Source organism: Capra hircus, chromosome 2 (assembly GCF_001704415.2).
Source record: "Capra hircus breed San Clemente chromosome 2, ASM170441v1, whole genome shotgun sequence".
Classification (NCBI taxonomy): Eukaryota; Metazoa; Chordata; class Mammalia; order Artiodactyla; family Bovidae; genus Capra; species Capra hircus.
Window position 1 is genome coordinate 107,027,855 of NC_030809.1, and position 72,089 is coordinate 107,099,943.

General features: G+C 37.6%; 1 pseudogene; it reads right to left on the reverse strand.

Moving 5' to 3' along the window:
• LOC106502691 lies at positions 32,590-38,216 on the reverse strand (annotated as a pseudogene).

Consider the following 72,089-nt stretch of genomic DNA (forward strand, 5'->3'; position numbering starts at 1 on the left):
CATATGATAGTTCTATTTTTAGTTTTTGAGGAACCCTCATATGATTATACATAGTAGTTGTACCATTTACATTCCCACCAACAGTATAGGAGGGTTCCCTTTCTCCATGCCCTCTTCAGTATCTATTGTTTCTAGACTTTTTGATTATGGCCAGTCTTACTGGTATAAGGTGATATTTCACTGTAGCTTTGACTTGGATTTCTCTAATAATAAGTGATGTTGAGCATCTTTTCATGTGCTTTTTTGGCATCTGTATGTCTTCTTTGGAGATGTATCTATTAAAATCTTCTGCCCGTTTTTTGATTGGGTTGTTTGGTTTTTGTATTGATGTAGAGATGCATGAACTGTTCGCATATTTTAGAGTTTAACCTTTGTCAGTTGCATCATTTGCAAGTATTTTCTTCTATTCTGTGGGTTGTCTTTTTGTTTTGTTTATGATTTGCTTTGATGTATGGAAGTCTTTAAGTTTAATTAGCTCCCATTTGTTTTGTTTTGTTTTCATAACTCTAGAGGGCAAATCAAAAAAGATATTCCTCCAGTTTATTCAAAGCACTTTGCCTTTGTTTTCTTCTAAATCAGTTTACCTTTAGATATTCTAATAGTATCAACAGTATCAATAGTATCTAATAGTATTAAAACTCAACATTCAAAAAACTAAGATCATGGCATCCTGTCCCATCACTTCATGGCAAATAGATATGGAAATAGTGACAGACTTTATTTTCTTGGGCTCCAAAATCACTGCAGATGGTGACTAAAGCCATTAAATTAAAAGACACTTGCTCCTTGGAAGAAAAGCTATGGATTGGGTGGTCCTAGGATGGCAGAGGACTAGGATGGGGAGACCACTTTCTCCTTCACAAATTCATCAAAAGAACATTTCAACGCTCAGTAAATTCCACAGAACAACTTCTGAATGCTGGCAGAGGACATCAGGCACCCAGAAAAGCTGATCATTATCTTCAAAAACAGGTAGGAAAAAATATAAATGACAAAAAAGGAGACAAAGGAGGTAGGGAGGGAGCTCTGTCCCAGGAAGGAAGTCCCATCCCAGGAAGGGAATCTAAAGAAGAGAGGTTTCCAAACACCAGGAAACACTCTCGCTGCTGAGTCTGTGGTGAGCCTTGGAAGCACAGAGGGCAACATAACAGGAAGGAAAAATAAATAATTAAAAACAACAGATTACGAACCCAACAGTAACTCCCCTAGCGGAGAAGCAGTGCAGACCGCTGCATCTGCCACTAGCAAGTGGGGGCTGGGCAGGGAGGCCTGGGAGGCGCGGGCTGCAGTGCTTTTAAGAATCAGGCAGGAACGCCCTGCGTGTAACCAGAGCAAACTAACTTGGGCTAGCAAACCAGACTGAGGGATAGCTACCAAGCGAAAAGCTTGAACATAAGACACCACCAGGACCGCGCACAGAACAAAGGACGGAACAGAACTAGCCGGCTTCAGACCATCCCCCACCGGTGACAGGCAGCCAGAGCCGTAAGGGCTGGAAGGGGGCAATCGCAGCCCAAGAGAGACATTACCTACCAATATGCAAGCAGGCTTCTTTGCTAACTAAGACTTCTGGGGATTCTGGACAGCCATCAGCCGCCAGAGAAGGGACACCAGTGGTACACCCAGAAAACTGAGCAGCAGAGATGGGAAAGGCGATAAGTTGCAGTGACTGCACTCGCCAAACACCTGAACTGCTCGGACCTGGGAGGCCCAACCGAATCTGTGCCTCTGAGGGCTACCTGAGTGCCCAGCCTGAGCGGCCTAGACTGCGAGGTGCATGCATCCTAGGGCCGGCCTCAGACGGTTCCCGGTGGAGCAATGTAGAGCCTGAGCGGTGTGCGCCACGAGCAGGGGCAGGCCCAGCGGGGCTGAGACACTGCAAGCACATGCCAGTGTTATTTGTTTGCAGCATCCCTCCCTCCCCACAGAGCGACTGAACAAGTGAGCCTAAAAAAGAAAAAAAAAAAGTGTCCAACACCGCCCCCCTGTGTCAGGGCGGAAATCAGACACTGAAGAGACCAGCAAACAGAAGAAGTTAAACAGAGGGAACTGCCTTGGAAGTGACCCTACACTGCCCACAACACCAGAGAAAGGGCCAGATATATCTTTACTATTTTTACAATCATTCCTTTTGTTGTTGTTGTTGATGATGTTGTTGTGTGATTGTTTTTTTTTTCTTTTCTTCTTCTTTTTTTTAAACTTTTTAAAATTTTTAAATCCTCTATTTCTGCTTTAATTTTAATTTTTATTTTTATAACCTACTATTACTTTTCAAAAAAAAAGACCCTATTTTTAAAGCAAACACTGTATATAGTCTTTTTGTGGTTGTTGTTGTTTTTTAATAATTCTTATGGCTTTGGTTTTTTTTCTTCTTCTTCTTTTCTTTAATATTGTATTTTTGAAAATCCAACCTCTACTCTAGATTTTTAATCTTTGCTTTTTGGTATTTGTTGTCAATTTTGTACATTTAAAAACCCAAACTTCACTACGCAAGATTACCTGAGAGTGAGATTACTGGCTTGACCCCTCTCTCCTCCTTTGGACTCTCCTTTTTCTCCACCAGGTGGCCTCTGTCTCTTCCCTCCCCCTTCTCTTCTCTACCCAACTCTATGAATCTCTGTGTGTTCCAGACGGTGGAGAACACTTAGGGAACTGGTTACTGGCTGGATCTGTCTCTCTCCTTTTCATTTCCCTCTTTTATCCTCCTGGCCACCTCTGTCTACTTCCTCCCTCTCCTCTTCCCTATATAACTCCGTGAACACCTCTGAGCGGTCCAGACTGTGGAGCGCACATAAGGACGTAATTACTGGTTAGCTTGCTCTCTCTTCTTTGGATCCCACCTCATCTCATTCCAGTCACCTCTAACTACCCCCTCCCTCTTCTCTTCTCCATGTAACTCAGTGAACCTCTCTGGGTGTCCCTCAGTGTGGAGAAACTTTTCATCTTTAACCTAGATATTTTATCATTGGTGCTGTATAGAAGGAGAAGTCTTCTGTAAAAATAAAACTGAAAACCAGAAGCAGGAGGCTTAAGTCCGAATCCTGAGAACATCAGAGAACTCCTGAATCCAGGGAACATTAATCAATAGGAGCTCATCAAATGCCTCCATACCTACACTGAAACCAAGCACCACCCAAGGGCCAACAAGTTCCAGAGCAAGACATACCATGCAAATTCTCCAGCAACACAGGAACACACCCCTGAGCTTCAATATACAGGCAGCTCAAAGTTATTCCAAAACCACTGACGTCTCATAACCCATTACTGGTCACTTCATTGCACTCCAGAGAGAAATCCAGCTCTACCCATCAGAACTCCAACACAAGCCTCCCTAAACAAGAAACCTTGACAAGCCATTGATACAACCCCACCCACAGTGAGGAAACTCCATAATAAAGAGAACTTCACAAATTCCCAGTATATAGAAAGGCCACCCCAAATGCAGCAATATAACCAAGATGAAGAGACAGAGGAATACTCAGCAGGTAAAGGAACAGGAGAGTTGCCCACCAAACCAAACAAAAGAGGAAGAGATAGGGAATCTACCTGAGAAAGAATTCTGAATATTGATAGTGAAAATGATCCAAAATCTTGAAATCAAAATGGAATCATAGATAAATAGCCTGGAGACAAGGATTGAAAAGATGCAAGAAAGGTTTAACAAGGACCTAGAAGAAATAAAAAAGAGTCAATATATAATTAATAATGCAATAAATGAGATCAGAAACACTCTGGAGGCAACAAATGGTAGAATAATGGAGGCAGAAGATAGGATTAGTGAAGTAGAAGATAGAATGGTAGAAATTAATGAATCAGAGAGGAAAAAAGAAAAACAAATTAAAAGAAATGAGGACAATCTCAGAGACCTCCAGGACAATATGAAACACTCCAACATTTGAATTATAGGAGTCCCAGAAGAAGAAGACAAAAAGAAGACCATGAGAAAATACTTGAGGAGATAATAGTTGAAAACTTCCCTAAAATGGGGAAGGAAATAATCACCCAAGTCCAAGAAACCCAGAGAGTTCCAAACAGGATAAACCCAAAGTGAAACACCCCAAGACACATATTAATCAAATTAACAAAGATCAAACACAAAGAACAAATATTAAAAGCAGCAAGGGAAAAACAACAAATAACACACAAGGGGATTCCCATAAGGATAACTGCAGATCTTTCAACAGAAACGCTTCAGGCCAGGAGGGAATGGCAACACATACTTAAAGTGATGAAAGAAAATAACCTACAGCCCAGATTACTGTACCCAGCAAGGATCTCATTCAAATATGAAGGAGAAATAAAAGGCTTTACAGACAAGCAAAAGCTGGGAGAATTCAGCACCACCAAACCAGCTCTCCAACAAATGCTAAAGGATATTCTCTAGACAGGAAACACAAAAATGGCATATAAACCCAAACCCAAAACAATAAAGCAAATGGCAACAGGATCATACTTATCAATAATTACCTTAAACGTAAATGGGTTGAATGCCCCAACCAAAAGGCAAAGACTGGCTGAATGGATACAAAAACAAGATCCCTATATATGCTGCCTACAAGAGACCCACCTCAAAACAAGGGACACATACAAACTGAAAGTGAAGGCCTGGAAAAAGATATTCCATGCAAATAGAGACCAAAAGAAAGCAGCAGTAGCAATACTCATATCCGATAAAATAGACTTTAAAACAAAGGCTGTGAAAAGAGACAAGGAAGGCCACTACATAATGATCAAAGGATCAATCCAAGAAGAAGATATAACAATTATAAACATATGTATGCACTCAACATAGGAGCACTGCAATATGTAAGACAAATGCTAACAAGTATGAAAGGGGAAATTAACAAAAGCACAATGATGGTGGGAGACTTCAATACCCCACTCACACCTATGGACAGATCAACTAAACTGAAAATTAACAGAGAAACACAAACTTTAAATGATACAATAGACCAGTTAGACCTAATTGATATCTATAGGACATTTCACCCCAAAACAATGAATTTCACCTTTTTCTCAAGTGCTCACGGAACCTTCTCCAGGATAGATCACATCCTGGGCCATAAATCTAACCTTGATAAATTCAAAAAAATCAAAATCATTCCAAGCATCTTTTCTGACCATAATGCATTAAGATTAGATCTCAATTACAGGAGAAAAACTATTAAAAATTCCAACATATGGAGGCTGAACAACACGCTTCTGAATAACCAACAAATCACAGAAGAAATCAAAAAAGAAATCAAATTATGCATAGAAACAAATGAAAATGAAAATACAACAACCCAAAACCTGTGGGACACTGTAAAAGCAGTGCTAAGGGGAAAGTTCATAGCAATACAGGCATACCTCAAGAAACAAGAAGAAAGTCAAATAAATAACCTAACTCTACACCTAAAACAACTAGAAAAGGAAGAAATGGAGAACCCCAGAGTTAGCTGAAGGAAAGAAATCTTAAAAGTTAGGGCAGAAATAAATGCAAAAGAAACAAAAGAAACCATAGCAAAAATCAACAAAGCCAAAGCTGGTTCTTTGAAAGGATAAATAAAATTGACAAGCCATTAGCCAGACTTATCAAGAAATAAAGGGAGAAAAATCAAATCAATAAAATTAGAAATGAAAATGGAGAGATCACAACAGACAACACAGAAATACAAAGGATCACAAGAGACTACTATCAGCAATTATATGCCAATAAAATGGACAACGTGGAAGAAATGGACAAATTCTTAGAAAAGTACAACTTTCCAAAACTGAACCAGGAAGAAATAGAAAATCTTAACAGACCCATCACAAGCACAGAAATTGAAACTGTAACCAGAAATCTTCCAGCAAACAAAAGCCCAGGTCCAGATGGCTTCACAGCTGAATTCTACCAAAAATTTCGAGAAGAGCTAACACCTATCCTACTCAAACTCTTCCAGAAAATTGCAGAGGAAGGTAAACTTCCAAACTCATTCTATGAAGCCACCATCACCCTAATACCAAAACCTGACAAAGATGCCACAAAAAAGAAAACTACAGGCCAATATCACTGATGAACATAGATGCAAAAATCCTCAACAAAATTCTAGCAATCAGAATCCAACAACACATTAAAAAGATCATACACCATGACCAAGTGGGCTTTATCCCAGGGATGCAAGGATTCTTCAATATCTGCAAATCAATCAATGTAATTCACCACATTAACAAATTGAAAAATAAAAGCCATATGTTTATCTCAATAGATGCAGAGAAGGCCTTTGACAAAATTCAACATCCGTTTATGATAAAAACTCTCCAGAAAGCAGGAATAGAAGGAACATACCTCAACATAATAAAAACTATATGTGACAAACCGACAGCAAACATTATCCTCAATGGTGAAAAATTGAAAGCATTTCCCCTAAAGTCAGGAACAAGACAAGGTTGCCCACTTTCACTGCTACTATTCAACATAGTTCTGGAAGTTTTGGCCGCAGCAATCAGAGCAGAAAAAGAAATAAAAGGAATCCAAATGGAAAAGAAGAAGTAAAACTCTCACTGTTTGCAGATGACATGATCCTCTACATAGAAAATCCTAAAGACTCCACCAGAAAACTACTAGAGCTAATCAATGAATACAGTAAAGTTGAAGGATATAAAATCAACACACAGAAATCCCTTGCATTCCTATACACTAAAAATGAGAAAGTAGAAAAAGAAATTAAGGAAACAATTCCATTCACCATAGCAACGAAAAGAATATAATAGTTGGGAATATATCTACCTAAAAAAGTAAAGACCTATATATAGAAAAGTATAACACACTGGTGAAAGAAATCAGAGAGGACACTAATGGATGGAGAAATATACCATGTTCATGGATCAGAAGAATCAATATAGTGAAAATGAGTATACTACCCAAAGCAACCTATAGATTCAATGCAATCCCTATCAAGCTACCAGCGGTATTTTTCATAGACCTAGAACAAATAATTTCATAATTTGTATGGAAATACAAAAAACCTCGAATAGCCAAAGCAATCTTGAGAAAGAAGAATGGAACTGGAGGAATCAACCTGCCTGACTTCAGGCTCCACTACAAAGCCACAGTCATCAAGACAGTATGGTACTGGCACAAAGACAGAAATATAGATCAATGGAACAAAATAGAAAGCCCAGAGATAAATCCACACACCTATAGACACCTTATCTTTGACAAAGGAGGCAAGAATATACAATGGAGTAAAGACAATCTCTTTAACCAGTGGTGCTGGGAACACTGGTCAACCACTTGTTAAAGAATGAAACTAGATCACTTTCTAACACCGCACACAAAAATAAACTCAAAATGGATTAAAGATCTAAATGTAAGACCAAAAACTATAAAACTCCTAGAGGAGAACATAGGCAAAACACTCTCTGACATAAATCACAGCAGGATCCTCTATGATCCACCTCCCAGAATTCTGGAAATAAAAGCAAAAATAAACAAATGGGATCTAATTAAAATTAAAAGCTTCTGCACAACAAAGGAAAATATAAGCAAGGTGAAAAGACAGCCTTCAGAATGGGAGAAAATAATAGCAAATGAAGCAACTGACAAACAACTAATCTCAAAAATATACAAGCAACTTATACAGCTCAATTCCAGAAAAATAAATGACCCAATCAAAAGATGAGCCAAAGAACTAAATAGACATTTCTCCAAAGAACATATACAGATGGCTAACAAACACATGAAAAGATGCTCAACATCACTCATTATCAGAGAAATGCAAATCAAGACCACAATGAGGTACCATTTCACACCAGTCAGAATGACTGCGATCCAAAAGTTTGCAAGCAATAAATGCTGGAGAGGGTGTGGAGAAAGGGGAACCCTCTTACACTGTTGGTGGGAATGCAAACTAGTACAGCCACTATGGAGAACAGTGTGGAGATTCCTTAAAAAACTGGAAATAGAACTGCCTTATGACCCAGCAATTCCACTGCTGGGCATACACACCGAGGAAACCAGAATTGAAAGAGACACATGTACCCCAATGTTCACTGCAGCACTGTTTATAATAGCCAGGACATGGAAACAACCTAGATGTCCATCAGCAGATGAATGGATAAGAAAGCTGTGGTACATAGACACAATGGAGTATTACTCAGCCATTAAAATCAGTTCTAATGAGATGGACGAAACTGAGGCGATTATACAGAGGGAAGCAAGCCAGAAAGTAAAACACCAATACAGTATACTAACACATATATATGGAATTTAGAAAGATGGTAATGATAACCCTGTATGCGAGACAGCAAAAGAGACACAGATGTATAGAATGGACTTTTGGACCCTGAGGGAGAGGGTGGGATAATGTGGGAGAATGGCATTGAAACATGTATACTATCATGTAAGAAACAAATCGCCAGTCTATGTTCGATACAGGATACAGGATGCTTGGGGGTGGTGCACGGGGATGATCCAGAGAGATGATATGGGGTGGGAGGTGGGAGAGGGGTTCAGGGTTGCGAACTCATGTACCCCCATGGTGATTCATGTCAATGTATGGCAAAACCAATACAGTATTATAAAGTAAAATAAAGTTAAAAAATAAAATAAAAATTAAAAAAAGAGAAGCTATGGCCAACCAACACAGCATATTAAAAAGTAGAGACATTACCTTGCTGACAAAGGTCCATATAGTCAAAGCTATGGTTTTCCCAGTAGTCATGTATGGATGTGAGAGTTGGACTATGAAGAAGGCTGAGTGCTAAAAAATTGATGGTTTTGAACTGTGGTGTTGGAGAAAATGCTTGAGAGTATCTTCAACTGCAGGAGATCAAACCAGTCAATCCTCAAAGAAATCAGTCCTGAATATTCATTGGAAGGACTAGTGCTGAAACTGAAACTCCAATACTTTTGCACCTGATGCGAAGAACTGACTCATTGGAGAAGTCCCAGATTCTGGAAAAGATTGAAGGCAGGAGGAGAAGGGGACGACAAGGATGAGATGGTTGGATGTCATCACTGACTCGATGGACATGAGTTTGAGCAAGCCCCAGGAGTTGGTGATGGACAAGGAGGCCTCGTGTGCTGCAGTCCATGAGATCACAAAGAGTTGGACATGTCTGTGTGACTGAAATGACTGAAAATATCAATGTCATAAAGTGATCTAATTTCCTAGATGGTTAAAAGTCTTGAGCATTTTTTCATGTGCTTATTTGCCCTCTATATTTCATCTTTGGTAAAATGTTTGGTCAAGTCATTTGCCCATATTTAAATTGAGTTGGTTGATTTCTTATTGAATTTTGAGAGATTTTTGTATATTCTGGATACACATCTATTTCAGACAAGTAACTGGCAAATATTTTCCTCAGTCTGTGACTTGCTGTTTTGGTCCTTTAATTGTGTCTTTTGAAAAGCAAATGTTTTTAATTTTGATTAAGCCCATTTTTTCCCCTCTACCTTGGTTTCAGTTCAGTTCAGTCACCCAGTCATGTCTGACTCTTTGCGACCCCATGGACTACAGCACACCAGGCTTCTCTGTCCATTACCAACTCCCGGAGCTTGCTCAAACTCATGTCCAAGTCGGTGATGCCATCCAACCATCTCATTCTGTGTCATCCCCTTTTCTTCCCACCTTCAATCTTTCCCAGCATCAGGGTCTTTTCCAATGAATTAGTTCTTTGCATCAAGTGGCCAAAGTATTGGAGTTTCAGTTTCAGCACCAGTGTTTCCAATGAATATTCAGGACTAATTTCCTTGGTAATTGACTGGTTATATCTCCTTGCAGTCCAAGGGACTCTCAAGAGTCTTCTTCAACATCATGGTTCAAAAGTATCAATTCTTCGCCACTCAGATTTCCTTATAGTCCAACTCTCACATCAATGTATGACTACTGGAAAAACCATAACTTTGACTAGACAGACTTTTTTTCAGCAAAGTAATGTCTCTGCTTTTTAATATACTGTCTAGGTGGATCATAGTTTTTTTTCCAAGGAACAAGTGTCTTTTAATTTCATGACTGCAGTCACCATATGCAGTGATTTTGAAGCCCAAGAAAATAAAGTCTCTCACTGTTTCCACTGTTTCTCCATCTATTTTCCATGAAGTGATGGCGCTGGATTGCATGATCTTGGTTTTTTGAATGTTGGGTTTTAATCCAGCTTTTTCACTCTCTTCTTTCACTTTCATCAGGAAGCTCTTTAGTTCTTCTTTGCTTTCTGCCATAAGGGTGGTGTCATCTATATCTGAGGTTATTGATATTTGTCCCAACAGTCTTGATTCCAGCTTGTGCTTCATCCATCCTGGCATTTCACATGATCTACTCTGCATGTAAATAAGCAAGGTTACAATATACAGCCTTGACGTACTGCTTTCCCAATTTAGAACCAGTTTGTTGTTCCCAATTTGGAACGAGTCTTTTGTTCCATGTCCACTTCTAACTGTTGCTTCCTCAGCTGCATACCTTGGTTTAGGTAAAATGAAAATCAAACAACAAACACAAATACAAAAAGGCTTGCATAAGGAGTGTTAAAAGGACTTCCCAGGTAGCTCAGTGGTAAAGAATACACCTGCCAATGCAGGAGACTGAGATGTGGGTTTGATCCCTGGTGGAGGAAATGGCAACTCACTCCAGTATTCTTGCCTGGAAGAAACCATGGACAGAGAAGCCTGGCGGGCTATAGTTCATGGGGTCGCAAAGAATCGGACATGACTGAACAACTGAACACACACAGGCACTCACAGAAAGAATATAAGAAAGACTTCTGAAAATTGAATGAAAAGCAACAATTAAAATGTGATAAAAGATTTGAAAACATATTTACAAAAGAAGTTATATTAATGACCAAAAAGTAGATGAAAATATGTTCAACATTATTTATCAGAGAAGTTCATATCCAAATCTTGAGATGCCAAAATACTGAAACACAATTATATACTTTCTAGAATATCTAAAATTAATATGACTTATAATAGTAAATGTTAGTGGATATGTATAGCAACTTAGTCAGTTACATATACAAAGTTAATACATGTATAGCCTATCAGTCAGTAATTCTACTCCTAGGTATTTATCCGAGATAAAAGATGGTATATAACCACAAAGATATTCATGGAAATTTTATTCAAAATGTGAATAATGCAAATACTCTCAAAATTGAATGAATAAAGAAATTGTGACAGAGACATATAATTGAATGCTATTCAGAAAAAAAAAAAAACAAAAAAACAAATGTTGTTGGTGATTTTCAGTTGCCTGGTCATGTCCCACACTTTGCAACTACATGGACTGTAGCTCACCAAGCTTTCCTGTCCCTCACCATCTCCTGGAGTTCAAAATGCAATGAGTAAAGAAATTGTGATCAAGCCATATAATTGAATGCTACTCAGCAAAAATAAAACAGAAGTACTGGTACATATAACAACATGAATAAATCATGTAATTATTATGTTGAACATAGTAAAACAGGTTATAAAGAATGTATATTCAATTATTGGTTTTATATAAAGTTTAAGAATAAGCCAAATAGAGCTATGATGATAGAAATCAGGACCCTTTTTCCTTTGTGAACAAGGATAGATTGTAAGAGGGTAGCAATGAATTCTGCAGAGTGAGAGGAATGTCCTGCATCATAATTGATGGTTACACAGGTGTATATACTTATGAAAATCCTGTGAATTGTTATCTATGTATTTCAGTGTATATTCAAAAATAATCATGCCACAACTGTTGTAGACAGAGCCTTAAATGTCCTCAGACAGATATCCTCTGATAATCATCATCAATAATTTGGAAAATGGGAACTGAAAGATAAACTTTCTAATGGCTAAGGGAAGTCCCTTGCCACAATGTGAGTAGAGTCATTTATATTCAATTCTCTTATAAAATAGAGAAAAAGAAGTCAATACTTTATATAACTTCTCAAATGGGATAAGCAGTTATTAAGACATCTTTTTTTTTTCCCTAAAACAGACAACAGCACTGCTTTCTTTAACCTGTCTGAGAGAAGCAATATTCTTGACCTGCTAAAATTAAGTTGTTGCTTTGAAAGCACCACTTCATAGTGATCAAGACACTGGTGAATATAATGGAGAAATTTTCCTAGATCATCATACAAATACTATCATTGTCTTGATCTACCATTAACAACTAGTTGGCTGCTTCAACTCATCTAAGTGTATAATTACCTCCCAATCTTACTGGGCCCATATCTACAATAATATGGTGTTTTCTATCACATAAGACAAATCAGTATCCTGATATTGTCATTGACCACATCTCGCAGTTATTCTGTCCCTCTCTTTTCTATTATACTCAGAAGCAAGTCAGTTGTTTTATCTAAGGCCAACTTTTCCAGCTGTGTGGTGTTTCTTCCACTCTCACACTCTGTGTTAGCAGTTTAAATTTCTTTTATCTACATTGTATCTGAATTATTTGGTTGCTGCTTTTTGCCTCTTTGGCAGGGTGATAATAATAAAACTTTTCTATTATTGGCTTTTTTTTCCATAAGAGTTTTAGCTGCAACTCTTCTAAATGTGTTTTTAGTGTCTGCTGGAGTGATTACAAAATGCATCTTTGCAATGGACTGAGTGTTTGTGTCCCCCCTAAAATTCATATATTGAAACTGTAATTCCTATGTGAATATATTCAGAGGTGAGGCCTTTGGGATGTAATTAGTTCATGAGGGGAGCTCTCAGGAATAGGATCAGAGACTATAAGAAAATAGCTGGAAAGGTAGCTAAATCTTTCTGCTGTGTGAGGTTACAGGAAAAGTTGGCAATCTGTGATCTGGAGAAAAGGTTCTAACTGGAACCTGACCAGTTAGACTTCTGGAAATGTGAGAAGTAAATTTCTTCTGGTTATAAACCACCCTGTCTATGTCACTTTGTTGTAACAGACTGAATGGATGAAGACAACCCTAAAATTGTTACACCCTTCAAATTCATATTGTACCACTTTCCACTTCCCACCCAACACCTGACAAGTCCCACCTCCCACTTCATAAGTCACTCAACGCATATCAGAGTCTCCTGATAACGTGATCCCATGCATGGCCTCCCATCCTTTGTGCTATTTTCGTCTTACTTTTTTGTTTCTACATGTATCAAAGACCCCATCTTATAGTGTTATTCTTTTTTAAAAATATTCATTTTCCTTGTAAAGAACTCAAGGGAAGAAAAATAATCTCTATATATCCACACATGTATAATTTCTGAGCCTCACCATTCCTCCTTCAAGATTTGAACCGTGAACTTCCTGATATTCAAGCTGGTTTTAGAAAAGGCAGAGGAACCAGAGATCAAATTGCCAACATCCTCTGGATCATCAAAAAAGCAAGAGAGTTCAAGAAAAACATCTATTTCTGCTTTATTGACTATGCCAAAGTCTTTGACTGTGTGGATCACAATAAGCTGTGGAAAATTCTGAAAGAGATGGGAATACCAGACCACCTGACCTGACTCTTGAGAAATCTGTATGCAGGTCAGGAAGCAACAGTTAGAACTGGACATGGAACAACAGACTGGTTCCAAATAGGAAAAGGAGGACGTCAAGGCTGTATATTGTCACCCTGCTTATTTAACTTCTATGCAGAGTACATCATGAGAAACGCTGACTGGAAGAAACACAAGCTGGAATCAAGATTGTCGGGAGAAATATCAATCACCTCAGATATGCAGATGACACTGCCCTTATGGCAGAAAGTGAAGAGGAACTAAAAAGCCTCTTGATGAAAGTGAAAGCGGAGAGTGAAATGTTGGCTTAAAACTCAACATTCAGAAAATGAAGATCATGGCTCCTGTCCCATCACTTCATGGGAGTTAGATGGGGAAACAGTGGAAACAGTGTCAGACTTTATCTTTCTGGGCTCCAAAATCACTACAGATGGTGACTGCAGCCATGAAATTAAAAGATCCTTACTTCTTGGAAGAAAAGTTATGACCAACGTAGATAGCATATTTAAAAGCAGAGACATTACTTTGCCAACAAAGGTCCATCTAGTCAAGGCTATGGTTTTTCCAGTGGTCATGTATGGATGTGAGAGTTGGACTGTGAAGAAGGCTGAGTGCCGTAGAATTGATGCTGTTGAACGGTGGTGTTGGAGAAGACTCTTGAGAGTCCCTTGACTGCAAGGAGATCCAACCAGTCCATTCTGAAGGAGATCAGCCCTGGGATTTCTTTGGAAGGAATGATGCTAAAGCTGAAACTCCAGTACTTTAGCCACCTCATGCGAAGAGCTGACTCATTGGAAAAGACTTTGATGCTGTGAGGGATTGGGGGCAGGAGGAGAAAGGGATGACAGAGGATGAGATGGCTGGATGGCATCACGGACTCGATGGATGTGAGTCTGAGTGAACTCCGGGAGTTGGTGATGGACAGGGAGGCCTGGTGTGCTGCGATTCATGGGGTCGCAAAGAGTCGGACACGACTGAACGACTGAACTGAGCTGAACTGATGCTATCATTTAATTTTTTGTAAGATTATTTCCCTTTGTTTTTGAACCTAGTTAAAATAGCTACTTTAAAATTCTTGCCTGCTAATTCTACATGTGTATTATCTCTCTATTCGTTTTCCAATGACTCTGCTATGGTTTTTCAAGTCAAAATTTTCCACTGGAGTTGTAGTCTTTCCTGAATTGGCACCGATTGGGGATTTCCATCTTATTAATAGCTGTTAAACTGTGAAGCTTACCCAAGGCTATCCCTTTGTACTATGTGCCAACTTACCTCAAGTTTTTGCCTATTTTGATTCATTCTGTGGTGCCTTTAGTTAGATTTTTTGTTATTGTTGCTATTCTTAATTTGTTTTGAATAAAATTGCCTCATGAAATATCAGTGTTGGGTTTCTGCCACTCAACAGGCGTCCCACCAAGGAGTTTAGAGAATTAAGACAAGGCCAAGTCATTCCTGTGCTTACAGACTGGTGAGCTATTCGCATCGTAAGACTCACTCAAATTTGCTTATTTTTGGAATAGTTCCAACTGCTGCGCCTTTGCCTCCACCCACAAACCAAGTGTTCTCATATAATCTTACTTATTGTAACTATGTTCTTACTACATAGAGTTGTAATTATTTGCTTTTTTGCCATGTGTATCCATTAGAACTCCTATTGCCAGGTGTATTATATGATTCTTTGTTTTCACAACAGCTTGTGCAAAGTTTGGTTCTTGGTTCCTGGATTGATAACTAAGCACATGTTGCAACTCCTTTTGCCCTTTGTCTTCATTAAAAATGGAAATCAATTAAAAGAGCAATTAAAGCAATAACCAGTGCAGCTAAGTAACCCTAGCTAATAGGCAGATCAGAGAGAGAGATAAGAAAAGTATAGAAAAGTAATCTATACAGTTATAAGAACTTGTAACCATGTGTATCTGCCCCAGCATGTAGTTGTTTTTCACTCACTGGTGAACATTGCCAAAATCTATGAATACTCTTTTAATTACATAATTATAATATTACAATATCTTCACCTAAAATGGTTTTCTAACAGTCCTAGAGTTGGTCTGAATTTGGAGAGATGTTGGGAATTTCTGATTACTCTGAAAATAACAATGATAATACACTCATGGTTCAGTCCATGCCAGAGGGAAGCATCATATTTCAGGTTCAAGTTCAAGTGATATAAGTCATCTGGGAGGAGAAGCAAGACAGCAGAGGTTGGCAGAGCATGACTCTAAGTTGACAGAAGGGCACTGATGAGCTAGGAAGTCACACACATCTCTCCTTCAAGGGCGGGAGGAGAGGAGTGGGGAATCAGGCCGCTCCAGAGGGAGAATGTGCACCCTGTAAAGGCACCCAGCTGCATCTGTCATTTCTGGATCAGGTAAAAGAAGTTTTGGGGGAATAAGAGACACAACTTCATATATTCGATTTGACTTGGTTATTTGGAATGACCAGAGGAGTGCTTTGAGATCTCTCCTGTGGTAGGATATTCTAACTGACCCTGTGGTTTTGAAAATGTTTCCCAGTATCCTCAGATCTTTATCAATACAGCCTGGGAATCTTCATTACCAATCCTTCCAAATCCCCATGTAACTGATTTCTTGTTGCCACCTGATGGAGGGTTTTTATGAAATGTTCATAGTTCCTTCAAGACAGCATAAAATACCAATTCTCATTTCAACTGAAGTATTCAGTGTGGAATACTCACTGCATAGCATTCTTTTTGTTGGCAGTCACATATCCATGGTAGATAGATACATGTCGAAAGTGGGGAAAGCATCACAGCATAAATAGCATCAACCAAGTCACACATGCCTTTAGCATCTGCTTCCTCTTGAGTTGCTCATATCATCAAATAGTTACTAGATAGCAGGAACTTCAGACTTTACATCAGTTTATGAAAAGATACTTTTTGGTATCCTGAATGTAAATTTGTGAAAGCAGTTGTGAGATTATTCTATACATGTTCGTCTGGAGGTCTTTGAATTGAATTACTTTAACTTTTTTTTTTTAGCTGCAAAATGGTGTCATAAACTATACATTTAGATAAATAACATTATGGAGTCTGCACTACATAAATCCCAGTCTGTACTGGGATTCTGCCCTTTCTTTTCACATACTGCTGAAGAAGTAGGGTTGTTGAGATTTAGTATTATTCATTTCAAGGATTTTACAGGAATTATTAGCCAAACTACTGCCCATGATTCCCAAAATGTTTTACCTTATCATATCAACAGGTTGAAATTCACTGGAGTTAGTAGTTGACTTCATTTAGACATCAAATAAAACTTGAAAATCTGAATAGGGTAAGAATGTCATTTGAATTTAGTATAATCATGGTAAAATCCATTGCTTTGCTCTCAACATGTAGCCCATGTCAGCAATTCTGAGAATTCAGGAGTTTTGGCTGAGGCAGGAAGAGGGAAGAGTAGTTTAATATAGGGCTGTGAGCAATATAAGCTAACCCGAAATCACCTTCATGTTAGATTTGAGTAGTCAGGAGGCAGCAAGAGGATAGTGTATGCCTAAGTGATGGGTTATGTATGGAGTAAATTAAGAAAAAAGCCCAAAGATAGACCAATCTTTATAAAAAGACTCAGGAAAGGTAGATGGCAACAACGGGAAGACCAAGGCAACAGCAAGAAGCCTGGGAGCCACCAACTTCCCCCATCACGCCATAGATCATCTCTGCACAGAAGTCTTCAATTATCAACATCTATACAAATAATGAAATATCTGGGAGTAAATATTAATCAAATACTATTAATAATGAGATGTTCATTAAGGTCAAGCCATTCATGGCATCCGTGAGTAATGACAACCTCACCAGTGAACAATATAATGAATTTTAAAATTATAAATCTTTATTCAGTAAAGGATTTTAAAGATACACATTCAACTAACAGCCAGATCATGATTTCTAAAACCCATTCTCTGATTAAAGGAATCTGGGTTTCTTATAGAAATGCTTGGTTCCAGGGATTGGCAAAGGAAAATATAAGATGTACCTGGAACATTTTTAGGTACCATTAAGTAAAGTGTGCAAAAAAGATGAGAATATATATAAAGAAGGAAGGATCCTATTTGAGGGAGCTCCTAATGTCCACATATAGGACAACTTGACAACAAAATAAGTAAGAACAGTAACTAATTCAGTCAACAGAATAAAACAAATATCCATCCATGAATCCATAACGTGTATACCGGTGGAGGATTCATGTTGATGTATGGCAAAACCAGTACAATATTGTAAAGCAATTAACCTCCAATTAAAATAAATAAATTTATATTTAAAAAAAAACAAATGTAAAACAGATACCAGTTTCAAAGAAAAAAAGGTTAAAATATAATTAATAATTTTATATAAATGTGTTGAAATGATAATTATTTTAAATATTTGCAGTTAAATATATTGTTAACATTAATTTTACTTGTTTCTTTTTACATTTTCAATGTCTCTACTAGAAAATTTTAAATTATGAGGGTTTTATTGTATTTCCACTGGATAATGCTATTCTAAAGAATATTCTGAAGATAATAAAAAGGATAATTATGAAACAAAAATAAAGGAAAAATATATTCTTCCATACAGTAGAATTCTAATTAATTAATATAGAAGGCATGGTGGAAATATAAAACAACTGTTAGGCAAACTCCACAGCAGTTGTGGTGACCAAGAAATACTGATGAGTTCTAAAGCCTGGGAATAACAATGTGATGGGAAATACTACGTTTGCTTAGCCTCAGAGGATCTTCCTACAAGATATTTCTTTTGATTACAAAGAAAGACAAAAGGGAAAAGGAATAACTTTGATTCAGCAGTAATAAGACATATTGACGTCAAGGGCCTCCAGTTATGGGAACATTGAAAAGGAGACAACATCACCACCGTTGTACTCTTGCCAATGATACGTAGAAATTCATTTTAATAATGAGAAAACATCAGACTAATCCACCTTGAGGGACACTTACAAAATAATTGCCAATATTCTTTAAAAGTCAGAGGAACTCTCATTAAGTGGAGGAGACAGAGAAGATATGACAGCTAACTGCCATGTGAGATCCTAGGCTGGATCTTCCACTAGAAAAAGAGCCTTAATCAAGAAAACATGAAGGTGTGGTTAAAATTTGTAGATTAGTTGCTAGTATAATATCAGTGTTAATTTTCTGGTTTCAGTCATTGCACTATGGTTTTATAAATGATGCTGTCACTGGGGGAAACTGGCTAAAGTGTTTACAGAAATTTTGTACTATATACTCCACTTTTTTTAAGTCTGTAAATATTACAAAATAAAAAGTTTAAACATAAGAAAAATGTATACTTTGATTTTTTTTTATTTTAACAGAAACTCTTTTTATTGATTCTAGGAAATTGTTAGGATAAATACAAAGGTAGAAGTGACCATCTAGCATTTGGATATATGACTTGTTGGCATGATCAAGTTTTACTAAATTTTTAATGAAAAAGCATTAGTGACCTTTTTTTTTTTCTTTTTTCTTAGTGCTTTACCACAAGTGTTGCCTCTCTAAATTACTGGCCAGTCGAGAAATATTGGCCAGAATCAATTAGCATTGATACTCAGCTGTGAGTGCTACTCCATTCCTTCTAAGGGATTATTGCCCACAGTAACAGATACAGTGGCCATATAAGTTAAATTTGCCCATTCCTGTACATTTTAATTCACTGATTCCTAAATTGTCAATGTTCATTCTTCCATGTCTTGCTTGACCACATAGAATCTACCTTGATTCATGGACCTAACTTTTCAGCTTCCTATGCAACCAGCATCAGACTTTACTTTCACTACCAGACATATCTGCAACTGAATGTTGTATCAGCTGTGGAAAATTCTGAAAGAGATGGGAATACCAGACCACTTTACCTGCCTCCTGAGAAACCTGCATGCAGGTGAAGAAGCAACAGTTAGAACCAAACATGGAACAACAGACTGGTTTAAAATTGGGAAAGGAGTACATCAAGGTTGTATATTGTCACCTTGCTAATTTAACTTCTATGCAGGGTACATCAGGAGAAATGCTGGGCTGGAAGAAGCACAAGCTGGAAACAAGGTTGCCGGGAGAAATATCAGTCACCTCAGATATGCAGATGACACCACCCTTATGGCAGAAAGCGAAGAGGAACCAAAAGCCTCTTGATGAAAGTGAAGGTGGAGAGTGAAAAAGTTGGCTTAAAGCTCAATATTCAGAAAAGGAAGATCATGGTATCTGGTCCCATCACTGGAAACAGTATCAGACTTTATTTTGGGGGACTCCAAAATCACTGCAGATGGTGATTGCTGCCATGAAATTAAAAGACGCTTACTCCTTAGAAGAAAAGTTATGACCAACTTAGATAGCATATTGAAAAGCAGAGACATTACTTTGCCAACAATGGTCTGTCTAGTCAAGGCTATGGTTTTTGCAGTGGTCATGTATGGATGTGAGAGAGTTGGACTGTGAAGAAAGCTGAGCGCTGAAGAATTGATGCTTTTGAACTGTGGTGTTGGAGAAGACCCTTGAGAGTCCCTTGGACTGCAAGGAGATCCAACCAGTCCATTCTGAAGGAGATCAGCCCTGGGATTTCTTTGGAAAGAATGATGCTAAAGCTGAAACTTTAGTACTTTGGCCACCTCATGTCCAGGAGTTGGTGATGGACAGGGAGGCCTGGCATGCTGCAATTCATGGGGTTGCAAAGAGTCGGACACAACTGAGCAACTGAACTGAATTGAAGCTCACAAAATTTGTTAATCTAGGGAAAATTCTAAAATGTCTCCTTGGACATATTTTTTTAGTGTGTTTTAGAATTCCAAGTATTTAATATAATGCAGGAAGATTATAATCAGCCTAAACCAAATGATTCACTGTTGTTCACAGTTTGGTACCCCTTCTTATCACAACCCAAATTTACAGGAGGCCCCCACTGCCCACCAACACACACACAAACACACAAACTCACCTCTCAAATTTAATAATTCATCCAATCTGTAATTCTGGCTAGATCCCATCTCCGTTTTAAAATGAATCTCACTTGTGCCCATTCCCAAAAGTCTAATTAAACTACTTCAAGAAGTAATATTTGCCCTTTCTAGGAAATACTTAAATATTAATAGAGAGGTGATAATTAAAAATATGCCTAAGATAAATATACCTAAGATAGATATCACAGAGTAATGAATGAAGGTATGTTTGCTTTGTTTTACTTGTGCTAGGAAGGATATCACTCAACCTAAATACAGGATTATCTGTACATCTTTGGTGATGATCAGAACATATTTTTAGCTCTGATATATTTCAAGATCATAAAGTTATTTTTAGAGGATTTTGAATAATTTCTAGTTTTCCAAAACCACCATTCATTTTTACTATATTCTTTACCTAATTTTGTTTATATTTCTTTATATTCTGTCTTGTACATTATAGGCATTTTTGTACTTTTGTTTACCTAAAGATACTCTTCTTATAACTGTGCAATATTTTCCAGGTCCCAACTTAGTCCCCAAGAGCAAATCAATAACTCGTGTAGCTTTTAAAACCTACATAAAGAAGGTTAAATCAGGAAGTAGGTTAGTTGCAAAGAAAATCTAGTTCAATATGTCAGTCACATAGGGAGTAAGTCTCATTTAACTACTTATTTCTTTTCTAGTCATTGTCTCTCCATAAATGTAAGTTACTCAGAAATGACATTTTGAGGTGACTTTTGCAGAAAATGTGTGCTTTGACTTTGCACAAATTGAATTTCTGTATGAAATGTAGCTGAAATGCCTGAGAATTTTTGGAAGACTTTTTGGTTTAGATGCTGATTTCTGTAGGTCATAGTAAAGAGTTCCAACTTGACAAATATGGAGAGACAAAATTGTTTCATTATGAAGTTCATAAATGGCTTCATACATCCCTTATAAATCATAACATCAAATGCATGTGCCTCTAAACTCTATCCTCTAGAATTAACTCAATATATCCCTAGTTTATCTCTAGAAAGTAACTTTAAAATCTGTAACTTTTATTCAAAATAGAATTTTTGGTGTTGTTTTTTAACATTCAATGAATTTTTGAAGAAATTGACATCTAAATTTTAAGTTAAATAGGTGATTAAAAAATAATAATACCTAACTTAAAAAGTGAAAGTGAAAGTTGCTGAGTCCTGTCAGACTCTTTGCAACTCCATGGACTGTACAGTCCACAGAATTCTCCAGGCTGGAATACTGGTGTGGGTAGCCTTTCCCTTTGAAAGAATCTGCCGGCAATGCAGGAGACCCCGGTTCGATTCTTGGGTCAGGAAGAATCCTGAAGAAGGAACAGGCTACTCATTCTAGTATTCTTGGCTCCTCTTGTGGCTCAGCTGGTAAAGAATCAACCAGCAATACGGGAGACCTGGGTTCAATCCCTGGGTTGGGAAGATCCCCTGGACAAGGGAACAGCTACCCACTCCAGTATTGTGGCCTGGAGATTTCCCTGGACTCTACAGTCCATGAGGTGACAAAGAGTCAGACACGGCTGAGTGACTTTCACTTCACTTCACTTCAAACTAAAAAAAGAAGTGGTAAGTGAAGCAAGGCTAATTTTAAATACAAACTCAAAGTAAAAATCTATGGATTGCTTCATTCAACTCTAGACAAAGCAGATTTGTAATAGCTACCTTAAAAAAATATATATATATATATAAATAAAAACTATGAGTCCCACTCAAGTGCTTTATTTGCTTGCTCAGGCAAAGATATATGCCTCACTGAATTGGAAGGACTTAGACACAGGAAAATGTTTTGAAAATATTTAAATATAAGCTTTAAATATTTAAAATACCTTAAAGATAATGCAGTGGGTGAATCCGTATTGCTTTAAATTCACAACTCTCCTACCTTTCCCCACTTCTACAATTACAACAGAACTAGCCCAGAATAGGTATATAGAAGGAATAATTCCGTTCTTCCTTTAAACTAAGGAAGATAGCTGTGAAAATATCAACAAATTTCAGACATGTCTCTTTGACATACTGTTGATTGCACTAGATTATAGAAGAGCCTGGTCAATTTATAAGTCTCCTGTTAAACCACTGCTATATCAGAAGTAAATCAATGAAACCTCTGACCTCTTGAACAACACTGAACTTGAAATATCAATAGCTAGATTTGGAATGGGTGCGGTTCATAAGGCTGGCTGAGAAAGTTCAATTTAAATCATTTTTGTCACTGTAAATCTTTTTAGTTCCAGGACAACAGCAGTCAGGAACCAAAATCACTGATAAGCAGAACACCCAGAGGCCACTAACGTGATTTAGAATGGATTTTCCCCTGAAATAGTGCGATTGTTTCTGATAATTCAATTGACTGCTTGCCGTAAAAGTTCCAGTTGGTGAGAAACTGAATGGAGAAACCACAGCTGAATACAGTATCCATGGCAATGGAGGGTTTGGATGCCTGCTGTGATGGCAGGAGCCCTGGAGGAGTGCCATCTCCAGGAATTGTTTGTTTTTGGTGAGACCGCTGTTGACTACTATGTGAAACTGGACTTGGACACTGCACACAAGGCCTGTGCCTAGTATATAATCTAAACTGGGGCACTTTTAAGAGTGAAAGTTGGTGGTTTTACCAACTTTACCTTAGACAAGGTTAGCAGGCATGGGGACTTCTGGACAGACCAGGCTGTATTTTCTCTCTATATCTGACAGCTGGCCCTGTTCTTTGCTTAGGTCAAGACATGGCAGGTGCCTTCATAGTCTCTTGAATCACTGAATTTTATTTTTTCCTGTGACATTGGACAAAATATAAAAGCCATTACTTTTCAAGCATGAAAAATAGGTCACATTATGTTTGGCATTTTGAGGAATAGAGACCAGACAATAGTTATGGATTTATTTTTTAAGGGTTGCTCATTACCTGCCTAATGCATGCTCCCAGAACAAGCAAATATCTATAAGTCTTTGATGCTAAGAGATCTCTAAAACCAATTTTAAACATGGTAGCAAGCAGGGGTGGGGCGGGGTGAGGGGAATGAAGGAAAGGATGCCTGATTTCTATAATACAGCTCTACCTTTAAAAAATCTCATTTTAGTAATGTTAACATGAGGTATCTGAAAACAAAATTAATCGATCAGTCAATATTCAACATAAAAATGTGTATACATATATGTTGGGCCTTCCCTGGTGACTCAGCAGTAAAGAATTTTCCAGCCAATGAAGGAGATGCATGTTCAATTCCTGGATTGGGAAGATCTCCTGGAGAAAAATAATGGTAACTCACTTCAGTATTCTTGCCTGGAAAATCCCATGTACAGAGGAGCCTGGTGGGCTATAGTCCATAGGGTCGTAAAGAGTCAGATATAACTTAGCAACTAAACAACAAATACATATGTGATACAGAAATATATATTTACATATAAAAATATATATATAAAGGACAAGGAGCAAATTCTTGGTTTGTCAGTCTCTTAGCTGTATGCAACACAAACTTTCTCTAGCTGAGAGAAAAGGCTCAGAGTTTTTGGAAGCTATGGTAGTTTATTGAAAAAATAATGCAAAATTGATCTTAGAAAATGAGCAGGGGGTCTACCTACTAGAGACAGGGAAGATGATGATATACAGCTTCATATGGAGAGGTGGAGGCTTGTCTCCTACAAAAACCATGAAAGGTGGATTTCCTTTCCCTTCATCCAAATAGGAAGAATGTTAGGAGTTGGAAAGTTTCTAAATCACCAAGGTATCTACAGCATCCATGCAGGGATTTAAAGCAACAGACTGAAAAACAGAAAGAAAAATTAAGTTGGCCTTAGTATTCTCTGAAACATGTAATAGAAGGGAATATGTATAGCGCTTTGGGATGAAAAATTTGAAACCTAAGGTTTTTATAAACTCAGCCAAGTAGTCATTCACAGCAAGAGATTACAGAAATAAATTTTAAAATACAAACTTATCAAGGAACTATGTAACACTGCACCCTTGAGAAACTACTTAAGGAAGAACTCTAGCCTAGCAGGAAATTTTAACATAATGAAAGGTATCAGTACTGAAACTTATATTAAGAATCAAATTACTTTCCTAGTTATCATAAATATAGCTTCAAACATAGTCAGACTGGTTTAATGATAATACAAACAATATACAATAATAAAATAATTTAAAGTACATCAGATTGTGAAAAGAATAAAATTTGGGAAGCAAGGAAAAAGATGTATACTAATTTATTTTCACATAAGCATAGGTGGAAATTAGTTTTTTTCAAGGAGAAAAATGCAGAAATAGATAATCATACATATTTTTTCCCTTATAGTTTATTATGAAATGTTGAGTATAGTTCTCTGTGCTCTATAGTAGTCCTTCTTGGTTATCTCTTTTATATAGAGTAGTGTGTAGTGTTAATCTCAGACTCCTAATTTATCCTCCCCCTTCCCCTTTGGTAACCATAAGTTTGTTTTCTATGTCTGTGGGGCTATTTCTGCCTTGAATATAAGTTCATTTGTATCATTTTTTCTACATGTAAGCGATATCATATGATATTTGTCTTCCTGTGTCTGGCTTACTCTCACTTAGTATGATAATCGCTAGGTCCATCCATGTTGTTGTAGATGACATTATTGCATTCCTTTTATGGCTGAGTAATATTCCATTGTGTAACTATTCCACTTCTTTATCTGCTCATCTGACAATGGAAATTTAGGTTGCTTCCAGGTCTTGGCTATTGTAAGTAGTGTTACAAAGAACACTGAGAGGCACATAGCTTTTCAAGTTATGGTTTTCTCTAAATTTATGCCTAGGAGAGGTATTTCAGGATCATACGATACATCTATTTTTAGATTTTTAAGAAATTTCTATACTGCTTTTTTGGAGAAGGGCATAATAATAATTCCTGCTGGCTTAGATGGTAAAGAATCTGCCTGCAATGCATGAGACCCAGGTTCTATTCCTGGGTCGGGAAAATTCCCTAGAAAAATGAATGGCTACCCACTCTAGTAATCTTGCTTAGAGAATCCCATGGACAGAGGAGCCTAGCAGGCTGCAGTCCAATGGTCACACAGAGTCAGACATGACCAAAGCGACTTAGCTAGCACACACACACATACTCCAGAGTTTCTGTACCAATTGACTTTCCCAACAGTAAAAAAGGGTACCTATTTCTCCATACCCACTCCAGCATTTATTATTTGTAGACTTTTTGATGATGGGCATTCTGACTGGTATAAAGTGATACCTTGTTGAAGTTGTGATTTGCATTTCTCTAATAATTAGTGAATCTGAGCATCTTTTCATGTGCCTTTTGGCCATTTGTATGCCGTCTTTAGAGAAACATCTATTTAGGTCTTTTGCCCATTTTTCAACTGAGTTTGTGTGTGTGTGTGGCGGGGGGCGTTTGAGCTCTATGCACCGTTTGTATATTTTGGTTATTAATTCTTGTTGGTTGCATCATTTGCAAATATTTTCTCCCATTCTGTAGGTTGTGTTTTTGTTCGGTATATTATTTCCTTTGCTGTGCAAAAGCTTTTAGTTTTATCAGGTACCATTTGATTATTTTTATTTTCATTAATTACTATGGGAGACAGACCCAAAGTATATTGCTAGGATGTATGTCAAAGAGTATGCTGCCTTTGTTTTCCTCAAGGATTTTTGTAGCATCTGTTTTTACATTTAGGTCTCTAATCCATTTTTAGTTTGTTTCTGTGTATGATGTTAGAGTGTTCTAATTTCATTCATTTACATGTAATCGTTCAGTTTTCCCAGCACCATTTATTGAAGAGACTGTCTTTTCTCCATTTTATATTCTTGATTCCTTTATCATAGATTAATTTACCATATGTATGAATGCTTATTTATTGAATTTTTATCCTGTTTAATTAATCTATATTTTTATTTTGTCACCAGTGCCATATGGTTTCATTTCAGCTTTGTAGTATAGTCTGAAGTCAGGGACCCTGATTCCACAAGCTCCATTTTTCTTTCCAAGATAGCTTTGGCTACTCAGGGTGTTTTGAGTTGCCATGCAATTTTCAAAAAAAATTTTTTTAATATAAATTTATTTATTTTAATTGGAGGTTAATTACTTTACAATATTGTATTGGTTTTGCCATACATCAACATGTATCCACCACAGGTATACACGTGTTCCCCATCCTGAACCCCCCTCCCTCCTCCCTCCCCGTACCATCCCTCTGGGTCATCTCAGTGCACCAGCCCCAAGCATCCAGTATCATGCATTGAACTTGGACTGGCAACTCGTTTCATATATGATATTATACATGTTTCAATGCCATTCTCCCAAATCATCCCACCCTCTCCCTCTCCCACAGAGTCCAAAAGACTGTTCTATACATCTGTGTCTCTTTTGCTGTCTCACATACAGTGTTATTGTTACCATCTTTCTAAATTCCATATATATGCGTTAGTATACGGTATTGGTGTTTTTCTTTCTGGCTTGCTTCACTCTGTGTAATAGGTTCATTTCATCCACCTCATTAGAACTGATCCAAATATATTCTTTTTAATGGCTGAGTAATACTCCATTGTGTATACGTACCACAGCTTTCTTATCCATTCATCTGCTGATGGACATTTAGGTTGCTTCCATGTCCTGGCTATTATAAACAATGCTGCAATGAACATTGGGGTACACGCGTCTCTTTCAATTCTGGTTTCCTTGGTGTATATGCCCAGCAGTTGGATTGCTGGGTCATAAGGCAGTTCTTTTCAAAATTTTAAGCCAAATATATTACCTTTCTAAGCTAAGAAATTAAGAAAAAATGTTTAAAGGGAAAAAGAAGAGTAGTAGCCCATGTATGACTGTGTTTAAGTGCTGCTTTCTTGTTATTTTGACCAAAGCAAAGACACCATTGTCAATGTATATGCAATATATATCCACATTCTTATATCAAATCCTACTTGCAAATTTAATGTTGTAAAAATCTTAGATACACATTTTATATCCTTTTACAGTGCATTCAAGGAACACTTCTGTTTCTAACTAACCCAGTATTTTAGACTGTCAATTTTTAACCCCGTATTTGACTCTCAGTTAAAATTAACCCCTTATTTGACTCTCACTTAAAATAGATGACTTAATTTTGAATCTACATTTATAGGAAAATCTGCAGCATTGATAAACTTCAGTAAAGGATAAATAAATTGTAATAAGCATTTACTCTTCCAAACACAGGCAACCAAAAATCCAAGAGCACTTCAAGTTATATATGAAAGTGGCTATTAGAATTTAGTGCCATTCTTCAAGTTGTTATTACCTTCCTTTAGCTGCTGCTGCTGCTGCTAAGTCGTTTCAGTCATGTCCGACTCTGTGCGACCCCATAGACGGCAGCCCACCAGGCTCCCCAATCCCTGGGATTCTCCAGGCAAGAATACTTAAGTGGGTTGCCATTTCTTTCTCCAATGCATGAAAGTGAAAACTCAAAATGAAGTCGCTCAGTCATGTCTGGCTGTTAGCGAACCCATGGACGGCAGCCTACCAGGCTCCTCCATCCGTGGGATTTTCCAAGCAAGAGTACCGGAGTGGGGTGCCAAAGGATATTATTTTAAGAAAAGAATATTTATTGTACAGAGAGCTCAAGTAGAACCATAAATGATTTTACACTAACTTAGAAGGTTTGGTCTAAAGTAGGCAAATGTCTTGGATAATTAATTCCCATTTGAAATGTGTGTGTACAATAGCCTAGCCTTGATAGTAGTATAAAATTTAAGTTGCCCACTGGGTTTTCTGTCATAAATATGAGAGTGCTCCAGTATAAAAATGTAAAAATAACATTTGATGAGGAATATCAGAGAACATATTAGAGAAACATCATTGATGAAACTGGAAGTATTGCTTTTGTGTCTTTGCTAATTTATACTATTTTTTTTTTTTGAAAGGAAAAAAGGAAATTTTCAGTTTCTTCCTGACTTAAGATCCATAAAGCCCCACATTTTGTGATTATTTAATGGATTTTATAAGACACTTTAATTATCTTTTTTGTTTGTTTATTACTTGTTGAAGAAACTTAGTTTTCCTGTAGATTTTCCCTATTCCATATACTTTTTCTCATTATGTGAGTTCCTCTGATTTCTGAAAGTCCTATAAAATTGTAGTTGGGCTTAGGGTTTAGTCAAGTTTGACTTTTTGTTGGTTTGTTTTATGGCCAAGACTAATTTAACATTGGATTATGTTCTTCTAAGAGGAGAGACGTGTATCTCTTTTTGGTATGTTGGTGACTGTGGGGCTTCCCAGGTGGCGCTAGTGGTGAAGAACACCCTGCCAATACAGGAGACATGAGAGGCTCGGGTTCAGTCCCTGTGTGGGGAAGATCCCCTGGATGAAGGCACAGCAACCCTCTCCAGTATTCTTGCCTAGAGAATTCCATGGAAAGAGGAGGCTGGCAGGCTACAGTCCATAGTGTCACAAAGAGTCAGACATCATTGAAGCAACTGAGCACACACAGTGGCCATGGGTGTTCAGCTTCATAGATTCATTAAGGGTTGAAAAATTGGTTATAAAGAAATACATCTCATCTATTTGTTTACATAGAGGTATAGTTTCCATAAGAGATCTGAATAAAACTTGGTTCTTCTCTTTATTTATCATTTTTCCAAACAATAAGTTGTTTCCTTAGCAATCTTTAATTTTAACTCTAGTATAATTATTGGTCACAATTTCTCCATCTCAAATTATCCATGCTTTTTGCCATGTGACTTTACAATTTCTCTTAATAAAAGCAAAGCACATTTTCTGACTCCTTGATTTGGACTCTAACCATGGATTTCTTTTGGTCAACAGGATATTAGGAAAATGAAAGAAGCTGAGGCTTGTTTTTGGCATAGTTGGGCTTATTTTTGGCATTTGTCTTTGTTTTAAGAGCATGCACTAAGAAACCAGCTAATCTAAGGAGGCTGAGTAAGATGTGAAAAATCCTAAACCAGCCTGCAGCTTAGTGCTAAAATCAGCTGAATCCAGCCTAGATCAATCAGTCCCCTCTAGGCCACATATATGTAGGAAAGAATAAATAATTATTGCTTTAACCCACTGAGTTTATATATGATTTTATGTAGAATTTTTGTGGCAATAAATAAGCTAACTCATAGTTGTTGTTTTTTAAATTCTTTTAGTACCACTAAGGACTCATGAATTTAAACACATATTATGTTTCAATAATTTGCAGTTATTTTCTTGAATTATGTTCCAATTGTCTTCAACTGGGACATTGGGAGTGCCTTCATGTTGATCACTGTGCCATTTTGACATTATCCTATTCTTTTTTATAATCTAGCACTTAAAGATTGTGATTTCAGCCCTACATAATATTCAAATAACAGAAGTAGTAAACAATGAAATGCATGTAAGAAAGTCTAGACAAGTTCTTATTGTTTTCTCTAATGGTCACTTCAATTTTTTCTTAAAAATTGTATACTGAATTCTTTCAAGAATGTTTTAGTGGGATGGATGAGTTAGTTTTGCAAAGACGCTAAACTTTACTTTCTGAGCCTATTGGGTAAATAACTTAGACACAAAGTGAATATGTGCCAAAAGAATAACATCAATTCTATGTTGAACTCCACATCCCTTCCCCAAACATGAGAACCTATATTCCCCATGAAAAACAAATATTCACCTCACTTTCCTGAATCATTTCTGGCAGGTCATAAAGAATGGAAACTTCAGTGATTCAGAGATTCTAAGCACTTGTTAAGAGTTAGAGATCATCTTTAACAAGCAGTTATTATTTCAATTCAAATGATGTCTATGTTGCTGCTGCTGCTGCTGCTAAGTTGCTTCAGTCATGTCCGACTCTGTGCGACTCCATAGACGGCAGCCCGCCAGGCTCCCCTGTCCCTAGGATTCTCCAGGCAAGAATATTGGGGTGGGTTGCCATTTCCTTCTCCAGTGCATGAAAGTGAAAAGTGAAAGTGAAGTTGCTCAGTCGTGTCCGACTCGTAGCGAACCCATGGACGGCAGCCTACCAGGCTCCTCCATCCATGGGATTTTCCAGGCAAGAGTACTAGAGTGGTTGCCATTGCCTTCTCCAAATGATGTCTATAATATACAATATTATCAATACATCTTTTATTGCTATTTCAAGTATACCATAAATCTTAAGCTCTGAACATGAAGTTAAATCATAGTATTAGATAAAGTATAAAACTAGAAAAGAAATACTGTATTGGAAATAACATCATCACTCAACCAGTCATCTAATCATTACTATCAATGAAATCTTTACCAAAATAAACTTGTCCCTTTTGAAAATAGCCTATTAGTCAACTGTTTAAAAAAAGAAGGAAACACATGCTGTAAAACCTAAGATATTCTAAGCACCCCTAGTATTGAAACTTATTTTTTGATTTTCAGGTATCTATATGCTTACTCAACTTTGATTTATTATATTTGTGATAATTATCTTCTTCTTGAGACTTTACATCTTGAAATGTAGCACTAGCTAAAAGAATCATGAAAGAGATACTGGTAGAGAACATGTCCACTCTGTTTTATAGTAACATTTTAATTGACATTTTTTATTTTCTTTGTTGTACCTTTATGTCAATCAACTATTGTAAAAATATTTTTAATTCCAGCTACTTAAAATATTTTATTTTCACTTGAAATAAAATATTGTTTGAAAGAATGCTACTAAATTTGCTCACTAATGTTACACTCTAGTCTTGGCAAAATAACATGACTTCTTATACAGCAATACAAATAATTTTCAGAAAAACTTTTTAAGTTCACTTAGTTTGGTTGAATGTGGCCCAACTATAATTGGAAGATTATATAACAATATTAAATATGTTTCTGAAAACTTTTTATTAGATTCCAGTTTTATAAAATATCCAGATGAAAATAACTGAATGGCCCCAGCTAGAGAGGAGAGCCAAACATAAGCTTAGACAGATCTGTTAAAAATCTAGTTTCAATAATTCACAATTAGACAAATCAATTAGGCTTTGACTTAATATCTAGTATTCACAAGTTATTGTCTTCATGATGTCATGTTATTTTACTGTAATTTAAGCATGCCCAAAGTGATTATGGTTGGAGAAGGCAATGGCACCCCACTCCAATACTCTTGCCTGGAAAATCCCATGGATGGAGGAGCCTGGAATGCTGTAGTCCATGGTGTTGCTGAGGGTTGGACACGACTGAGCAACTTCACTTTCACTTTTCACTTTCATGCATTGGAGAAGAAAATGGCAACCCACTCCAGTGTTCTTGCCTGGAGAGTCCCAGGGACGGGGGAGCCTGGTGGGCTGCTGTCTATGGGGTCACACAGAGTCGGACACGACTGAAATGACTTAGCAGCAGCAAAGTGTTTATGGTAGGTTTTTTAGTATCTATGTACTTTCCTTCACCAAAAATAAAAAAGGAAAAATACTGAAAACTTGAAAGGAGAGTAATTTCCTATCATCACATGTCCAGATCCTGTTGAAGTCTTAAGGTAAAACTCAAAAGTTTTCTTCTCTATTTTTAAAAGGGAGTTATCTTTCCTTATTTTGAACTTTTATTGTATTTCATTATTCATGTCATTTATCAATGTCTGGCTTTTTCATGTGCATGCCTTATCTTACCTCCTAGAATTTAAATTCTCTGGAAATAGAATTATTTCTCAGTGCATCAGGTCTAGTGTCTTGCACATAATGATTTTCAATAGATATTTGTTGAATGAATGAAAAAATAGTAGAATTGCATCAGTGAAAGTAAAGATGATAAAGTTATCTTTATCTGGTAAATACCTCTTTAAATATACAAATGTGGTATCAATGTTGTCTTACTCTATTAACATTAGGGCATAATCTGCATCCATTTGCTGTTTGGATTTTCAGATGCTCATGGCTTATTAATATAGCTTATAAAGCTTGAGAAAGAAAAGTCACTAGTGTATTTGCATACAGGCATACCTCAGAGATATCATGGACAGGTTCAGTTCAGAACCACCACAATGAAGCAAATATGGCAATAAAGAAAGTCACACAAATGTTTTGGTTTTTCAATGCATTTAAAAGTTATGCTTATACTATATTATAGCCTCTTGTGCCATAGCACTATGTCTAAAAACTCAATGTATACACTGTAATTTAAAAAAAATACTTTATTGCTAAAAAATGCTAACCATCATCTAAGCCTTCAGCTCTTTATAATCTTTTTGCTGGTGAAGGATCTTGCCTTGATGCTAGTGGCTGCTGACTGACTGGGTAATTTTTCTGAAGACTGGGGTGGCAGTGGCAATTTCTTCAATAAGACAACAAGGAAATTTGCTGCAGCAATTGTCTTTCACAGACAATTTGTCTGTAGCACACAGTACTATTTAAAAGCATTGTATCCACAGTAGAACTTTTTTTCAAAATTGAACTAGTCCTCTCAAACCCTGCCACTACATTATCAGCTAGGTTTATGTAATGTTCCAAACCCTTTGTTTTTATTTCAATAACCATACTAGCACCTTCACTTGGAGTAGATTCTATCTTAAGAAACCATTTTCTTTATTCATCCATAAGAATCAATTCCTCACCCATTAAAGTTTTATCATAAGATTGTAGAATACAGTCACATCTTCGGGCTCCACTTCTAGTTCTCTTGCTATTTCTACCATATCTTCAGCTACTTTCTCTACTGAAGTTTTGAACCCCTCAAAGTCATCCATGGGGATTGGAATCAAGTTTTTCCAAACTCCTGTTGATGTTGATACTTTGACATTTTCCCATGAATCACAAATATTCTTAATGCCATTTAGAATGGAGAATTCTTTCCAGAAGGTTTTCAAATGACTTTGCATAGATCCATCAGAGGAATAATCGTCTATGGCAGCAATAGCCTTACAAAATGTATTTCTCAAATCATAAGACTTGAAAGTCTACATTATTATCTGATTCTTGGGCTGTAGAATGGGTGTTATGTTAGCAGTCATGTTGTCATTGTTTACTCACTAAGTCATGTCTGACTCCTTGTAACCCTATGGACTAGCCTGTCCATGGAATTTTCCAGGCAAGAATACACAAGCAGGTTGCTATTTCCCTCTCCAGGGGATCTTCCTGGCCCAGGGATCAAACCCATGTCTCCAGCATTAGTAGGCAGATTCTTTACCTCTGAGCCACCATGGAAGCCTCATTAACAGTCATTAAAACAACATAAATCTCACTGTACATTTCCATCAGAGTTCTTGAATGACCAAGTGCCAAGTCAAGAAGCAGATATATTTTGAATGGAATCTGATTTATTGATTTATTTATTTATTTTGAGCAGTAGATCTTAACAGCGTGCTTAAAATATTCTGTAAACTGTGTTGTAAAGAGAGGCGCTGTCTGCCAGGTTTTGTTGTTCTGTTTGTAGAAAACAGGCAGACTAGATCCGGCATGATTCTTATGGACAGCGCCAGATGGTCAGCACCGAAATCAGATTGATTATATTCTCTGCAGCCAAAGACGGAAAAGCTCTATACAGTCAACAAAAACAAGACCAGGAGCTGACTGTGGCTCAGATCATGAACACCTTATTACCAAATTCAGACTCAAATTGAAGAAAGTAAGGAAAACCGCTAGACCATTCAGGTATGACCTAAATCAAATCCCATATGATTATACAGTGGAAGTGAGAAATAGATTTAAGGGCCTAGATCTGATAGAGTGCCTGATGAACTATGGAATGAGGTACGTGACATTGTACAGGAGACAGGGATCAAGACCATCCCCATGGGAAAGAAATGCAAAAAAGTGAAATGGCCATCTGGGGAGGCCTTGCAAATAGCTGTGAAAAGAAGAGAGGCAAAAAGCAAAGGAGAAAAGGAAAGATATAAGCATCTGAATGCAGAGTTCCAAAGAATAGCAAGAAGAGATAAGAAAGCCTTCTTCAGCGATCAATGCAAAGAAATAGAGGAAAAGAACAGAATGGGAAAGACTAGAGATCTCTTCAAGAAAATTAGAGATGCCGAGGGAACATTTCATGCAAAGATGGGCCTGATAAAGGACAGAAATGGTCTGGACCTAACAGAAGCAGAAGATAAGAAAGCTGTGGTACATATACACAATGGAGTATTACTCAGCCATTAAAAAGAATTCATTTGAATCAGTTCTGATGAGATGGATGAAACTGGAGCCGATTATACAGAGTGAAGTAAGCCAGAAAGAAAAACACCAATACAGTATACTAACACATATATATGGAATTTAGAAAGATGGCAATGACGACCCTGTATACAAGACAGGAAAAAAGACACAGATGTGTATAACGGACTTTTGGACTCAGAGGGAGAGGGAGAGGATGGGATGATTTGGGAGAATGGCATTCTAACATGTATACTATCATGTAAGAATTGAATCGCCAGTCTATGTCTGACGCAGGATACAGCATGCTTGGGGCTGGTGCATGGGGATGACCCACAGAGATGTTGTGGGGAGGGAGGTGGGAGGGGGGTTCATGTTTGGGAACACATGTAAGAATTAAAGATTTTAAAATTAAAAAAAATAAAAAACTAAAAAAAAAGATATTAAGAAGAGGTGGCAAGAATACACGGAAGAACTGTACAAAAAAGATCTTCACGACCCAGATAATCATGATGATGTGATCACTAATCTAGAGCCAGACATCTTGGAATGTGAAGTCAAGTGTGCCTTAGAAACCATCACTACGAACAAAGCTAGTGGAGGTGATGGAATTCCAGTTGAGCTGTTTCAAATCCTGAAAGATGGTGCTGTGAAAGTGCTGCACTCAATATGCCAGCAAATTTGGAAAGCTCAGCAGTGGCCACAGGACTGGAAAAGGTCAGTTTTCATTCCAATTCCAAAGAAAGGCAATGCAAAAGAATGCTCAAACTACTGCACAATTGCACTCACCTCACATGCTAGTTAAGTAATGCTCAAAATTCTCCAAGCCAGGCTTCAGCAAAACGTGAACCATGAACTTCCTGATGTTCAAGCTGGTTTTATAAAAGGCTGAGGAACCAGAGATCAAATTGCCAACATCCACTGGATCATGGAAAAGCAAGAGAGTTCCAGAAAAACATCTATTTCTGCTTTATTGACTATGCCAAAGTCTTTGACTGTATGGATCACAATAAACTGTGGAAAATTCTGAAAGAGATGGGAATACCAGACCACCTGACCTGCCTCTTGAGAAACCTGTATGCAGGTCAGGAAGCAACAGTTAGAACTGGACATGGAACAACAGACTGGTTCCAAATAGGAAAAGGAGTACGTCAAGGCTGTATATTGTCACCGTGCTTATTTAACTTCTGTGCAGAGTACATCATGAGAAACACTGGACTGGAAGAAGCACAGCTGGAATCAAGATTGCTGGGAGAAATATCAATAACCTCAGATATGCAGATGACACCATCCTTATGGCAGAAAGTGAAGAGCAGCTAAAAAGCCCCTTGATGAAAGTGAAAGAAGAGAGTGAAAAAGTTGGCTTAAAGCTCAACATTCAGAAAACGAAGATCATGGCATCCGGTCCCATCACTTCATGGGAAACAGATGGGGAAACAGTGGAAACAGTGTCAGACTTTATTTTGGGGGGCTCCAAAATCACTGCAGATGGTGACTGCAGCCATGAAATTAAAAGACGCTTACTCCTTGGAAGAAAAGTTATGACCAAACTAGATAGTATATTCAAAAGCAGAGACATTACTTTGCCAACAAAGGTCCGTCTAGTCAAGGCTATGGTTTTTCCAGTGGTCATGTATGGATGTGAGAGTTGGACTGTGAAGAAGGCTGAGCGCCCCAAAATTGATGCTTTTGAACTGTGGTGTGGGAGAAGACTCTTGAGCGTCCCTTGGACTGCAAGGAGATCCAACCAGTCCATTCTGAAGGAGGTCAACCCTGGGATTTCTTTGGAAGGAATGATGCTAAAGCTGAAACTCCAGTACTTTGGCCACCTCATGCAAAGAGTTGACTCATTGGAAAAGACTCTGATGCTGGGAAGGATTGGGGGCAGGAGGAGAAGGGGACGAGAGAGGATGAGATGGCTGGATGGCATCACGGACTCGATGGACGTGAGTCTGAGTGAACTCTGGGAGCTGGTGATGGACAGGGAGGCCTGGCGTGCTGCGATTCATGGGATCGCAAACAGTCGGACACCACTGAGTGATTGAACTAACTAGGATTTTTAGAATGGTCAATTAATATTAGCTTCCACTTAAAATCACCATCTGCATTAGCCCCTAACAAGTGAGTCAGCCTATCCTGTGAAGCCTACTCTCTAGGTATGAATGTCTTAGATGGCATTCTCTTTCAACTGAAGGAAGTTTTGTTTACAGTAAAAATCCATTGTTTAGTGTAACTGCTTTCATTAATTATCTTAGCTAGATCTTCTTGAAAACTGCTGCAATTTCTATATCAGCATTTGCTGGTTCTCTTTGCACTTTGATTTTAAGGAGACAACTTCTTTCTTTAAACCTCATGAAACACCTTCTGCCAGTTTCATACTTTTTTTCTGCAGCTTCCTCACCCCTCTCAGTCTTCATGGAATCTAAGAGAGTTATGACGTTGCTCTGGATTAGGCTTTGGTTTAAGGGAATATTGTGGCTGGTTTGATATTCTACCCAGATCATTAAATTTTCTCCATATCAGCAATTAGGCCATTTCACATTCTTGTCATTCATGTGTTAACTGGGGTAGGACTTTTAATTTCCTTCAAAAGTTTTTCCTTTGTAGTAACAATGTGACTTACTGGTACAAGACACCTAGTTTTTGATCTGTCTCAGCTTTTGACATGGCTTCCTCACCATACCTAATCATTCCTAGTTTTGACTTAAAGTGAGACACACACTTCTCACTTGAACACTTAAAGGCTGTTGTAGGGTTATTGGCAAAATTTCAATATTGATGTGTCTCAGAGAATAGAGAGCTGGGAGGAGAGGGAGAAAGATGAGAGAACTGCCAGTTGGTGGGGCAGTTAGACAGAACACACACAACATCCATCTATTAACTTCACCATCTTATACAGACACAGTTTGGGGTGCTCTAGAACAATTACAAAAGTAACATCAAAGGTCACTAATCTCAGGTCAACTTACAAATCAAATAATAGTGGGAAAGTCCATAATGTTTCAAGAATTCCTAAAATGTGAGACAGAAACTTGAGTGACAAAATGCTGTTAGAAAACCAGTGCCAATAGATGCTCAACTTAGGGTTGCCACGAACCTTCAATTTGTAAAAACTGTAAATCTGTGAAGCACAGTAAAGTGAAGCTTAATAAAACAAGGTATGCCTGTATTTCTCAAAATCATTATTTCTTGTGTTTCTCCGAGTGAATAATTCATAAAATAAGCCAACTTAGTTTTAAAATATAAATACCAAGAAAAGATAAAATATGTCTACATTAAAGAGAAGAAAATAGAGTTATAATTTGACAGTCAAAAACATATGTAATATTCATTAGTTGCAGGTGAGCATTACATATAAATGAATCTCATTTATCTAGTTAACAGACACTTGTGTAGGTATGGGATACACCCCACAGACCTGCAAGGCCTAAACTTGCTTATCTTCAAGACCAAAGACAGAGCCTGGAGTAAGCATCAGTAACATCAGCGGTTTAAGGGATAGGGGGGAATTACGTGTCTGAAGCAAGGACCTGGTGCAATACTCTACCCTGTGAGGTAATGCTGGGGCAGGGTATGACATCAGTCTTTGCTCCCAGGGGAATGAGGAGATTACTGGATACAGAGGAAACTGATGTTAGGTTAGCTCACCAGTTATCAGGGAAACTAGCAGAGGGGGCATGCCCCTCACTAGCTCTTTGATAAGAACAATCAGTAGCTGAGGCCTGAGGCAAGTATGTAGGAAGGTCAGTCATGTGAATATAGTGCAGGTGAAACAGGCACTGGTCCTGCATGGGATGTATAGAGAGCAAGAGAACAGTCATCTTGCATAGCCTAATCTTCAGTTCAGTTCATTTCAGTCGCTCATTCGTGTCTGACTCTTTGCAACCCCATGAATCACAGCACGCCAGGCCTCCCTGTCCATCACCAGATCTCGGAATTCACTCAGACTCACGTCCATCGAGTCCATGATGCCATCCAGCCATCTCATCCTCGGTCGTCCCGTTCTCCTCCTGCCCCCAATCCCTCCCAGCATCAAAGTCTTTTCCAATGAGTCAACTCTTCGCATGAGGTGGCCAAAGTACTGGAGTTTCAGCTTTAGCATCATTCCTTCCAAAGAAATCCCAGGGCTGATCTCCTTCAGAATGGACTGGTTGGATCTCCTTGCAGTCCAAGGGACTCTCAAGCGTCTTCTCCAACACCACAGTTCAAAAGCATCAATTCTTCAGTGCTCAGCTTTCTTATGGTCCAACTCTCACATCCATGCATGACTACTGGAAAAACCATACTTTGACTAGATGGACCTTTGTCGGTTAAGTAATGTCTCTGCTTTTTAATATGCTGCTAGATTGTCATAGCTTCTCTTTCCAGGAGCAAGCGTCTTTTAATTTCATGGTTGTAGTCACCATTTGCAGTGATTTGGGAGTGCAAGAAAATAAAGTATGTCACTGTTTCCATTGTTTCTGTCAGGCAAGTGTATGTTTCTTGGTTCTTGTCTCGTCACAACAATGATTTGGGGTGACGGACATTAAAGCCCTCTGAGCGTCACAGCTCTTCGGTCTTGAACAAACCGTGTCTCGGGTCTTGAACAAACTGTGTCATAGCTCTTAGACAAATCAGTGTCACAGCTCTATTTTATTCAGGAGATAGCACGAGAATCCGTCCTTGAAGAAGAGAAGAGTGGAGGAGCGCGCCAGTGTGCATGGTGGGGGTGTGCGGGGTCAGAGGAAGGAAGAGCGCAGGCACGCGGGGGAGAGAGAGCGGAGAGCACTTGGCTCCTCCTTTTATATGTTATTTTTCCTCCCTCTGGGCCTGCCCTGTGCAAGTTGGGCTTAGCCAGGAGTGCTGTTGGCTCTTCCTGCAGTCCTCACTGGGGTCCTCGGACCTTTTTCATCCTTCCTTTGTTCTATTTTCCAGGACTTTTCCCTTCCTTGTCTTTTAGCCACCGCCACTTTGGACTCCTTTTCCCTATTCTATCTACCTAACATTTCCCCATCTATTTGCCATGAAGTGATGGGAGCAAATACCATGAACGGATGCCACAACTAAAAATAAACTGAGAACTGGTCAAGAAACTTTGAAGAAGAGGCACATTTGAGCTGGTTTTCAAAGTACACATTTTGTTGATAAGTATCTGTGTGGAGAGGGCTTCCCTGGTGGCTCAGTGGTAACGAATCTGCCTGCCAATGCAAGAGATGCGGATTCATGGGGTTGAGAAGATCCCTGGAGAAGGAAATGGCAACCCACTCCAGTCTTCTTGCCTGGGAAATCCTATGGGCACAGGTTCTGGCAGCCTATGTAGCCCATGGGGTCACAAAAGAATTGGACATGACTTAGCGAATAGACAATGACAAATCTGTGTGGAGAAAGGCAGTGAAAGATATTCCAGACACAGAGAGCAGAGTTTCAGAGAAGTTTAATACTTTCCCTGAGTTCATGACAATGATCTTGGCACAGCTATTTAACTTTTTTAAAACACCAATAAGTAACCTTTAACTAGTATTTATTTTCAAGACCATATTACTGAACTTGATCTGCTACATGTAAAGGCAGCTAAAAAGTTTTTTATTGCAAGGTATTAGATCACAAACTGAATAGAACACAGTGTAATTTGTGAAAGCAATATGTCCATTATCTAAAAAAATGTGTAGATAGATTCTCACAGAAGTAGGAGACTTGAAGCTTCTGAAACTAGCTCTCCATGTGCAATACAGTCTCCATTTATAACTAGCTATCTGTTTCATAAGTGAAGTGCATTGTATTACTACCTGGCATTGATATAATAGAGTTCCTATATAGAAGAAATGATAAATTCAAAAATGAGAGCAACTAAAATATTTTAAAATAAAAAATACCATTTAGGGAAATTTTTTATCACAATTTCTTGTTTTGGTACATTTGTAGATAACAAGTTAAAACCAATGTTGGGGATTTTCCATTTTTCTGGGAGTCATTCTATGTATAAAGTGATAAGGAAATGAGTTACTTTCATCCTAAACTTTTCCCCTTTACTCTTTAGAAGGAACAAGCTTGACTTTTATATCATTCTTCAGAGACTAGATCAGCCTTGGGCGTGGGTGCTATATTTTATCTATTTTGTTTGTAAGTGTAGTCACCACAGGTCTTCAATCAGGGATTGCCCTGCAGGAGGGAACCTTTGAGATACTACTGTAGCTCAGTCCTATCATGCACAGATGAAGGAACTGAGATGTAAAGAGATTAAAGTCACCCAGTGAGTTAATGAATAATGAAAACATTGAGATTTAGAACAATGGAAAATGATTTAGAATAATCAAAATTTCTAGAACAATTATAAAGATTTGGCAACTGTTGAAAAGTACAGTATAGAAGACTATAGAATGAATGACCTCATAAGTAATTTGTAGTTATAGGGATTACTCAGTAGGAGAAGTTCTGTAGTTGTTCTCAATTTAATCATAGGTTAGAACAAAACAGAACAGGATAAATTTAAATTTGATTGGGGGGGTGGATAAATACAAAGAAGAGCATTTGCGAAGTACTGGACAAATTTTATGTATGTCAAGAAGAATCTCTTTATGGAAAGGACTGACCAATTATTCAACTGGCTATTTGCTAAGCCAGGGACTAGAATCAGCTTTAAAAAGCTTGACTTGCTAGTTCTGAGTTAGCATATGTGTGAGAGTGAGAATGTTGTTCCAAATGTATTTGGTCTGGTGCATGCATGTCAGAATTGTAACTTTAGAAGTATTTATGTGATAATTTAATGTTTATTTTATTAGTTTGCTAGGCATATAATATATTAATTTATTATAATAAAATTATTTTTAAAATAGTTTGCTAAACAGCAAGGAGATCAAACCAGTGAATCCTAAAGGAAATCAATCCTGAATATTCACTGGAAGGATTGATGCTGAAGCTTAAATACTTTGGCCACCTGTTGCAAAGAGCAGACACATTGGAAACGACCCTGATGCTGCTGAAGATTGAGGGCAGGAGGAGAAGGGGGTGACAGAGGACTAGATGCTGGGAGCCAGCACAGGAGATCCCAGCCATGACAAGGTCATGCGGAGAGACCTGACAGGCAAGGCGAGTCAGGTCTCAAGGGGTCCTCTGTCTGAGCATCTACCCCGAAACCAAAATCTGTCTGTTTACTGTCTGCTATACTATACTCTTCTGACATTACAGGAGGCTATCCCTGACCACCTTTCTCTGGAAAAAGTTAACTTAGAGCTCCAACTGGTCTCCTGCATATGAAAAGAATGTTTCAGCTCAAATCCCTCTGATGGCTTTCTAACTTGCCTGACAGTTGGAGACTTTTACAACTTGTGATTTTTTACAGCCCCCCAACCGCGAGAGGCACAAAGCTTAAAACATCTTAAAGATATAGAGCCTTTTAGAGTTAAGAATTAGTTTGGTGAAGTTTGTTGAGTTAATGTTTGCCACCAGGCCTCCATATCCTTTATCTTTTAGGCACCTGAGAGGATATTAATCAATGTAATAGGGATGCAGAAATAGGAATATAGTAGTTTTGATGTTAGCAACACTAGACTTTTGAGTTAATGAATTTCCTCTTTGTTATAAATCACTGTATTCCTCTTTCTTTGTTATAAATTGTTGTGTCTTTGCTATGTAAGAATGTAACTTTATTTAGTGCTTCCTGAGAGTGGCACCAGACTTTGGGAAGAACAACACTATTAAAGCAAATAAGTCTTCTGGTTGACAGACCCTTATCAGAAAAGGGCTGTAAAATGCTAATTGGACTTCTGGCCAGAAGATGATGTAAATCACCTAAGACTTGTGTATACAACTAGGTATGAAGAGAGAAAGCCTGGTCTTGATAAGAGTCAGGGCTGCTGACACTGCATAATTTTGTATTATCCATTGATCTCTATGTACAATCAAAAGTATAAAAGGCCTTTCTGGACAATAAAGGATGGACCAGTTTCTCAGATCAGCTTCTCGAACTGGTTTCTTGGAAATCTGGCTCCCCCCCCCCCATGTCGAATCTCTCTCTCTCTCTTTCTCCCTCTCCCTCCCTCTCCTTTTCAGGCTGAATTCCCATCTGGAGTGCAGAGGCTCACCACGTCTACTTACTTGCCCTGGCTTCTAAGACCCATGCAAGAGGGAGCCCAAGGTGGGGCACCCTCCGTTATTCAAGTGGGCACCGGTGGCCTAACGTAGATGGTGCAAACCTCTTGTCATGAGGTTTTATTAGTTTTCCACGTAAACCAAGTTATTCAGCCTCTTTTCTCCACCAATTTTCCTATTATACTATTCTTTCCTAATCTTTATATTTCTAATTAAATAGTCCTTTCCCAGACTCCGACTCCGTCCCCACTTCAAATTCCCTGGATCCACCAGGGCTGGACCCCGGCACTAGATGGTTGGATGACATACCGATTCAATGTACATGAGTCTGAGCAAATTCTGTGAAATAGTGAAGGAAAAGAATGCCTGACATGCTGTAGTGCACAGGGATGCAAAGGGTCGGACACAACTTAGCAACTGAACAACAACAAAGGCAACAGAATACCCCAGACTGAGTAGTTTAAAACACAATTTATGTTCTCAGTTTTGGTGGCTAGAAGTCCAAGACCAAAGCAGTGGCAGGGCTGGTTTCATGTGAGGCATCTCTCCTTGGCTTTCAGATGGCCACTGTCTCAGTGTGTTCTCAAATGGTCTTTCCTCTCTGTGTGCACTATCTTGGTGTCTCTCTGTGTATCTACTTCCCTCTTCTTCTAAGGATACCAATTAGAATGGTCTCATTTTGACTCATTTAAAAAGCTCTGTATCCAAACATAGTAATGTTCTGAGTTACTAGAGGTTATTGCAGCTTCATCTCCTCCTCCTTACAGCTTCAGGGCTTCCCGTGTGGCTCAGCTGGTAAAGAATCCGCCTGCAATACGAGAGACCTGGGTTCCATCCCTGCATTGGGAAGACCCCCTGGAGAAGGGAAAGGCTACCCACCCCAGTATCCTGGCCTGGAGAATTCTATGGACTGTATAGTCCATGGGATCACAAAGAGTCAGACTAGACTGAGCGACTTTCATGTTCACATTACAGCTTCAACATATAAATTTGAGGGGGACAAACTCTGCCTATTATGTCTGCCTTCCCTTAGAATGTACAATTCATGAGGCTATGTACTATGTTAATTTTGTTCCTCACTGTATTCCAGAACCTAGTGCTGTGCCTGGCATGTTTTAGATGTTCAGTGTTATTTTTGATGAATGAATAAATGAATTGAGAGGTTGAAACAGAAGTTACAAAAAACATTTGAGGAGATGTTTCTATTATTTGGAAATAAAAATGTTGATAAGCTTGCTACTTTTTTTTTTTTTTTTGGCAAATCATGTGTGATGTTATAAGCTGCCTAGGATTTTCTTTTCCTGAAAGTTATAAAGAACAGAAGGTTATAGAAGATTCAAATCCTCTGCCAAAACAGAAGAAAAATTTGTGGTATTGCTCATTGTGAAAAGCTAAAATATTGTCTGTGAGTTGCACCATTTTTAAAAAACCCTTTCTCTTTATTTGTACAGGAGGAATATTCTCTTGGAATAGAAAGTGTGTCCTTTCTGCTTTTAAACTGTACTGCATAATGTTATCATGAGAGTGTTCAGCTAGCTGATAGGCAAGGCAGTCCCTTCTAAGGTTAAAAACAACAGTTTTTATTTACAGCCAAAGCCAAATATGTACTATCTTTTAGATACAAAGGAGACAAAGTATCCCAAAAAAATGCATATGACTTTCATATCAGTAACTGGACAAAAAAACCTTTGGATGAATTGAAAGCATTGTTAAAAATTCTATCATGTCAGTGAGTTTTCTTCTGTTAGTAATATTTTTTCGTTGAATAAGTCTTACCATCATAAAGATTTAAGTTTCAAGTGTTTTACTTTTCTCATCCTTCCTGTAGTTTCATTTCTTTCTTCTTTAATGTGTTTGAACTATGTGCTTTCATCATTCACTAAAGTAATATAGGAAAGTAATAAGAAACTCTATAGAAACAATAATTTTTCATGGAGTATAGAATTAGAACAACTGGATGTTACACACCAGAGGAAAATCACCTGAAACAACTTATAAGGAGCAATGTTTTATTTAAAAACAACATTTAATTTCTCTAGAGTTCTTTTGATTTTTCAAAGATGTTGGCAGTAATTTCTATGTTGCTATAGGAAATACATAATTACAAGAAAAAAAGGCTTTTTTTGTAAAATAAGCTAAAGAGACACTTGGAAACCACACTTAGGACTAGGAACTAAAATGAAGTTAGAAGTTACATAGTCACAGATTCAGAAATCTCAGATTTAGGAAAAACAACAAATAAACAACTAAACAAAAAAGCAAGCCATTGCCAGTAATGAGTTGTGAAGCTAACAGAAACATTTCTAAATTACTATTTTAAAAACATATGTATTAATCAACATTGCCAGAGAAAAGACTGAGTTATCTTTCCAATACCCAAGAGAAAATGGTATGACAGAATTTGATTTTGCTGTTGTTGTTTCATGGCTAAGTCATGCCTGACTCTTTGCAGTCCCATGGACTGTACTCTCCCAGGCTCCTCTGTCCATAGGATTTCCCAGGCAAGAATACTGGAGTGGGTTGCCATTTCCTTCTCCAGGGAATCTGCCCTACCCAGAGATCAAAGCTGAATCTCCTGCATTGGCAGGTGGATTCTTTACCTCTGAGCCACCAGGGAAGACCCATGACAGAAATAGTATCCAAAAAAGATGTGTAAGTATATGCAGTCAAAAATATAGGGGGGAGAGTATTACAGAAATATAACAGACACTTTAATTAAAATATTGGGTTATTTTTTAGACTGTATAAAACGTGTGGCATTGGACATCTTTTGAAAATGCATACATTGTTGGATATTTTCTCATTCTAAATGAGCATGTGCTGCTGTACCTATTTCTATATTGCAGTTATGCATTTTTGTTTACTTTCATAAAGAGAGTGCCACCAAATTGCAAAATCTTTAGGTTCCAAAAAGTCAGGAGCTATCCTTCAATTTAACATACTTTATCTCAAATGCCAGTCCATTATAAGGCATGTAGCTTGTTTTATCATGTTGAACTCAAACTTGTCAACCTTTGTCTTTTCCTATACACCAAGACTCAATCCTCAAAAACCAAAAAAGAGCAATCTTTATTATTTTTTCCAAACTAAATTGATTATTCTCTTTAACCTCTGTCTTATTTTTGCTGGACAGTATCCTGTTTCCTCACTTGCTTTTTATATGGAAATAGTAAACTGATCTTTCTTTTCTGTCTACGCTTCATCTTACTCTTAAAGCGTTGCTAAGACCATAACAAGTAAGATATGATATGATGAATTTTAATAAAGTCATAAAATATTGTTATAATAAAATAGTATTTCTGCTGTCCCATTTTAGATGATATTCATAAAATAACTTAAAAAATCAGCTTTTGTTGGTGAGTGATATCCTCAATGGCCAATGGGGTGATGTTCAACAAAATTATACATGTGTTTATCATATGACCAATTTCACTTTGGAGAATTTACCTTCATATATGTTTGTACACGTGTGAAAAACTTACATATAAGATTATTTATTACAGTATTACATAATGTACCAAAAGATCAAAAATAACATAGATGCCTATCAGTAGAGGACTGGTTAAATAAATCATGGTACATTCATATAACAGAATTATATGCCTCTGTTTTAAAAATGGCAATGTAGTCAAATGATGAAACACAGAACAAGCTTTAAAGAAATTATGATAACAGCAAATTAAAACATATTAAATATATAAAATCATGAGTTCAAAATGACAAAAATGTACCTCCATGAGTCACTGTTACAGGATGCTGGGACATTAATTCATTTCCCAAAGAAGTGATAAAGTATCCTATCTTTCCTATAGGTATTTCACAGTACCCCCCAAAGTTGGTGAATAAAGGTTTGTTATCAAAGAATTACAGCAAATTAAAGCAAGAGGGATGATAGAATTATACAAGCATCATTTTGCAATTCCTTTTGAAACATGAATCTAGGCAACAATCATCAGCAGCTGCATCATCAGGGGATCAGTGAAGGAGAATTTTGTACTGAATAAACCAGGTTGATGCCACCTAGACCCACTGATTAATCCCTGCAAGTGAAGTACCCCATGATACATGCATCCTGCTGAGATGCATCAGGAAGAAGATAGGCTCACGTATGAAAGATGCTTGTAGGTAATTATACCTGAATTTAATAAAGTGCCTGACTCCAATAAACCCTCTAGTTCTGACTGTCCTTTTATAGGAAGTATAGTGGGAAGAGGACCATGTTAAATAGTAGGAGGATACAGTCAATTAAATCTGAATGTGGGGACATCTACATGACAAATGATCCTTAGATTTAAAAAATCCAGGCCAGGGAGAGAAAAGAGAAAGAGAAATGTTATAGATTAAAAAAGGCTTTAAGAGACACATCAACCAAAAGCAATATATAGACTTGCCTGAATAGTGATTCAAATAAACCAATTGTACAAAACTAATTTTGAGCAAAGTTGAGGAGTGACTTGAACATGATCTGAGTTTTAGATTATATAAATGAATTGTTAATTTAACTGAGTGTGATAGTGGCAATGTGTTTATGCAAATACGTAAATTATGTTTTTAGCTACTAGAAATACAGTTGACCCTTGAATAATGTGGGAATTAAGGGTGCTGACTCTTTGTGCTACCAGAAATATGTGTATAACTTTTAGTTGGCCCTCCTTATACAAGGGTTCTCTGTATCTGAGGTGCCCCAGCCCATGGATTCAACTAACCTTGGATCCTCTAGTACTGTTGTTCAGTTGCTAAGTCATGTCCACCTCTTTGTGGCCCCATGGACTGCAGCACACCAGGATTCCCTGTCCTTCACCATCTCCAGGAGTTTGCTCAAACTCATGTATCTACTGTTAAAAAAGACAAATCCAGTTGAACTGAACTGTGACAATTCAAATCCATATTTTCCAATGTTTTGTCAGCTGTGCAAAACATTCATTGATGAGATATCTGAGATTTGTTTTAAAATAACCAAGAAAAAATAAAAATAGGAAACAGATGAAGCATGAGTAGCAGAATATTGAGAATTATTTCGGGAATCATACTATTCTTTCTACCTTTATTTGTTTCAACAGTTTCCGTAATAAAAACTGAATATGGAACCAAAAACTTCTTTGTGTATGCATATGGAAAGATTACCAAAATACAATGAAGTTGGGAGATACCTAGTTGGAAAATATTTTGTATACTATGCTACCATTTGTATACAAGAAGAGGGAAGAGAAATAAAAATATAGATTCATATTTTTGTAGTGATATATAGTAAAGCTATGGAAAGTTACATAAAAAACTAATACTAGAAGTGGTTAGCTACAGAAGAGGACAGGATAATAAACTTAAACATAGTATTAATTTTACTTACATCACACAAGTCAGTAAAAGTAAAGAATGAGTTGTTAATATATGCAACTGTGAAAACTGAAAACTAAATATAATCATCAACATGAAATTAAAGAACATAATTACATCCTTTATAAATTCCAGTATTTTAACTATATTCACATAAAATCTATTCAAATATTAGGAAAGGTATGGAGAATGGCAATTTGGAGTTATATTCTTCATGTTTTCCTCAATCATCTTGTATCTATTTAATTAAGATCAGGATACTGTACTTAAATGTCCCTGTTGCCTGAGTTTAGTAGGACTTCCTTTTGCCAAGTATAGAATTTTATAAAATTCTGAAATGATTATTTAGTCATCATAATAACAGTTTTTAAAACTATAAGTATAAATATTTTTAAGAGATAACTTCTCTTTTTAGCAGACATTGTTACAAGTCCCTATTACCAATATTTATTTCTCATTCAACAGAGTTGAATGAGTGTACTTTAAACAATAATTTGGTAATATCAAAATTAACAAGATTGTATTTTTGTCATCAATTTAGTAAGGGAAACTGATGTGAACAAATGATTATAATACAAGTAGAGAGAAACCAATCTCAAAGACGACAAAATGAACTCTGTTCATTTCCAAGGCAAACTATTCAATATCACCGTAATCCAAGTCTATGCCCCAACCAGTACTGCTGAAGAAGCTGAAGTTGAACGGTTCTATGAAGACCTACAAGACCTTGTAGAACTAACACCCAAAAACGATGTCCTTTTCATTATAGGGGACAGGAATGCAAAAGTAGAAAGTCAAGTAACACCTGGAGTAACAGGCAAATTTGGCCTTGGAATGCGGAATGAAGCAGGGCAAAGACTAATAGAGTTTTGCCAAGAAAATGCACTGGTCATAGCAAACACCCTCTTCCAACAACACAAGAGAAGACTCTACACATGGACATTACCAGATGGTCAACACCAAAATCAGATTGATTATATTCTTTGCAGCCAAAGATGGAGAAGCTCTACAGTCAGCAAAAACAAGACCAGGAGCTGACTGTGGCTCAGATCATGAACTCCTTATTACCAAATTCAGACTTAAATTGAAGAAAGTAGGGAAAACTGCTAGACCATTCAGGTATGACCTAAATCAAATCCCCTATGATTATACAGTGGAAGTGAGAAATAGATTTAAGGGTCTAGATCTGATAGATAGAGTGCCTGATGAACTATGGAATGAGGTTCGTGACATTGTACAGGAGACAGGGATCAAGACCGTCCCCATGGAAAAGAGATGCAAAAAAGTGAAATGGCTGTCTGGGGAGGCTTTACAAACAACTGTGAAAAGAAGAGAAGCAAAAAGCAAAGGAGAAAAGGAAAGATATAAGCATCTGAATGCAGAGTTCCAGAGAATAGCAAGAAGAGATAAGAAAGCCTTCCTCAGCGATCAATGCAAAGAAACAGAGGAAAACAACAGAATGGGAAAGACTAAAGATCTCTTCAAGAAAATAGAGATACCAAGGGAACATTTCATGCAAAGATGGGCTCAATAAAGGACAGAAATGGTATGGACCTAACAAAAGCTGAAGATATTAAGAAGAGGTGGCAAGAATACACAGAACTGTACAAAAAAGATCTTCACACCCTGGATAATCATGATGGTGTGTCACTCATCTAGAGCCAGACATCTTGGAAAGTGAAGTCAAGTGGGCCTTAGAAACCATCACTACGAACAAAGCTAGTGGAGGTGATGGAATTCCAGTTGAGCTGTTTCAAATCCTGAAAGATGATGCTGTGAAAGTGCTACACTCAATATGCCAGCAAATTTGGAAAACTCAGCAGTGGCCACAGGACTGGAAAAGGTCAGTTTTCATTCCAATTCCAAAGAAAGGCGATGCCAAAGAGTGCTCAAACTACCGCACAATTGCACTCATCTCACATGCTAGGAAAGTAATGCTCAAAATTATCCAAGCCAGGCTTCAGCAATACGTGAACCGTGAACTTCCTGATGTTCAAGCTGGTTTTAGAAAAGGCAGAGGAACCAGAGATCAAATTGCCAACATCCGCTGGATCATCAAAAAAGCAAGAGAGTTCCAGAAAAATGTCTATTTCTGCTTTATTGACTATGCCAAAGCCATTGACTGTGTGGATCACAATAAACGGGAAAATTCTGAAAGAGATGGGAATACCGGACCACCTGACCTGCCTCTTGAGAAATCTGTATGCAGGTCAGGAAGCAACAGTTAGAACTGGACATGGAACAACAGACTGGTTCCAAATTGGAAAAGGAGTGCATCGAGGCTGTATATTGTCACCCTGCTTATTTAACTTATATGCAGAGTACATCATGAGAAACGCTGACTGGAAGAAGCACAACCTGGAATCAAGATTGCTGGGAGAAATATCAATAACCTCAGATATGCAGATGACACCACCCTTATGGCAGAAAGTGAAGAGGAGCTAAAAAGCCTCTTGATGAAAGTGAAAGAGGAGAGTGAAAAAGTTGGCTTAAAACCCAACATTCAGAAGACGAAGATCATGGCATTTGGTCCCATCACTTCATGGGAAATAGATGGGGAAACAGCGGAAACAGTGTCAGACTTTTATTTTGGGGGGCTCCAAAATCACTGCAGATGGTGATTGCAGCCATGAAATTAAAAGACGCTTACTCCTTGGAAGAAAAGTTATGACCAACCTAGATAGCATATTCAAAAGCAGAGACATTACATTGCCGACTGAGGTCCGTCTAGTCAAGGCTATGTTTTTTCCTGTGGTCATGTATGGATATGAGAGTTGGACTGTGAAAAAAGCGGAGCACCAAAGAATTGATGCTTTTGAACTGTGGTGTTGGAGAAGACTCTTGAGAGTCCCTTGGACTGCAAGGAGATCCAACCAGTCCATTCTAAAGGAGATCAGCCCTGGAATTTCTTTGGAAGGAATGATGCTGAAGCTGAAACTCCAGTACTTTGGCCACCTCATGAGAAGAGCTGACTCATTGGAAAAGACTCTGATGCTAGGAGGGATTGGGGGCAGGAGGAGAAGGGGATGACAGAGGATGAGATGGCTGGATGGCATCACTGACTCGATGGACGTGAGTCTGAGTGAACTCCGGGAGATGGTGATGGACAGGGAGGCCTGGCGTGCTGCGATTCATGGGATCGCAAAGAGTCTGACACGACTGAGTGACTGAACTGAGAGAGAAACCCAATGAGAGTTGAGTCGTCTGATTTCCTTCTCATGTCTATTAAATTTACATCACAATCTCCACATAATAATCTATATTTGAGGGCCTTTGCCTTTCTAGATTTAAACTTTTCTGTCGTTGTCCTGACAGAACCAAACCGTATGTTTGTTCTCTATGTCTCCTCATCTCTGTCAATCCATATCTTATAAGACTTACTGGTCAGCTCCAGTGGTGCTTAAAGCTACAGCAGTCTGCTTTCTTACTGGAATTGTAAGTGACTTCTTTTTTGAATGCATGTCTTATAAACCATTTTTATTTTAGAGACCCAGACTATTGGATCATATCCAACACATTCTTTCAAGCTCTTGAAATGTAACTTCCCATAACCTGGCCTGTCAGACTGCCTCTCCTAGGTTTCTTCATTATCACCGACTCTTAAATGGCTAACTCCAATTCTCCAGCCTCCTATTATTTCCAGTTCATCAACTGACTCGTCCATGATGGTAAAAGTAGGACAATGGTAGTAAAACTTCTTGTCACTTGCTTTTTCTTTTCAGTGGAAAAATCGACATTAAGTCCTCAGTTAAGTTGAAAAATTTATCTGCTAACCTGCTTTTACACTGAATCATCCAGAAACTGTCTATCAAGCTAAAACGTCCACCATTACCATATCTTATCTCTGATTTAGTTTGGTCATCTCTAATTTGACCTTGCCAGTTACTTTCTCTTTCCCTTTATTTTCACCAGAGGTTTTCAGTATATTTCTTTTCCCAAGTACATGGATTTTCATGCAAATACGTAATGTAAAAAGCTGCTCATTCGTTGTTCTTCTCTAAGCTCCCCCCTCCAAATATATTATGCTAATGCTTCCAGGTGATTGCATCCATGAAATTGAAGGACGCTTACTCCTTGGAAGAAAAGTTATGACCAACCTAGACAGTATATTCAAAAGAAGAGACATTACTTTGCCAACTAAGGTCCGTCTAGTCAAGGCTATGGTTTTTCCAGTAGTCATGTATGGATGTGGGAGTTGGACTATGAAGAAGGCTGAGCACCAAAGAATTGATGCTTTTGAACTGTGATGTTGGAGAAGACTCTTGAGAGTCCCTTGGACTGCAAGGAGATCCAGCCAGTCCATTCTGAAGGAGATCAGCCCTGGGATTTCTTTGGAAGGAATGATGCTAAAGCTGAAACTCCAGTACTTTGGACACCTCATGAGAAGAGTTGTCTCATTGGAAAAGACTTTGATGCTGGGAGGGATTGGGGGCAGGAGAAGAAGGGGACGACAGAGGATGAGATAGCTGGACGGCATCACTGACTCGATGGACGCGAGTCTGAGTGAACTCCGAGATCTGGTGATGGACAGGGAGGCCTGGCGTGCTGCAGTTCATGGGGTTGCAAAGAGTTGGACATGACTGAGCGACTGAAATGAACTGAACTGAATTGAACTGAATGCTTCCAGGATTTTGAAATAAGATCTTCAACATAAAATGTATTTTAAGGAAAAACTACTTTTAGAAAAAGAAATAAAGACCCTCAACTTGATCATCTTTCCTATCTACTGCAGACTTCAGTGAGCATAAGAATGAGCTGGGGACCTTGTTAAAATGCAGATTTTGATTCAGTAGGTCTGGGAGGGGCTGAGATTCTCCATTTCTAACAAACTCCCTCAGTTCATTTCAGTTCAGTCACTCAAACCTGTCCGACTCTTTGCCATCCCATGGACTTCAGCAGCATGTCAGGCCTCCCTGTCTATCACTAACTCCCAGAGCCTACTTAAACTCATGTCCTTCATGTCGGTGATGCCATCCAACCATCTCATCTTCTGTCATCTCCTTCTGCTCCTGTCTTCAATCTTTCCCAGCTTCAGAATCTTTTCCAATAAGTTGATACATTCATATCAGGTGGCAAAAGTACTGGAGTTTCAGCTTTAGCATCAGTCCATCCAATGAATAATCAGGACTGATTTCCATTAGACTGACTGGTTGGATCACCTTGCAGTCTGAGGGACTCTCAAGAGTCTCCTCCAACACTACGGTTCAAAAGCATCAATTCTTTGGTGCTCAGCTTTCTTCACAGTCCAATTCTCACATGCATACATGACTACTGGAAAAACCCTAGCTTTGACTAGACAGACCTTTGTTGGTAAAGTAATGTCTCTGCTTTTTAATATGCTGTCTAGGTTGGTCATAGCTTTTCTTCCAAGGAGTAAGCATCTTTTAATCTCATGGCTGCAGTCACCATCTGCAGTGATTTTGGAGCCCAAGAAAATAAAGTCTGTTACTGTTTCCATTGTTTCCCCCTCTATTTGCCATGAAGTGATGGAACCAAATGCCGTAATCTTTTTTTTTTAATGTTGAGTTTTAAGCCAGCTTTTTCACTCTCCTCTTTCACACTCATCAAGAGGCTCTTTAGTTCTTCACTTTTTACCAAAAGAGTGGTGTCATCTGCATATCTGAGGTTATTGATATTTCTCCCGGCAATCTTGATTCCAGCTTGGATCTCTCTTTGTGTAGCAAAGCTCTTCCTCATAATAAAGTGTATACTAATACACTGATTATACTGGGATCCCTAAATTAATATAAAGACTATACATGTGAAAATATAGATGAATATGCTATAGCACTATTATTATATTTGTTAAAGACAAATTTATCTGCCATTTTAGTTCATACTTCTAATGTGAAACTATTAGCATTTAGTCAATGGATCAAAAAAGTCACTTATTACAAGAAACCCCAGAAATAATATCTATCAATCTTAAATATTTCATGGTAGCTTTGAACTTATGAATATACATTCAGACACAATATTTCCACATAATTCCAAAGTTTTTCTTTTGAGTGAATTAGTTAATTAGAGTATTCCTTTCTCTTTCTTGCCGTTCCGCATCCTAAGATGTTAATTAAATATAGAGTATCACTTTCTTTAAAAGGGTATGAGAACTTAACATTTATGAAATAAATTGAATGAAAGTCAGTTTAGAATTCAATATTTAAGCACTTTCATCATTGTCTTGCTCTTAATTAACCCAGCAGTAACATTTTTTACTTGTTGTCAATTTGGTAATTATCTGTTGAGATTTAATAGAAACAATAACTCTTTCACCCTCTTTTTTTTTTTAATTTGTTTACCACTTCTTGTCCACTGCTAATCCAGTCATTCTTTCTATTTTAGAGAAGAAACAGGCTAATCCACATTACAAAAAAATACGAGGGACAGACAAGGATCAACAGGCCTCTGAGGAAAACGTCTAGAATAAAATAAACAAAATAACATCTAAACAGAGAATAAACAGATTTTTCAGGGAATATGAAAATAGCAAACTAGAGTCAGTTCAGTTCAGTTCAATTCAGTCGCTCAGTCATGTCCGACTCTGCAAACCCATGAATTGCAGCACGCCAGGCCTCCCTGTCCAGATTGGTACATACGAAAAGATCTAAATATAACACTGAAAAAATCAAGAATGTATTGTTTCTGTAAATAAAATACTTAATTCTGAAAAAGGAAAGGTCATGGGAAAATAGCACCTTGAAATCTGAAATATGACCGTATGTGTTATAAATCTGTAAAAGCGCTGGAGAATAGAATGTGATGAAATTTTTCAAAGCAAAGAACAAACATACAAAGAGGTGAAAATATGAAAGGAAAAATGAAAAAGAACAATTAAATACATATCAGAACAACAGAAAGAAGGTCAAAAACTAAAGAGGAAGCAAGAGGAAGAATGTGATAAAAGTTAATTTCCCAGAGCCAAAGGGAGGAACTATCTTCAGTATAAAAGGACCCATAAATGTTAAGAGGAATGAGTGATGGACCATAACAATAGCTAGTTTTCTTAGGCTGTTTATTGTGTTTGATTTTCTGTGCCAAATATTTATTCCTCTTTTACAGAAAAGTGAGGCTGTAGAAATTAAATTATTTGCTCACTGTTACATGACTAGTGCCTAATGGATTCAGATGTCACTCTAAACCTCCTGCTCTTCAGCACTACAGAAATAGAACATATTTTATGCCTCCTAATCTCACCTACTGGGTAGATTGTCCAATCAACCATAATTTTGCACATTCACCAGTTTTCTTAGAAGACTAAAATATTCATGCTGGTTTAAGCACAGCATGACTGTTTGTTTGTTTTTTTTTGTTTTTTTTTCCTGTGAAAATGAGTTCTTTCACTGGACCTTCTCTAGTACACATATAAGTTGGTCATAAACAGTCTACCAGACATTACCACATAAATTCAAAATATTTTTTTTCTTTTGGTTGATGCTGATGACAATTTGCAGTTTATTAGACATAGTGTTGACTTCCCTGGTGGCTCAGACTAAAGAATCTGCCTGCCAAGCAGGAGACCTTGGTTTCATCCCTGAATTGGAAAAATCCCTTGGAGGAGGACATGGCAACCCACTCCAGTATTCTTGCCAGGAGAATCCCATAGACAGGGGAGCCTGGCAGGCTACAGTTCACAGGGTCGCAAAGAGTCAGGTATAACTGAGCGACTACACACACACAGCACAAACACAGTGCTGGGCTTCTCGGGTGGCACTAGTTATAAAGAACCTGACGCCAGTGCAGCAGACATAAAAGACACAGGTTCGTTCCCTGGTTTGGGTAGATCCTCTGGAGGAGGGCATGGCAACCCACTCTGGTGTTCTTGCCTGGAGAATCCCATGGACAGAGGAGTATGTCAGGTTATAGTCCATCGGATCGCAAAGAGTTGGACACGACTGAAGACGCTTAGCACACTCTTACAGGCATAGTGTTAAAATCTTTGCAGAAAAGTTTAAAGTCCATATTATTGCTACCCAGTTAATACAAACCAGTAAAGAATGCCATTTCTCTTACTTTGAGCTATCTTTAATATTCTAGAGTCAATCTTCTTTGTATCATAACAATAAAAGTTATATCTAAATAGCGCTTACCATTCAAGACACCTCACAGTACTCTCAGTCTTACTGCTCACTAACATCCTTCAGTTTCTCATTATCTCACTGGAAAGAAGTCAATTCAAAGTAGTAATAACCAGCCAACTCTGAGGTCCTTGTAGAAATCATTAACCCCATATTTCTAAAACTCCTGAAATTTTTTTTTCACTAATCAGAAAAATATTTTTAACTGAAGCATAGTTGATTCATAATACTATTTTAATTTCAGGTGTACAACATAGTGATTCAATGTTCTTGTATACTATACTCCATTTAATGTTATTATAAGATATTGTCTATATTTCCTGTGTTGTACAACATATCCTTGTAGCTATTTATTTTATACATAGTAGTTTGTGTCTCTTAATCCTCTGCCCCTATCTTGCCCCTTCCCATGCTCCTCTCCCCACTGCCAAACACTGTCTTTTTCTCTGTATTTCTGAGTCTGTTTCTGTTTTGGTATATTCATTCATTTGTTTTATTTTTTTTTAATCCACATATAAGTGATAACATATATTATTTGTCTTTCTCTGAATTATTTCAGTAAGCATAATACTCTCTAGGTCCACCCATATTATTGCAAATGGAAGAATTTCATGCTTTTTTATGGTTGAGTAATATTCTGTTGTATATATATATATATACATACCACTTGTTTATTTGTTCATCTGCTGATAGACACTTAAATTGCTTCCATATAGTGGCTTTCATAAAGAATGCTTTATGAACATTTAGGTGCATGTATTTTTGAATCAGTGTTTTATTTCTTTGCATATATACCTAGGAGTGGAATTGCTAGATCATATGGTGATTCTGATTTTAGTATTTTGGGGAACCTCCATGTATTTTCCACAGTGGCCGCACCAATTTGTATTCTCACCAGCAGTGTACTAGGCTTCCCTTTTCTCCACAACCTTACCAAAATGTGTTATTTGTAGACTTTTTGATGACAGCCATTGAGCGATTAACACTATACTACTTTCTGACAGCTGGAGGTGACATCTCCTTGTGGTTCGGATTTGCATTTCTCTAGTAATTAGCAGTATTGAGCATCTTTTAACATTTCTGTTGGCCATCTGTATGTCTTCTTTGGGAAAATGTCTGTTAAGGTCTTACGCCCATTTTTAAATCAAGTTCCTTGTTTCTTAGATATTGACATGTATAAACTGTTTGTATATTTGAATGTTAGCCCATTATTGGTCATGTCATTTGAAATATAAATGTCTCAATCGTTGCACCTTCATGGGGCTTCCCTTGTACCAGGACATTTTCTCAGGTTGTCTCCAGAAAAATCGTCAGCAGTTAGGCCACCACTTCTGCTCAGTTCAGTTCAGTTCAGTCACTCAGTCAAGTCCGATTCTTTGCGACCCCATAAATCGCAGCACTCCAGGCCTCCCTGTCCATCACCAACTCCCGGAGTTCACGTCCATCGGAGTCAGTGATGCCATCCAGCCATCTCATCCTCTGTCGTCCCCTTCTCCTCCTGCCCCCAATCCCTCCCAGCATCAGAGTCTTTTCCAATGAGTCAACTCTTTGCATGAGGTGGCCAAAGTACTGGAGTTTCAGCTTTAGCATCATTCCTTCCAAAGAAATCCCAGGGCTGCTCTCCTTCAGAACGGACTGGTTGGATCTCCTTGCAGTCCAAGGGACTCTCAAGAGTCTTCTCCCACACCACAGTTCAAAAGCATCAATTCTTTGGTGCTCAGCCTTCTTCACAGTCCAACTCTCACATCCATACATAACTACTGGAAAAACTATAGCCTTGACTAGATGGACCTTAGTCGGCAAAGTAATGTCTCTGCTTTTGAATATGCTATCTAGGTTGGTCATAACTTTTCTTCCAAGGAGTAAGCGTCTTTTAATTTCATGGCTGCAGTCACCATCTGCAGTGATTTTGGAGCCCCCAAAAATAAAGTCTGACACTGTTTCCGCTGTTTCCCCATCTATTTCCCATGAAGTGATGGGACCAAATGCCATGATCTTCTTTTTCTGAATGTTGAGCTTTAAGCCAACTTTTTCACTCTCCTCTTTCACTTTCATCAAGAGGCTTTTTAGCTCCTCTTCACTTTCTGCCATAAGGGTGGTATCATCTGCATATCTGAGGTTATTGATATTTCTCCCAGCAGTCTTGATTCCAGCTTGTGCTTCTTCCATTCCAGCATTTCTCATGATGTACTCTGCATAGAAGTTAAATAAGCAGGGTGACAATACAGCCTCGAGGTACTCCTTTTCCTATTTGGAACCAGTCTGTTGTTCCATGTCCAGTTCTAACTGTTGCTTCCTGACCTGCATACAGATTTCTCAACTCAGGGCTGTCTATACCCAGATACCATGCAAGATAGTATCCTCCTTGCTCACCAGGCAGCAAGTGAACCAGTCACAAAACCCCATGTTCTTTTGACTACTCTTGGTATCAGCTGTGTAATTTCAGGTTTCCCAAAAGACAGGGGATTTCTACATGGAGCTTATGGTAAATAATCCACTTGCCAATGCTGGAGACGTGGGTTCAGTCCCTGGGTCCAGATGATCCCCTGCAGAAGGAAATGGCACACCATGCTGGAAAAATCCCATGGACAGCAGAGCCTGGCAGGCTACCGTCCATGGGGTCACAAAGAATCAGATATGACTGAGCATCTGAGCATAAGAAGCAGTCTCCAAACCTAGATTAGTCACAAAAGACAGAGGGTGGGGAAAGGGAACATATATGAAAGATAAAAAGGAAGAAGAACTAGAGAGAAAAACCAATGAGTCCCTAGAGACCTGACCTGAAAAAAATAAATAAATAAGAGGGGAGAGGTAAGAGGACTTGGAAGGAAAATTCTCAGACTTTAGCACAAAAGAATGTTTTATCAGGCAAAGAGGAATGGAACCAAAAGCATCCATTAGACGAGCCCCCATCCCACAGGAACGGCCTGCACAAGTACCCCACAGCTCTCAGTGTTAGGTCCAAAATAAGCCAAGGGAAGTATAGCTTCTACCTCAACAAAGTATTGAGTCCAGCTGGGGCTGTCAGTCAACTGTGCTCCACAGGAGGAGACCTGAGCGGTGCATTTTCTTGGCCTGCAGAGACTTGAAGTACCATTCTCCCACCACTTGCTGACATTTACTGTTAATTCAAATTTAGCTTCTGTTTATTTCCACTGGGAAAACTTCCCTCTGCTCTTCCCTTCCCTTTCTCCATGTCCTTATAACATGCAAAACTTTAATCCATTCCCCAGATCCCAGTGTATACCAAATGTCTGCTTGCTTTGATCTTTCATATGAGCACCTGGAAGGTAGGAACTTTTTTCTTGTTTAATTTTTGACTTTTTAGTGCCTCATAGAGTTCGTAGGATATGGCAAATTCTGAGTGAGTGTTTGCTGAGTGAATAAGTGCATGCACAAGAGACCAAAGGAGCTCTCTTCTGGTTAGATGTTCAAAAACTGATATACAACAGTGATTAAAAGTAAGTGCCAAGCCAAGTCTACAATCTCTCTGTAAATAGTGAAATATTTGCAACTGCCTGGAATGGTTTGGAGACTTAAACTTTGAAGTGATTTAAGAAGTAAATGACTCAAGGTGCCATTCAGTCCCTGCTATTATCAAAATCTGTGTGTCAGCTTATTTTTTTTTTAAAGTTGTGCTTTAACCTAACAGCAAGATGTGCATTCTGATAACAAGCAATAATGATCACAGTAATAATACCATGAATGAGAAACATTAGCAGGTGAAATAAGTCACCACGAAAAGGTAAGGAAATAGATAATGTTGCTAAAAAGGATGAGAATTTAAGAGAAATATAAATGTAAAGGGACTGATTTCTTTGCTACAAATCTAATCTCTGGGGCAGTGTGATTGTCAAGAATTTTGTCTTCATTAAAGAAAAAAATTCAAAGTGAAAAAGAACAAGGCAAAAAAAAAAAAAAAAAAAACTGTCAGACATGCCCATTAGCCAGCCAGGGTTAAGACCTACAGTCTTGAATTTAAACTCAGATGTTCAGTGTTTTTATTCTTTTTTTTTTTTTTTTAACTGGGAAATAGCAATATGGTCAGAAGATTTCCCATTGATTAAATAAAATTTAATTTTAAAATGATTTCCATAACCTTGAATTTTTATTAAGATATTTGGCCAAAATAACAGGAAATGAATTATATACTTCAGGGATTATAAATTCCTAAAGTTATTAAAAAGTAAATTGAAGTCACTCAGTCGTGTCCGACTCTTTGCGACCCCACGGACTGTAGCCTACCAGGCTCCTCCGTCCATGTGATTTTCCAGGCAAGAATACTGGAGTGGCTTGCCATTTCCTTCTCCAGGGGATTGTCCTGACCCAGGGATCGAACCCGGGTCTCCCACATTGCAGGAAGATGGTTTACCTTCTGAGACACCTGGGAAGCCCTAAAGTTATTACACTTTCTCAAGTGAGAAAAATATCTCATTCTTTAATATATTGAAACAGGTACATTTTATAGCAATTATTTGTGTTGCCACTCTAAGTGCTTCTGTTTGTAGCAAGATGACTTTTTTAAAGCATATATTTTAATATTCTAGTTTTCAATATACTTATCTTGTGGTTCACAAGTACATTATTTAATTTAAGGGATAGATAGTAATATCACACATTCTCTCAGGCATAATGAAGACCACTGATTAACTTTAAAAAGAAAGTATACTAATTAACTTGTCTTCATCTGTATTAAAGCATTTGCTTCAATTTTCTTGGAGCCAAATTAAAAATAGAGTCACAATCAGGCTGAAGGAACATGTAGATGATCCAAAAAATTGATAAGAATGTCACTGTTATCTATCTGGAACTTTCAGGTTAAAATTTATTAACAGATATTTTAGTTACTTAAATAGTAGCATAAAAGTTTGTGTAATATTAAACAATATTCAAATAATGATGAAATATAAATAATGACCAATTCTGATTTTAAAAGTATATTCTAAATCTATCTCCTTGTACCATCAACAAAGACCATAGATTATTATTTAACCTTTTAAAAATGAACTTATGTGCATGTGTATGTGTAGAGCATATTACATACAGTATTACGCATATAACATATTATATATAATATACAACACCATGTATTACATAAATTTTGTATATGTTCTAACTGGAAATTTCTTTTTTATTATGTTTTTTGAGAGTAGAAATCAAGTCTACTCTAAAATGTATAGCTCCAAGTGTCTCATACTGAATGAAACTAATTGTTAATTCATTGGCTGATGCTTTTTAAAAAAAAAATTATTGGAGTATATTTTACAAACAATGTTGTGTTAGTTTCAGGAGTACGGCAAAATGAATCAGTTATGCATACACATATCCACTCTTTTTTAGAAACTTTTCTCATATAAGCCATTACAGTGTATTGAGTAACGCTCCCTGTGTTATACAGTAGGTCACTATTAGGCATCCGGTCCTATCACTTCATGGCAAATAGATGGGGAAACAATGGAAATAGCAACAGACTTTATTTTGGGGGGCTCCAAAATCACTGCAGATGGTGACTGCAGCCATGAAATTAAAAGATACTTGCTCCTTGGAAGAAAAGTTATGACCAACCTAGACAGTATATTAAAAAACAGAGACATTACTTTGCCAACAAAAATCCATGGAGACAAAGCTCTGATTTTTTCAGTAGTCATGCATGGATGTGAGAGTTGGACTATAAAGAAAGCTGAGTGCCAAAGAATTGATGCTTTTGAACTATGGTGTTGGAGAAGACTCTTGAGAGTCCCTTGGACTGCAAGGAGAACCAACCAGTCAATCCAAAACAAAAGGAAATCAGTCCTGAATATTCATTGGAAGGACTGTTGCTGAAGCTGTAACGCCAATAGTTTTGCCACCTGATGCGATGAAGTGACTCATTGGAATAGACCCTGATGCTGGGAAAGATTGAAGGTGGGAGGAGAAGGGGACGACAGAGGATGAGATGGTTGGATGGCATCACCAACCAGCATTCCCACTGCCGAGCATACAGCTGGAAAGTGAAAGTCACTCAATAGTGTCCAGCTCTTTGCAACCCCATGGACTCTACAGTCCATGGAAATCTCCAGGCCAGAATACTGGGGTGGGTAGCCGTTCCATTCTCTGGACATGAGATTGAGTAAACTCTGGGATTTGGTGATAGACAGGGAGTCCTGGCATGCTGCAGTCCATGGGGTGGCAAAGAGTCAGACACGACTAAGCAAATGAACTGAACTGATTGCATATATAGTAGTGTGTATATGTCAATCCCAATTTCCCAGTTTATCCCTTCCCTTCTAACCTCCTAGTTACCATAATGTTATTTTCTACATCTGTGACCCTATTTCTGTTTTGGAGATAAGTTAATTTGTACCCTGTCTAGATACCACATATAAGCAATATTATATATTTGTCTTTCTTTCTCTGTCTGACTTACTTTACTCAGTAAGACTACATACAGGCCCATCCTTGTTGCTGCAAATGCCATTATTTCCTAGTTTTCATGGCTGATTAATATCACATGTATGTATGTACCTCATCTTTGTCCATTCCTCTGTTGATGGACAGATTGCATCCACATCCTGGCTATTGTAAATACTGTTGCAGTGAACATTGGGTTGCATGTATCTTTTCAAATTATGATTTTTTCCAGATATATTTCTCCAGGGCTTCTCTGGTAGCTCAACTGGTAAAGAATCCACCTGCAATGCAGGAGAACCCAGTTCAATTCCTGAGTTTGGAAGATCCCCTGGAGTAGGGGTATGCTACCCACACTAGTACTCTTGGGCTTCCCTTGTGGCTCAGCTGGTAAAGAATATCCCTGCAATTCGGGAGACCTGGGTTTGAGCCCTGGGTTGGGAAGATCCCCTGGAGAATGGAACAGCTATCACTCCAGTATTCTGGCCTGGAGATTTCCATGGACTGTAGAGTCTATGGGGTTGCAAAGAGTTGGACACTACTAAGTGACTTTCACTTTCACTTTCCAGCCGTATGCTCAGCAGTGGGAATGCTGGATCATATGGTAGCTTTATTTTTAGTTTTTTCAGGAACCTCCATACTGTTCTCCATAGTGACTGTACAATGTACATTCTCACCAACACTGTGGGAGGATTCCCTCTCCAGCATGTACTCTTTATAGATTTTTTTGATCATGGCCATTATATTCAGTGTTGAGTGATACTTCATTGAAGTCTTGATTTGCATTTCTCTAAAAATTAATGATGTTGAGAATCTTTTCATGTGCTTTTTAGCCAGGCTGTTGCTTTTTTCAGTCTCTTTCTGACTGCCTCAATTGATGAGATATTTTTCAATAGCAGATGGCTTCCTTTCCTGTTTTACAATTATTTATTTTATCACTGTGTGGTATATTTCATGTGACCAGAAACTCATCAAAAGACTAAGCAACATTTACTGTTTTTATTACATAAATTACTTTATTAAAATCTTACTTACTTCAAAATATAACGTACTTATTAATTGTCAAATAGAAACAACTTGCTATTCTAGTGGTCTTCCAAATCTATTTCTTGGATTCTTCAGTTGACAGCAGTGGTCTAGAGACCTGATTCTCACCCCTAGCTATGTTGGAATCACTTGGGAGGAGTATTACTTTTAATTGTCTGTGATGAGGTCTAATCTGTGTGCTTTTAAAACTTTCTGGGTAATTCTCACATATAATATTTTGGAACCATTCTACAGGAGCCATGGTTTCAGATGTGTTTTAGAATAATTACTCATAAGATTTTGTTTGAAAAAATGTTCTTATGGTAAAAAAAAAAAAAATTGAATCCTATGTTTCATTGTTCTATTTGAAATGTAGTTCTTTTATCAGTAACTTGCATAATTTTTTCAAGAAAATATTTTATGATGATACAACTATCTGCTTATTATATTCTGATATTTCTGCTTCCAAATGATATTTTAATTATATTGCTACACTTAAAAATTATTATTAATAATGTTAAATTTTATTAAAGCTTTTACTTTTGGAATACCACTTTCAGGCTCAATTTTCCCGTTTCTATGGATGGTTTCTAAAATTCACTGGGAGTTTTTACTTTTAAAAATCGCTATTTAAAAGAGAGTTAATTAATAAATAAATCTGTAAAACTAGTGTCAAGTTTCTTAATTATTTTTAGATATATTTTCTATATATCATCATATTGTCTTTTTTTTGAAAGTTATCATCCCTACTAAAGGGAAGATCCAAAATATATGATTAAAAATAAAATATTAACTTATTCACATCTAATGTATTTCTGACCACTATAGTAGTTTGCAATGCTTGAAGAACTTTTTATAGCAGTTCTATACTTCTGTAGTCAATATTTAATACAGCCCTTTAATTTTTCTCTTATAACATTTTCAAATGTTAAGGCAGAGTTTCCTTTTTTAAAATTTAAATTTATTTATTTTAATTGGAGGCTAATTACAATATTGTATTTGTTCTGCTACACATCAACATGAATCCACCATGGGCATACTCGTGTTCCCCATCCTGAACCCCCCTCCCACATCCCTCTTCATACCATCCCTCCAATACAGTATGCTGCTGCTGCTGCTGCTAAGTCGCTTCAGTCGTGTCCAACACTGTGCGACCCCAGAGATGGCAGCCCACCAGGCTCCCCCATCCCTGGGATTCTCCAGGCAAGAACACTGGAGTGGGTTGCCATTTCCTTCTCCAATGCATGAAAGTGAAAAGTGAAAGTGAAGTCGCTCAGTCGCGTCGGACTCTTAGCGACCCCATGGACTGCAGCCTACCAGGCTCCTCCATCCATGGGATTTTCCAGGCAAGAGTACTGGAGTGGGGTGCCATTGCCTTCTCCCCAATACAGTATACTAACGCATATATATGGAATTTAGAGTGTAGAGTTTTCTTACAGATAATAGAATAGTAATATATGAAATTATGAGGGTTAGCAGTACTCCGCATTCCTAAGACAGCATCAAATTTTTCCAAGCAACAACATCATAAAATATTTAAATACAGGTTCACTTGAGAGTAATTTTTGCAATGTATGTAAAAGATAGATATAGTTTATTTCAATATCACCTTATATTTATTAGGTACATGTTGCTGGTTATTATTCTAATTGTTAATTCATTTCATTTCCCTACAACATACTGATCACACAATATTATGTGTTCATTCTTATGAGTTAGAAAACTGAGTTCTGAAAATGTTAGAATAAAGAGTATCATGCAGGTGCTGCTGCTGCTGCTGCTAAGTCGCTTCAGTCATGTCCGACTCTGTGCAACCCCAGAGACGACAGCCCACCAGGCTCCCCCGTCCCTGGGATTCTCCAGGCAAGAACACTGGAATGGGTTGCCATTTCCTTCTCCAATGCATGAAAGTGAAAAGTGAAAGTGAAGTCGTTCAGTGGTGTTCGACTCTTAGCGACCCCATGGACTGCAGCCTACCAGGCTCCTCTGTTCATGGGATTTTCCAGGCAAGAGTACTGGAGTGGGGTGCCATTGTCTTCTCCGATCATGCAGCTAGTCATTAACAAAGCTGAAGTTTGAATCAACATGTTTTGACTTTTCATAATCCTATAACCCAAGAATCACAGATAATCCTCTAAAAATACACACGCATGTATTAGTTGCTGAGTCATGTACAACTCTGTGACCTCATGGATGGTAGCTCACCAGGCTTCTCTGTCCATGGAATTCTCAAGGTAAGAATACTAAAGTGGGTAGCCATTCGCTTCTCCAGGGGATCTTCCTGACTCAGGGATCGAAGCCAGGTTTCCTGCATTGCAGGTGAATTATTTACCATCTGAGCCACAGGAAACCATAAATACATAAATATTTTATTAAATGTACTTCTATAATCATAATTAGCATTATGATAAAATCTATGTAATATAGATTTATTTAAACTATAAACTTCTTCTAAATCACAAATGTCCAACAATATGGAAATTATTGATTTAAATTTTGGCTTCTCAGGTGGCTCAGTGGTAAAGAATCTGCCTGCCAAAGCAGGAGACACAGATTAGATCCTTGGCCTGGGTAGGTCCCCTGAAGGAGGAAATGACAACCACTCCAGTATTTTTGCCTGGAGAACCCACAGACAGAGGAGCCTGGTGGGCTACAGGCCATGGGGTCATGAAGAGTCAGACATGACTGAGCACACAAACACTAAATCAATATTTGTTATAAAATGCTGGACATTTTATGGAGTGCCAAAGCCACCTGCAATACAGGAGATGCAGGACTCGTGAGTTCAATCTCTGGGTTGGGAAGATCCCCTGGAGGAGGGCATGGCAACCCACTCCAGTATTCTTGCCTGGAGAACCGCATGCACAGAGGAGCCTGGTAGGCTACAGTCCATGGAGTCACAAAAAGCTGGACACTACTGAAGTGACTGAGCATGTACACACTTAGTTGCAATATCTTTATTTCTCACAATAACATATGACCTACTAACCACAATTGAAGATGAAAAACATAAAACTTTAAGATGATATGCATCATATAACTAGTAAAATGTGAAAGTGGCATTGGAAAATTTTATAGACATTATTATAAAAGGAATCAGGATACACAATTATACTCTAAAAATATAATACTTCCCAGGTGGCACAGAGGTAAAGAATCTGCCTTCCAATATAGGAGACACAAGAGACATGGGTTTGATCCCTGGATCGGGAAGATCCCTGAAGAAAGAAATGGCAACCACCTCCAGTATTCTTGCCTAGAAAATTTCTTGGACAGAGAGGCCTCATGGGCTCTAGTGCATGGGGTTGCAAAGAGTCTGAAATGACTGAGCACACACACAAAAAATATATAATGATGGTAATAAGCTAAATTTATAATTATTCAAAATAGTAAGCATTGTTATTTCTAATGTTGAAATCATTGATTTTTCATTTTTCATAATATGTTTCTATATTTAAAAGTTTTCCTTCAATCAGATTTACCCTTTCTATGGCAGGAAAATAGCAAGGTAAATTCAAATATTAAATGAATTAAACCTAATATTGTCAGCATATAGAAAAACACAATTTGAGAAACTTTCAATATATATGTAGATATTTTCAATAAAAGGTTTTTCTTCATTTAATAAATTTCAAATCATTAATAAGCCATGTAATATTTGACAGTATCTTTTATATGAATTTTAAAACGAAAATTGTAAATGTCTTGCTTTGCTATCTTTATAGTTCAAAGTTGTTATTTATAAATTTCTTGATTTGGGAATGTAAATTTAGTAGCTGTCATTCTTATCATCTCTCGTTAATGAAGCTCTAAGAAACCATAAAAATTAATGAAATATGCTTTACTTAAAGTTAAGTACAAACTTCAGATACGCTTTATTTGTATCTTTTTCCAATCAATATCCATAAAAGTTATAAATCATCATATAATCATTAAAATCCATAAATAGTGGAGATAAACATTGTCCTACATATTGAGATTAAGTTCTTGACTCATAAATTCTATTCAGAGCAATCTTAGTTTTAGAATTTTTATCTTTAATATTGAAATAGTATGTAATAATTAATGAGAAAAATCCTCTTCTTCTTTTCTTTCATTTTTTACCATGTAAATAGTAAGCAAGACATAGGTTCGCTCTCAAGGTCAGGAAAATCCCCTAGAGAAGAAAATGGCAACCCACTCCAGTGTTCTGGCCTGGGAAATCCCATGGACAGAGGAGCCTGGCAGGCAAAGAGTTGGACACAACTGAGCGTGCACACGTGCAAATATTAAGGCTAGAATAATATAATCTACTATTAATTATTTAATTTTAAAATATGGAGTCCTCACTGTATTTATACTAATATCCTAAAATGTGACCTAAATGATTTATCGATAATTTTTATGGCATGAGCCTCATGAGTCTAAATATTAATTTTGACTAATCTGATTGTAAAACCAAGAAGATTAAAGAGTTTGAAAATTGTGTATGTAATTGTCTACAACCATAGAATAAATCCATACAAGACCACTTAAATATCTATTTTAGTCAAGCCCTAAAAAAAAAAATGATTTGTACAATGTGTGCAGTCATTGACATGTACTAAATGTACTGATGTGTACAATCACATTTCTCTTTATGAAATCAAGTAACTGAACACACCAATTTGTTTTCCTCAACTTGTTTTCAGCGTGAAAATATAAATTCATTGAATTATTTTTGTATAATACTTTTCAAAAAAATGTACTGTTATTTGATTTTATCTTGACAAAAATATAATTTAGAAGATGCACACATATACATATCTACCTATACTCTATAAAAGAGGGATTTGTCACAAAATAATCCCTGGTGGCTCAGATGGTAAAGAATCTGCCTACAATATGGGAGACTCAGGTTCAACCCCAGGGTCGGGAAGATCCCCTGGAGAAGGGAATGGCAACCCACTCCAGTATTCTTGCTTGGAGAATCCCATGGAGCCTGGTGGGCTGCAGTCTGTGGGGTTGCAGAGTCGGACATGACTGAGCGAATCTTTCTGTCTGTCTGTCAATGATAATTCTAAAGAGCCACAAAGAATTTAACTTTGGCAGGGCACAACTTTTGCATGAGAAACACATTTGTCTCACTAATTCTACTTTCTTTGTGTATAAAGCCTTCAAATTTTCCTTTACTGATTCATTCATTTATTTAATTATTCACTCATTTATTTAACAATATTTGTGGTATGCCAGGCATTGCTGGTCATTGCTGTGAAAACACATATTAAAAAAATATAGAACCTATAAGTTCTACAGGAACTTAAGTGGAAAAAAGGTTTAAGAGGCTTAATAGCAAGCAAGGTCAAGGAATCAAATAATTATGAAGCAAAGTCAAGAGTAAATGGTAGAGGAAAGAACAATCAAGTCTGTCTAGAGGGAGTCCAGGATGACTTCTCCTTCCTGTAGCTAAACGGTTGTGGAAAGGGGATTCCAAGAAAACAGAGCATAATGAAAGAAGCCATGAAAAATGTGGTGTGGAAAGAATGTGGGGAAGGAGAGGAGGAAAAATGGTGAAAGTCACTTTGCTAGACTACAGTAAACTTAGATGGGCCTTGTACAATGTCACACTGATTATTTATGACTTTTTTATCATAAAAAAATTTTTAATCATATTATTTATCTTTTTATCTTATTAATATACACTGGTTAATATTGGAATGCTAAACCACCATTTAATTCCTGGAGTAAGCCTTTGTTAATGAACTATTTATTATTAACATTATGTTTTTTAATATACATGTATTTTAACCCTGTGCGTGAGTAGTCACTCAGTCATGTCTGACTCTGCAACCCCGTGGACTGCAGCCCCCCAGGCTCCTCTGTCCATGGAATTTTCCAGACAAGAACACAAGAGTGGTTTGCCATTTTTCACTCCAGGGGATCTTCCAGACCGAGGGATTGAACCTGCATCTCTTGCATCTCCTGTGTTGGCAGTAAGATTCTTTACCACTGAGCCACCAGGAAGCTCTATTTTAACCGCCCATGTCACTATTTTTATTTACTTAAACATTTATTATTCTTTTTCTTTCTCTCAAGCATAAACCAAACTTTTCTCTTTTTTTCTGCATTCCCATGCTTATGTCTAAAATAGTTAGTTTGGTTTTTCCCAGTTAATTTGTCTTGGTATCACTCTTGGAACGAACTTATGGTAATAAGTTCTTAGATTTTTGTGGGTAAGGAAATATATCTAGAGATATTTTTGATTTGTTTTTATTACTGAATAATATTTTCCCTGTATATTGAATTCTATATTCAATATTTTCATTTTAGCACTTTAATGATACTGTTCCACTGCTATCCATTTTCCATTATTTTATTGAGATGTCAGCAAAAACCTTAATGATGACCTTTTATAATGAACCTTTTATTTTTCTGGTCAAGTTTAGAACTTTGGTTTTGTTTTTAGGTAGTTTTATTGTGATATTCCTAGGTATGGTTTTCCTTTTATTAATACCATGTGAGTTTCCAGAATTTCTTGAATCTGTATTTTTACATCTTTTATCAATTTTGGAAAAATTCTCAAATATTTTCTCTCCAAATATTGCTTCTATATCATTCCCTTTTTCCTCCCTTTCTGAGCCTCAATTATACAAACAATATCCTTATTTACTCCGATCAATATGTTTTATGTGTTTTTTCTGCACATGATTATTTTTACTTTTATACTCCATTTAGATTATATTCTATTTTTTATATTGAGGCAAAACCTGGAAAACAATCTTGTTTCCATGTGCCTTCCTTTTTTTTCCCACCATGATCCCACAGTCTTGGCATGAAAATCTGACTGCTTTCATATCCCTGAATTTTTAATTCCTCCCTAGGATTATAAGATTGCTGAAAGCCCTACTGGTCTCCCAGCTTCTTAACTGCTTCCTCTGTCCAGCTTCTTGGCCCCTTGTCTGAAACTGCTGCTGCTGCTAAGTCACTTCAGTTGTGTCCGACTTGGTGCGACTCCATAGATGGCAGCCCACCAGGCTCCCCCGTCCCTGGGATCTCCAGGCAAGAACACTGGAGTGGGTGGGCCATTGCCTTCTCCAATGCATGAAAGTGAAAAGTGAAAGTGAAGTCGCTCAGTCATGTCCGACTCTTTGTGACCCCATGGACTGCAGCCTACCAGGCTCCTCCATCCATGGGATTTTCCAGGCAAGAGTACTAGAGTGGGGTGTCTGAAACTAATAGTAGACAAATGCCTGAAGGGTTAAGTAGTATGCAAAAATTTGAACTTACCTCAGTGAGCTATTTTTTTCTCATTCTTTCTTCCTGAGAATTTTCTTTTCATTTCTGGCTCTTAGTAATCTCTAAGAAGTTTTCAAACAGATTTACTTTTCTTTATCAGTTTGTTTATTGTTAGTGCCTTTATTGATCTGGCCAAGCTTTGTCATCTTGGCTAGAAATTGAAGTGCCTTTTTATTTTTAAATTTGTTTTTATTTTAAAACTTTGTCTATAATTTACTAGCCAACAAAAACCAACATTATATTCAGCTGAAGATAAAGATATTCTCTGCTGCTTATGTGTTATAAAAATAGATTGTTAACAGGAGAGAATAAAGTACTTCGTATTTCTTTTTTTATTGAAGTACATAAATCTATCTATCTATATATATAAATCTATCTATATATATGTATAGTAATATATATATATAATACATATACATGCATATATATTCTTTTTACATTCTTTTCCATTACAGTCATGTTCAACTCTTTGCGACCCCATGGACTGTAGCCTACCCGGCTCCTCTGTCCATGGGATTTTCCAGGTAATGGTACTGGAGTGGATTGCCATTTCCTTCTCCAGGAGATCTTCCCAAGCCAGGGATTGAACCCAGGTCTCTCGCATTGTAGACAGACTCTTTACTGTCTGAGCCACCAGGGAAGTCCTTAACCTTATGGTTTATTATAGGATGCTGAATATACTTTCCTGTCCTATGCAGCTGGACCTTGTTATTTATCTGTTTTGTAAAAGTAATTTGTATCTGATAATCTCAAAAGTTCAAAGTTCAGTCGCTCAGTCATGTCCAGCTGTCTGCGACCCGATGGGCCTCAGCATGCCAGGCTTCTCTGTCCATCACCAAATCCCGGAGCTTGCTCAAACTCATGTCCATTGAGCCGGGGATGCCATCTAACCATCTCACCCTCTGTCGTCCCCTTCTCCGCCTGCCTTCAATCTTGCCCAGCACTGGGGTCTTTTCCAATTGCAAACTCCTCCTTTATTCCTCCTCCACCCTCTTTCCCCTTTTGGAATTGTAAGTTTGCTTTTTATGTCTGTGAGTCTATCTCATAAATAAGTTCATTTTGTCATATTTTAGATTCCTCATGTAAGTGGTTATATGGCATTTTTCTTTCTCTTTCTGACTTACTTCACTTGATATGCTAGGCACATCCATGTTGCTGCAAATGGCATAATTTCATTCTTTTTATGGCTGCATAGTATTCTGTTCTGTATACTTGCCACATCTTTTTACCCATTCATCTGTCAATGGACATTTGCTTCTTTATCTAGGCTATTTTAAATATAACTGCTATAAACATTGGGATCATGTGTCTTTTTGTTTTTTGGGTTTTTTTTTTTACTTTATTTTACTTTACAATACTATATTGGTTTTGCCATACATCAACATGAATCTGCCATGGGTGTACATGTGTTCCCAATCCTGAACCCCTCTTCCACCTCCCTCCCCATACCATCTCTCTGGGTCATCCCAGTGCACCAGCCCCAAGCATCCTGTATCTTTCTGAATTATACTTTATCTGGATATATACTCAGAACTGCATTTGCTGGATCAT